A 72,089-nucleotide genomic window follows, 5' to 3' on the forward strand; every position below is an offset into this window, starting at 1 on the left:
ACACGTCCTGCAAAGAAACTTGCAATTGGCAGTGGCTCAGGACAGAAGGTAGGAAGGAAGGGTATAGTAAACCAAGGAGGACAAAGGCCGACATCTCCAAAATGTGGGAAGATACATGTTGGAGAATGCAGATCGGGAAAGGGGACATGTTTCTGATGTGGTAGAACGAATCATTTTGTCAGAGACTGCCCTATGGCCGGCTCTAGAGGATCCAAACCACGAGAAGGCGGCAATCAACAAAGGCCTGCACAAGCTAGGGTGTATGCACTCACCCCAGACAAAGCTGATACTGAAGTAGAAGATGCCGATGTGGTGACAGGTACCATTCCTCTATTTGGTAGCCTTGCATGCACACTATTTGATTCGGGTGCTGCACATTCATTTGTTTCTGCCACATATGCAAAACTTTGTGATATGTGTCTCGAAACCCTAAGGCAGAACATAACAGTAGCTACACTCGTAGGAGACTCCCTAACATGTAGTAAAGTAGTAGAAAACTGTCCTATTAGCATTGGAGGAAGAAGTCTACTAGCAAACTTAGTAGTATTTAAAATGCTATGTTATGACGTTATTTTAGGGATGGACTAGTTGTCAAAGCACCATGCTAGCATTGACTGTCGAAGGAAAGAAATTGCATTTTGGTCACCTAGCATTGAGGAGTTCAAGTATTGCGAATCTTGAGTACGAGCCACCCCGCCATTTCTTTCGACAGTGCAAGCAAGGAGTGTCAGAGAAGGTGGTTGTGCATATTTGGCTTATGTAACGGCTAAGACAGAGAGTGAATTGAAATTGAGAATATTCCAGTGGTTTGTGATTATCCTAATGTTTTTGCAGAGGTTTATTTAAGACTACCACCTGATCGGGAAATTGAGTTCACTATCGATTTAGTGCCAATGACTCAACCGATTCACGAAGCACCATATCATAAGGCACTGGCGGAGTTAAAAGAATTAAAGGAACAACATGCAGTAGTGTCACGTGAGAATTTAGATAATTCCACTTAAAAGCTTGATTGGTAAAGCCGGGGCGCTACAACACCCCTACATCTAGGGCAATCCAAAATATTTTCCCTAGTTTAAGGTATGAAAGCCTTATATATATTTTTGGTAGTCTGTGGGTATTTGAATTTATTTGGGACCTACCAAACAATTGAACTATTTCCCAATGTTTTGCATGTTAGGATTGTGTGGGGGCCATTGATAGTACCCATATTCAAGCTTGGGTTCTGGCGAAAAAACCAAAGCATTTCGAAGGCGAAAGGTAGTTGTGTTCCAAAATGTAGTGTGTGCCTATGACGTCGACATGATGTTCACGTTCGTGTATAGTAGTTGGGAGGGGACAACCAATGACTCAAGGGCCTTCTATGATTCTGTAACTAGACCTAAAAATGAATTTCCTACACCGCCCGAAGGTGAGTCTTCTCTTCACAACCAAGTGTCAACCTTATAAATAACGCTGTCTACATTTAGCTTACACAAAAAAAATTGTATGTCTACTTGCAGGTCAATATTACTTAGTTGACTCTAGTTTCCCATGCTCAAAAGGATACCTTCCCCCCTATCGAGGAGAAATGTATCATTTACAAGATTTCCGAAGTGGTGGTGACCCTCGAGGGTTCAAGGAATTGTTCAATTACCGCCATTCCTCGCTTCATATGGTAATTGAACGCTGCTTTGGAGTGCTAAAAAGGTGTTTCCATGTGCTAAATGGCATGCCCAAGTACAAGGTTTGTCGCAAACCCCTTGTAGTCAACGCATGCTGCACACTGCACAACTCCATTATAGTACATTTGCTTGTGCTTGAAAGTTAAAATCTGTGTGTCAACATGCTCACTGTGGACGACATGGTGCGTGTTCGAAGTGTGCTGTGAACATGCTATGTATAGGCATATCGATTGTGGAGTCTTATTTTGTGTCTATTTCATTAAAAAACTTGCTATGTATAATTATGTCGGTTGTGGACTCCTATTATTTTTCTATGTCATTTTGGTACTTGCTATGTATAATTATGTCGGTTGTAGTCTCTTATTATATATCTATGCCATTTTGATAATTGCTATGTATTACTATGTCAGTTGTTGAACTTATATTTTACATGTATGTCATTTTGGTTGGCTTCATCTATGTGTTAAGAAAATTAGTTATGGAGCTCGAGATGCAATATATATGTGGTGTTGGACTGACGAGACTACTCATTTCTAGAACCGACATGAACTACATGAGGTGCTTTTACAAGTGTCCCCTCTACCGTGTATGCAATGTTTTTGCTTGACCTATACAATAATACATGATTGTGTTGTTTGACTTGCATAGGATGATGGGTATATCATTGGCTTTTGAATTGAAATTTGTATCAATAATTCGTTGGTTGTTATTGCTTTGTTTTTGACTCTACATTGACAATGATGCACAATTAGCTGTTTACATATAATAGACACCTTTGAACCAGTGGGATAAATATAAAAATAATTAAAAGGTCGTATGGTTTGGAATTAATTTTGGTGGCTGAAAACATAATAGTAAATTTCTTGTTTTGATGCAATATTCGTTGGTGTTACTGCTGTAACGACCTAAATTTTAAAACTCTTATTTAAATAATATTAAATAGATTAAAAATATAATCGATAAATTAGAACAATGATATGTGGATTAATGATATTAAATAACTATTTAGTGTTAAATGTATATTACATTGATTTTTGACCTCTTATGTATATTACTTCAATTCTAAAAATTTAGCTTCACTAATATGTTTATGGGCATAATCAAACCCAATCTAGTGAATAAATTATTTATATTGGTGTTTAGCGAAGTCATAAATTAATTTGAAGCTTTTCAGTTTTTTAGCCTAAAAAGCAGTGTCTTAATTTTCATACTGTCTAAATGAGATTAAAACTGCTAAAGAAAGATACCAAGGCTAGCCACCTTTGTTGAAAGCTTAAAGTCTTCTAGTAATGATGATTATAGTAAATATCATGATTATAATGATTTAATAAGACAAGTGGCCAAGTGGGAATGCAAATAGTTAAAGCCTAAGTTGAATTGGAAACTTTGTATAGGCCAAAAATAGACTCAAACAAACTCGGATGAAGTCGAACCAAAAATATAAAATGTTTGTCTCGGAGTCCTCTATCTACTCTCAAAATTTCATGTCAATCGGAGTAGGTTTGGACATTGAAAAATGGATCGGAATACACTGCCCTCATTTTGGACGAAAATACTATTTGGTATAGAGCATGAAATATGGACTAGGTTCATTCTTTTGGTTAAATCCATCTCAACCCTTAGATCAAATGTGTAAAAATAAATCCTAACCATTCATTCTCTTATAAATAGAGCCTTAGCTAAATTCACTTTCACTTAAGTTTTTACAATCTTAGAACAAGTAAAATTGTTTGCTCCTCCTTTCATTTTACTTCTTAGTTCTAGTCAAATACCATATAGCCTAGATCTTTCTTGTAGTGTTCAAGTGTTTTTCTAAACTAGCTACCTAGAGAAGATTTGGTGGAGTTTTACTTCTAAAGGATTATTGGGTAAGTGTTTCTTGTATAAATATCATGATTTATTGCTTTTATCACTTGTTCTCATTTAATTGTTTAAAGACCCAATAAGCGTATAATGTAAAATAAAGTAATGGATACAAGTGAATTAATAATAAAGAGTTAGTGGACAAAATCAATTAAGGACTTATAATATTATCTATATATTATTTACTTTACAGTATTTACATTAAGTCATTTCTTTTATGTCATTTAAATTTCTGTTCATCTTTCTAGCGGTAAGGACCATTTGATCTCATCCCCGAAATATGCATTATTTACATTCAGTTATTTCTTTTATGTCATTTAAATTTCTGTTCATATTTCTGGCGGTAAGGACCATTTGATCTCATCCCCGAAATATGCATTATTTACATTCAGTTATTTCTTTTATGTCATTTAAATTTTAATTCATATTTTTGGCGGTCATCCCCAGAATATGAATTCAGTATTTACATTCAGTCATTTCTTTTATTGTCATTTAAATTTTGATTCATACTTTAGTAGGTACGAACCATTGGTCTCATCTCCAAAATATGAGTCATGTTTTATATATATTATTTATAATACTTGTTTGTATTTAGTGATACTGGCCATTAGCCTCGTCACCAAAAATGAATTCAGGCATAAAGCTAGTTATAAGTAACTATCTTAGATTAATATAATAAAATGAGTAAGTAAAGATGAAGTGACGGATAATAAATAAATATAAAAAGATGAGGGTCTTGAAACAATGATATTATTAGAGAATGAACTAAGTATTGTTTGTATGTATGTATTATATGCAGAAGTGGAGCAGAATACTACACTAAGGAGAGTAAGTATGGATATACTTACTGAGTACTAGCTTTGTTTTATTTTTATAGGAATTCTTATTTTGTCTTATTGATATAATTTTGCAATACAATTGCTGCATAACGTGTCTAATAAAATGGGCTGATAAGATAGCCACCTTAAGAACAAGCTGGGTGGATTGCCGCGAGGAACTGTCGGTATCTCAGTGGATGGGGGTATATAACCGTCCAACAGGCCTAATATATAACTAAGCTGGGGCGGTGTAGTTGCCAGCACCAAACAGGTAAACCTCTAAAGTGTGAGGGACATAACGGACGTAAACGGGCTGAGAGCTCATGAGAAGAGGTCTGAAGAAAGATTATCATAAAACACAAACTAATCTGTCATTACGCTGCATTGACAACTCATTCATTATTATATATTTTAGTCTTTAATCTTATTTGTTCAAACTAGTCTTTTTAGTCTTTATATCTAGGAAAATAGATTACTCACTTGTTTGCCTATGTAAATATGATAACGTCATCTTTACATAGATCTTGATGCAGGGATAGAAAGTGAGGACGATGGTCATTTTACTGGTTTTGATGGTTGATAGACCATCTGCTGCAGGATTTATGCTTACTCTATGGAGCAAGTCTCATTTATGTTAATCGCTTTTATTATGTATGGTGATGTGTGTAAACTTAATAGATATTACTATGTTAATTTAGGTGCCGTCTGTGGCATATATTTGGTACACCTAATGTATACATATGTTGTAATGAAAACCATGTTTCTATTTTATTTAATAATATATCACCTCGAGGTATTTCAGTCAGCTCAACTGTGTTGTGTAAGTTATTCCTAGGTCATAGAAAAAGAAAAAAATATACATACTCCGCTGTAAGATTGTATTTTCTAAAGTTGCAGCGTCACGACTTCGATATTTGCTAGTCCAAATATCGGGGCGTTACATTATGGTATCAGAGCGGTTTGCTCTATGGGAAAGTTAGTATCACACTAGAACTAGGGTATACAACACAAGAGCTTCACTAAATAAAATACTCATAACCTTTTATAAAAAACTTTTGTTTGAGAATAAAGTATTAGCGATAGAAGCACAACTATGTTATTTACATGTTTGAGTGATTTTGTTGTTTGCTTTAATATAGATAAGTCTTAAATTAATTTGTACAGAATTATGGTACGAAGACGTGATCTCCTTGTCGTTGAGGAAGGCGAAGCACCTCATAATGAAAACAATGAAATGCCACCTCCACCTCCACCTCCACCTCCAGCATTCCATGATGGTGTACACCCAACATTAGTCCAATTTATAGGAGATATTACTAGGCAATTCACGGAAGCAATTTCACGGATGTCTCAACCTGCTGCACCAGTCGAGCGTATCGGTTGCTCGATGCATGACTTTACTGATCAGCAGTTTCGTACTTTCAATGGGACTCAAGGACATACAGTAGCTAAAGCTTGGATTTCAGATATCCAACTGCTGCATGACACGCTCAAGTGTACAAATGAGGAAAAGCTGACATACACCGTATTAAGGCTAACTGGTGAAGCCCTTAAGTGGTGGAAGTCCCAGGTAGAGTTGATAGGACCTGGTGTTGTTATCACGTGGGAAAGGTTTGTTTAGGAATTCAACAGGCAATATTTCCCAAGGTCACAAAAGCAGTTAAGAGCTATTGAATTTCAGAACTTGGTGCAAGGTACTATGTCAGTGGAACAATACTCAATTAAATTTACTGAGTTAGCCAGGTTTGATATTAATCTTATTCCTGACGAAGTATCAAAGACAGAACGTTTTGAAAATGATCTTAACTCTCGTATCAAGGAAAGAGTTGTCTGCCATGAGATCAAGAACTATGCTCGATTAGTAAACGTAGCATCCCTTGCTGAGAGGGCAATTCATGAGACATCTGCAGCTTACGAACATAGGAAACGGTCAATGCCACAGGCATCCTATCCGTCTAAACGATTTGTCGTAGGGACTGGCTCCAAACCAGTGGATCACCAAAAATTTTCTCCTCCTGTAGGAAGCCAGAAGGTTGCTTGTCCCAAATGTGGAAGAATGCATTTTGGAGATTGCAGGAGCGAAAGTACCGGCTGTTTTCGATGTGGTCAAAAGGGGCATTTTAAGAAGGATTGTCCGATGAATACTACGGGGGAAGCTGGAGCACAAAGGAATGACTTCCAACAAAGAAGGCCTACTCAAGCGAGAGTATATACGTTGACCCCCGTAGATGACGATGAGAATGATGAAGCGAACAATGATATAGTGACAGGTACCATTTCTCTATTTGGTACTCTTGCGTGTACTCTCTTTGATTCTAAAGCTACACATTCATTCATTTCTGCATTATACACTAAGATTTGTCATATAAGTACACGACCATTTAGGCAAGATTGGTCGGTACAAACACCAGGACGAGAAAGGATAAATGAATTACTATCATCATTGAGGGATGAGCATAAGCATAGTCATGTAGAATTAAAATAAGTATATGATTGTTTTGTTATCTTTAAAGAATTATAGCAGTTGTACCTAAGCAAATAACTAATCATGGTACCATATAAGGATTGATATCTAGCTATATTTTGAGGAAAATGATAATCATATTAGTGGTACATGATCATGAATATTAAGAGATAGAGATGTTGAAAAATATTATTGTCTTACAGCCACTTTGACAAGGCTGATTAAAATAAAATCGAGGAAACATGGTGAGCTCGAGAAGAAGACTACGACATTTTAAGGTATGAACTAGCGATCGAATAGATGTTTGAAATTGATGTTGTTAGGACTTGATAAGAAAAAAATAGTAAATGCGATCTAAAAAGGGAAATAATGATGCTTAGCTCATCATAAGGAGATTGAGAAAATGCTATGAAGTATTAGGCGGTGATTAATTAAGGGAGGAAAATGATTATAGAATTACTTATAATTAATGATATGATAAAATTGCACATAGCACAAATTGCGAGCTTGATGAATACTCAAGTGTAGGATTAGAATTGGTCTATCCAAAATAGAGTGCAGGGTAATTGGATTCGTCAAGGAAAGTACTAAGTGGATCCAATATTTACCTGTTGTCGAGTTTGCTTATAACAAAAGTTTCCAGGCAACTATTGGTATGGCACCATACGAAGTACTCTATGAACACAAATGCAGGTCGCCACTTTATTGGGATGAAGTTGGTGAAAGGCAATTGGTGGGACCGAAGATAAATCCAAGACACCAAGGACAAGGTCGTACTAAATCGAAAAAGGATGCTAACAGCTCAAAGCCATCAAAAGAGTTATGCTAACAAGGGACGTCACCTAGTGAATTTTGAAGTTGGCGATCAAGTATTCCTTAAAGTATCACCAATGAAAGGTGTGATGCGTTTCGGTAAAAAGGGAAAGTTAAGTCCAAGGTATGTTGGCCCCTTCTTAATAACCGAAATTGTAGGTCCGGTAGCATACAAAGTTGAGTTACCACCTGAGCTAGCAGAGGTACATGACGTGTTCCATGTATCGACATTAAGAAGATATGTACATGATCCCTTGCACGCTATTGATTTTGAACCACTTCAGATTCAAGCAAATTTAAGGTATGAGGAACTACCGGTACAAATTCTGGATTGAAAGGAACAGAAACTCAGAACGAAAACCATTGCTCTAGTTAAGGTTCTCTGGCGTAATCACGACGTAGAAGAAGTTTCTTGGGAACTAGAACGAGAGAAATACATGACAAATATCCACATTTATTCTAAACCGGATATATCACTCGGTAAGTACATATATATATATATTATTACGTGGTAAATGGTATTTTATGATTGCTTATATGGGTATTGTTCAAAACTACAAAAGTTGAGGGATACCTTAGGGATAAGAAGTGATATTATTGAAATGCTTTGGTCGATGTTTTGAGATGGTAGATAAATCATGGTACTGTATAAAAGTGTAGTACCTAAGTGAAAACATTGAAACTTAAGACGTAGTACGTCGGAGCTATAGAGTATATGAATAGAAAATTTGAGGAACATTATTTTCTTACACCCTTTTTCTTAGAATATTACTGTACGATAAAAGCTTGGGGATTAAGTGTAAAATAAGACTAAGGATTAGACGTTAAGATAAAAATCTGAGTCACTCATATTGAGGTTATGTGATAATTTGAATGCCTTAATTTCGGGGACGAAATTCCAATAAGGTGGGTAGAATGTAACGACCTAGATTTTAAAACTCTTATTTAAATAATATTAAATAGATTAAAAATATAATCGATAAATTAGAACAATGATATGTGGATTAATGATATTAAATAACTATTTAGTGTTAAAGGTATATTACATTGATTTTTTACCTCTTATGTATATTACTTCAATTCTAAAAATTTAGCTTCACTAATATGTTTATGGGCATAATCAAACCCAATCTAGTGAATAAATTATTTATATTGGTGTTTAGTGAAGTCATAAATTAATTTGAAGCTTTTCAGTTTTTTAGCCTAAAAAGCAGTGTCTTAATTTTCATACTGTCTAATTGAGATTAAAACTGCTAAAGAAAGATACCAAGGCTAGCCACCTTTGTTGAAAGCTTAAAGTCTTCTAGTAATGATGATTATAGTAAATATCATGATTATAATGATTTAATAAGACAAGTGGCCAAGTGAGAATGCAAATAGTTAAAGCCTAAGTTGAATTGGAAACTTTGTATAGGCCAAAAATAGACTCAAACAAACTCGGATGAAGTCGAACCAAAAATATAAAATGTTTGTCTCGGAGTCCTCTATCTACTCGCAAAATTTCATGTCAATCGGAGTAGGTTTGGACATTGAAAAATGGATCGGAATACACTGCCCTCATTTTGGACGAAAATACTATTTGGTATAGAGCATGAAATATGGACTAGGTTCATTCTTTTGGTTAAATCCATCTCAACCCTTAGATCAAATGTGTAAAAATAAATCCTAACCATTCATTCTCTTATAAATAGAGCCTTAGCTAAATTCACTTTCACTTAAGTTTTTACAATCTTAGAACAAGTAAAATTGTTTGCTCCTCCTTTCATTTTACTTCTTAGTTCTAGTCAAATATCATATAGCCTAGATCTTTCTTGTAGTGTTCAAGTGTTTTTCTAAACTAGCTACCTAGAGAAGATTTGGTGGAGTTTTACTTCTAAAGGATTATTGGGTAAGTGTTTCTTGTATAAATATCATGATTTATTGCTTTTATCACTTGTTCTCATTTAATTGTTTAAAGACCCAATAAGCGTATAATGTAAAATAAAGTAATGGATACAAGTGAATTAATAATAAAGAGTTAGTGGACAAAATCAATTAAGGACTTATAATATTATCTATATATTATTTACTTTACAGTATTTACATTCAGTCATTTCTTTTATGTCATTTAAATTTCTGTTCATATTTCTGGCGGTAAGGACCATTTGATCTCATCCCCGAAATATGCATTATTTACATTCAGTTATTTCTTTTATGTCATTTAAATTTCTGTTCATATTTCTGGCGGTAAGGACCATTTGATCTCATCCTCGAAATATGCATTATTTACATTCAGTTATTTCTTTTATGTCATTTAAATTTCTGTTCATATTTCTGGCGGTAAGGACCATTTGATCTCATCTCTGAAATATGCATTATTTACATTCAATTATTTCTTTTATGTCATTTAAATTTTAATTCATATTTTTGGCGGTCATCCCCAGAATATGAATTCAGTATTTACATTCAGTCATTTCTTTTATTGTCATTTAAATTTTGATTCATACTTTGGTAGGTACGGACCATTGGTCTCATCTCCAAAATATGAGTCATGTTTTATATATATTATTTATAATACTTGTTTGTATTTAGTGATACTGGCCATTAGCCTCGTCACCAAAAATGAATTCAGGCATAAAGCTAGTTATAAGTAACTATCTTAGATTAATATAATAAAATGAGTAAGTAAAGATGAAGTGACGGATAATAAATAAATATAAAAAGATGAGGGTCTTGAAACAATGATATTATTGGAGAATGAACTAAGTATTGTTTGTATGTATGTATTATATGCAGAAGTGGAGCAGAATACTACACTAAGGAGAGTAAGTATGGATATACTTACTGAGTACTAGCTTTGTTTTATTGTTATAGGAATTATTATTTTGTCTTATTGATATAATTTTTACAATACAATTGCTGCATAACGTGTCTAATAAAATGGGCTGATAAGATAGCCACCTTAAGAACAAGCTGGGTGGATTGCCGCGAGGAACTGTCGGTATCTCAGTGGATGGGGGTATATAACCGTCCAACAGGCCTAATATATAACTAAGCTGGGGCGGTGTAGTTGCCAGGACCAAACAGGTAAACCTCTAAAGTGTGAGGGACATAACGGACGTAAACGGGCTGAGAGCTCATGAGAAGAGGTCTGAAGAAAGATTATCATAAAACACAAACTAATCTGTCATTACGCTGCATTCACAACTCATTCATTATTATATATTTTAGTCTTTAATCTTATTTGTTCAAACTAGTCTTTTTAGTCTTTATATCTAGGAAAATAGATTACTCACTTGTTTGCCTATGTAAATATGATAACGTCATCTTTACATAGATCTTGATGCAGGGATAGAAAGTGAGGACGATGGTCATTTTACTGGTTTTGATGGTTGATAGACCATCTGCTGCAGGATTTATGCTTACTCTATGGAGCAAGTCTCATTTATGTTAATCGCTTTTATTATGTATGGTGATGTGTGTAAACTTAATAGATATTACTATGTTAATTTAGGTGCCGTCTGTGGCATATATTTGGTACACCTAGTGTATACATATGTTGTAATGAAAACCATGTTTCTATTTTATTTAATAATATATCACCTCGAGGTATTTCAGTCAGCTCAACTGTGTTGTGTAAGTTATTCCTAGGTCATAGAAAAAGAAAAAAATATACATACTCCGTTGTAAGATTGTATTTTCTAAAGTTGCAGCGTCACGACTTCGATATTTGCTAGTCCAAATATTGGGGCGTTACAACTGCAAAATCATCTAGCTAGTTTCCATTGGGAAGATGAGCTACTACAAAATTTGTTGCCACCCACATCCCATCAAGAGCGAGTACATTGAGAAGATGAGTTGTTAGAAAATATATCAACACCATCTCCTGATGTTGAAGAAGTGGGTGTACATGGTAACAATGGCACATTGGGCAAACAATGGCAAAAGACAACTATATGTTGATGTCTTGGTTCGGTTGTTTGCGCATTATGTTGCCTAGGATTACTCCTACTGTTGGTGGGTCTTCTTTGCTTGAATATGTTTTTGTTGGCATTGCGTTTCCATTATGGTGTGCTTGTCGATCGTAGTTTGCTAAGAAACCTTGTGTTTTGGATAATGTACTTTATCTTATGTTTGAATGACGTGTGTTGGATAATGTAGTTTATATTATAACAAGTTGCATGCATAATTTGTTAGAAATGAGTACGCACGACTAACACCCTGCACGCCCGAGGAGAAGAAGGGGAATAGTATGATGTATCACATTGTTGTGTGTTTATTACTTGTTAGTTTACATTTTTGGGAAAAAAAAAAAAAAAAAATTACTAGTGTACTTGTAGGGGACTTAAGTGTACGTGTAGTGGCAGATTCACAAAACTATAAAATGATTTTTACTCCAATTTTTAGTAAACATTTTATGACAACCTGATTCCTTAAATGCCAATTATTGGTCATTGATTTCCGGTTTATGCATGGAACTTTGGTGGAATCAATGACCAATAATTGCATTGAAGGCAACCAAAAATTTGTAAATACCAAAAAAATCTGGTTTTCAAACCGGAACTGTACTTTGTGTCCAACATGCAAAGTTTTGAAGTTTCAGAAATCTCAACCAAAATTTTTTTAAAAAATCAAGAAATTGCAATTTCAAAACAAAAACAAAAACGTGACCATCCAATCAAGGCCTTCATTTCTTTCGGCTGGAACATTCTTCCAAGTAGTTGCGACTATGCCCACAATATTTTCGCTTCGGACATACCCCCATATAATACCTTGACAAAATACCCGTTTTAAAAATTATATATTTTTTACTTTACTGGTTAATGTTTTCTAAAAACAAAGTCTTAAACCAAAAGACATGAAGCTTTTCCAAATAACCTAAGTCCCCTGTGATTTTTTAGAAGCAAAAATTTTAAAAACTTCCTCTGGCCGAACACTCGCCCTGGGACCACATGAGCACTATCCTTGTCCATGTGCGAGCGCTCGCCCAGCAATCCCTTAAAAGAACTGGGTCACTTGTTTAACCAATTTTTTACCGTTTATAATTATTATCGCACTGTTTTAGTTTGTTTTGGGTATGTTGTTGTGAAGTCCACCCCATTTTTATTTTTAGGATCACTCACTTCTTCTTTTCGGATCAGGAACAGGAAAGATCCTCCCATGTAAACATTTCCTTAATTAATTTTTTTTAAAAAAAAAAAAAAGTACTTGTCAACAAACATATATTTTAGATCCATTTTAAGTTTCAACTATTTTTGCGAATTATCTCTCGCTCTCATGCTCATAAAAGGCTCAATGTAGTGTGTTTAGATGGTGAGCTCAACTACTCCGGATCTCTTACAATTTTTTTTTAAAAAAATTTAGACTGTCAAATTATGTAAGTTAGATCATTTTTATGCATTAAAATGCTTAAAAAAAAATACTATCTATTAAAAATATGACATATTATCAAAACAACTACAAATAATTTTCTTTTTGAAAGGCTTATCTTCAATTTTATATAGTCGCCTTTGATTTTAATTTTTTTTTAATTTTTTTTTACAATATAGAAAATAAAAACCCATAAAAATATAGTCAATTTTCAAATATAACATATCATATTTTTAATAGGTAGCATTTTAAAAAAAATTTAAGGTTTAAAAATGATGAAAATTGCGTAATTTAAAAATTTCCTATATCATTAAAATCGTAGAGAATCTTCCTCCGACTACTCTGATACACCAGCATCATTCTTCTTTTAACTTTAAAATTAGATTATAACCCAAATTATATTAAAAAGAAAAAAAGAAAAAAAAAAAAGAAAAATAATTAAGAAGGCAAATTAACGCTAGATGCTAAGCCAGCACCTTAATTACAGCTTCCACGCTAGCTAATTTCGAAATTGATCAGGCCCGACAAATACCATGAACTTGACTCGCGTCCTTCTCCATTCCCCAGTCATGAACCCTGAGGTGCAACTCTGCAGCAGCAATCAAGAAATGGACGGCCTGGATTGGAGTAAAGACATCAAGAATAGCTTTGAGCGTTCTCAGCCGCAGATTATCAGCCTTGAGCAAGATCTCCTCCAATACCTCCTCCTTCAACGCCAGAGCCAACTCAACTCGCTCCTCCACCCCATCACCATCACCATCACCACCAGGTCCACCACTGATGATCAGCTCGGTCACCGTGTGGGACAACTCAACCATTGACTCGTCCGCCACCGTCTCCTGAATCTTGGCCATCTTCTCTGTCATATCCCTCTCCTCCCTAATGGTTATCCTCTGCAACTCGTCGACCCGGGTGAGTTGAGTCGGCGCGAGATCACCCAAATCACAAGTACCCAACCCTCGAATCTGATTGGCGAGTTGGCCGTCTAGTTGCAAGCCGGACTTGGAGTAAAAGAGATGGAAAGCCATGGTGGGGCGCCAGCCGCCAATCCACATAAAGGCGTCCTCAAGCGTGCTGGTCCATGAGGGTGTAAGCATCCCCAGTACATCTTGCTTAACGCAACTCGACTTGGTCTCGTAGTATTGCTCGTAGTGCTCAATCACTCCGTTTATGAGGGACCGTTTGTCAATTTCTGTGGACGTGTGGTGTTTGGAGACGGTAATAAGCTTCTCCAGATATTTGTTTTGCTGGACAAGCCAATGCTTAACAAATGTCGGGAAGCTTTGGAGCTCCGGACTGCCAATGCTCATGCTCATGGATCGGTGCTTCTGCTTTTTAGCTATGTACCAAATGCGGGCACATTGGGTTTAATTTATAATCTACCAAATGCCGAGGGGAGGTCGGTCGGTCGGTCGGTTCCCACAAAACCAACTGGATTCTTATATATATATATATATATATGTGTGTGTGTGTGTGTGTGGTTTGTGATGAAAGCCATCCCAAAACCATGAGCACCCGGATGGAGGTGGTATCGACTTTCCGGCGACAGCTTTTGAAACTTTGGAACAAATTTGGCAGCTTGCGTTGGGAGAAAGGGAATATAAAAATAAAAAGAAAGAAAGCGGTCAAGTTGACGTGGAACGTTCTTGACCTTGGGTTTCAAAATTGCTGATCCGGCATTTTTTTAAGTATTGCCGTGGATCTCTGCAGCACGAATGGGTTTTATGGTATTTATCATAAACACCAGTGGCGGTGGTAGACCCGTATCTTAAAAAGAAGACTGCTTGTGGGAACTTGAAACTTTGGAACCACCGTAATTGTTGATATAAAGACACCGCCTCCTTCTATACCCGTCCAAAACTTTTTCAAACTAGACGACTCAATATAATGGTTCATTTGGATGAAAATATTCGTGGAAGAAAAAACAAAAGCGAATTTAAAGCCTTTTAATTTACATGGTTTATATGAAATTCTTTTATTGAAGAAATTCTTTAAAATAATTGGGTATATAACCAAAAAACTCACTCCCCTCCTCCAACTCTCAAAAGTTTAAGGTCTATTTCTTTGATGGTAAGCGGTCCGAAACACCCTTACGAAAGCCTAGCTAAACTTTTGCCCATCCAAGTTCATCACGGCTTCCCTTTAAAACGTGGCACCCACAAATGTTGTGTCAATTATAATTTCTAATGTAATTGCAAAGTAAAGAAAAAAAGAAGAATAGAGAGAAAAATATTATCAGGTGTGATAACCTTCATTCATTTACTATTTACTATATGTTACACCATATTTTACCCTAAAGTCACTAGCCTCATATTCGACAAATTCGGCCCACATATCTGCCCAGATAAAAGCCCAGCACCTTCATGTGGGCCTGCCAGGAGGTAACCCGGCTTCAAAAGCATGGAATGACATCACTCTGCGAAACCCACACTCTCGGAAGACCATGCTCACTCGGTTTGCTTAATCAATGGTGTACTTAATATGTGAATATGACAGTTGCGGGCAGGATACGCGCTGATCACACTAACAGCTCGATTGTGGCACACTTGTTAAGTCAGTTATGACACGCACTTAAAATGCCATCGACATTTATTCTCCATTCCCCAGATCACACCAACCACAATATCCGCCTCACACCATTCTCGGGATGACATCAATGGCAAAAATGATCTCTTGTCAAACATAACGATCAAGGAATCGTAACATTAACTCCTCCATCCGTTACGCCCAGATCCTCTGCCCGATCATCATTACCATCCCCCTGAGACCTAGCCATAAAAGGGCTCACAAGCTACAGATACAGGTATACGATTCATATTAAACAAAACACTATACTAAGCTCAAACAGTGACTGACTTAGGCATCGGAGGAGGAATGCCTTGACCATCACCTAGTGCATCGTCTTGATGTGTGTTCTTGTTTTGAGGATCAAAGGAAAGTGAACAAGAAAGAATCCGCCATTTACCCTTGGGCCCACCATACCGGAAACTGTACCAGCACTATATATACATATGAAACTAAGCAAGAAAACCAACTAAACCAATAACATAGTTAACTGTCAAAACAGCATAACAACATAATCAATAACTAATTTAACAATTCAGCATCCAATCAGCAATAACTGTATTAACTAACTAATACCAATTTTGCTCTCCTGATTGTCTCGTCCCATACTCTCCCCTCAAGATGATAAATATTAAGTTTGTTCTATTAAAATGAACAAAATGAACAAAACCAAGAGGTTTAGTGAATATATTAGCTAGTTTCAAATGAGAAGAGACAAGGGTGCGAATAAGACCAAGCTTAATCTTTTTATTGCTTGACCACCATCGGCCACTATTGAACCATTCTTGAATTATCATCGGCCTACCATCGACCACCCTAACCAACTGTTAGACCATCATTGGGCCATAGCAAGCCACACCCGGACCACTACCAGGTCACCGCTCGCTACAACCAGTCCACTACCAGACCACCACCGGGCCATTGTTGATCCGTCACCGAACCATCGATGAACCATCATCGGGCCTTCATCGGACTACCACCTCAAATTTTTATGTAAATTTTTGGGAAAACTTAACAAAACTCCCCTGAACTTCATGTGTTTTGAAATCATCCCTCCAAAGTTCAAAAACTCTTAATTTAGAGTATCGAACTTTCAATTTTTTGCAATGTTCCCCCCTCGTTAGGATTTTTTGTTAAATCTTATCAAAATTTCCAAAATACACCTATTTTTTAATAAAAAAATTTGTAAATATTTAGGTTTAATTATTTTTGCAAATTCCGTTAGATCCTAACTAACATCTAAATCTATATAATTTTTTATTTTATTCTTTTATAATTTTTGCAAACTCGGTCTGGACCTGCCAAGACTTAGTCAAGACACTACCATGACTTGGTTAGGACATTTTTTGTAATTTAAAATTTAATATGATTGAATGTATATATATATATATATATATATATATATATATATATATATATATATATGAAATTGTGATTTTTGATACGCATTGAACACCGCTAATAACATTTTAGGTCAAGCTTTATATTATTATAGAGGAGGACGTACGTCAGGCCCAGTTGATAAGGAGTAAGATCCTCGTTAATATTTCCCATTCCAACGTCATGTTCTCCGTTGGGCCTAAAGTAATGACGTTGCATATCTATTATGCTTCAGGATCAACTGAAAACTCAAATGCTATCCGCCCATGCCCTTTCTAGTGAAAGCACGTTGGGTAACCTGAAATGAGAGAATTTATTTGTTGAACCCAATATATATCCTTTTAACTATCATTTGCAAACTAATATTTACTGTGCCTTTTGGTCCCACCTAATTCTATGAATTGAGTAGCCTCCAACAAATCATTCTTTCAAGGCCCCAAGCACAAGAAATTTAAGTCTTCATTTTCTTCATACATATATATCTTAAAGGTTAATTTTATTTAGATAATCAATTTACGCACCAGATTGGATTTGAATTTTGTGACTTTTATCTATCAACCATCTACATTCATCCTCCATCCGGAACTTCCCCAATGAGTTAGAAAAGAGAGAGAGAGAGAGAGAGAGAGAGAGAGAGAGAGAGGATAGCGCTTAGGAGATTGTAACCCATTCCTCTTTGAATTAATGGAAATTTGACATTTGCTTTTTACTTTTTTCTTGTTTTTCTAAAAGAAGAGCACATACAGGTACAGCAAAATGTACAGTAGAGTAATGATAGTATAGTGCTGTCGCTGTCTTGGTTACATGGCAACACGTCCATGCGCTCCAGCTAGGGCGGAGTAGTTTGTGCCATTTGCATCCCGAAAAGAAATGAATCTTCACTTCCTCGTACACCTGCATCACCGAACCATATTCGAGCTAAATGCATTTCATACAATAAATCTCTTCAACTCATTCACTTATTCATAAAGGATGATAAACTAACAACATTTCATGGTTTGCTACGCTACTACACAAAGTGTCAATAACACCCTCTTCCTTTATTTTAGGATTCAGCAGCTAATGATGATAAGCCAACAAATTAAAAATAAATAAATATATAAATGGTAATGTTATATGTATATCATTAAGAAAATAAATAATTGGCAACAATAATATTTGTCGGGATATGAACGTTTTCTTTACCATTTATTTTATTTTATTATATATAGATATTTATCTAACATAGCATTTATCTGAAATAACAGTACAATTGACCAGTATAGGATTTAAGGCGAGCTTTCAATGCACTTTTGAGAAAAAAGACCCACGGAAGGAAAGAAAAGGGCTGGGGTTTGGGATTATACTTTGCATAGACACAACATCATTGACCATGCAAATATGTTGTACCAACCCACACAAAAAGAAATCATAGGTACAATCAATGAAGGGAATTCAGGAGTTACACTATGTCACATGCGCCTTGATTTCTGCTGTGGAGGGTATCCAGCCATCCCCATTGCCGGATCTTTCCTTCTCAACTGCTTAAGAAAAATGGGGCATCAGAAATAGGAATCATTTGATAACAAAAGGACTACGAGTCAACACGATAAACCTGCTGCTGCTGCTGCTGATGAGTCTGGGCAGAAACACCCCGCTGCATCGGAATGCCACTGGGATTCATTCCAACGCCCATCCCTGCCTGAGATGTTAGGTTATAAGCTGGCATGCCCTGAGGTTGCATCCTTTGCATGCCACCTACTGCCATCTGCCGAGGGACAGATCTCATTGTCCCTCCATGAGTACCAGGCATACTCCCAGAAACTGCATTTCCAGATGATACCTAGTCCAATGAATCAGAGAATGAGCAAGCACACATCATCCAGAGAAGAAACATAAGAGACAAACAGATGCACATATATACCGGTTGTGAAGGTTGAAGACTAGTTGTCCCTTCAAAATCTGTAGTTGTGTCGACTGGACGAGTAGGATAGTTCACAACTTTCTCCACAGATGGGCCTACCAGTGCACTGAAATTGATATAACATATTTCTCGTCAAAATGAAGGAAATATACTTGCGCTATATGCTTCAACATTACTTCTACTAGAAGTTTTGCTTGTCCAACTCATGCACATCTGCTGAGTTGACTGTTTTATCTTCTCAGGCAAAAAGGAAAATAAAGACCAAAACGAAAAAGAATTCTAAAACAAAAAAACCCTTACTTCCGCCCTGGGAGAGGTTCAATACGAAAATACCTGAAAAGCAAAACACAAAGGACATTAAGAAAGTGGTATATAGTAACTTATAACAAGTTGCAACTCTCCCATCCAAGAACGACATGCAACTATATGATCTTCTTTTGGGCATCTAGTAATGTTCAGTTGATTTAGTGCTCATAAGAAGCTTACAAATATTGAATTATGCCCCACAATCAAAGGTCATAATGTTAGACACTTCATCAGGATAAATACAACATCAAGATTAGAGTCCTACAAGTGGTAAAGCTTTCTCTACCACACATACAAATGCATTACTTAGCGAATAAAGGCAAGTGTCAACACCAAAATGTGGTGTCAAACTCAGACAGCCCCAAGAAGAAAGACGTTCTTTCATGCACAAAAAGGCGGGAAAACCATCTGAAGATGGCATAATGAGAAAAAATGAGAGACAAATTAGTAAACTTATGAAAATATGTATCTTTTCAAACCCAACTCCACCCCAACCCCCCAAAAAAGAAAAAACATATAGCAAGCCTTGAATGATGAGTCAGAATGCCGGCCAAACCTATAATAGTAGGATGCAATTTCCTAAACCAGACTATTTTATCCAAGTAAGCAGTTCAGTTGTAAGGGAAAAAAAAAAATGGAAAAAGAAGTTTCTAGGGAAATTGGCAGTCAAGGGCCAAAATTCATGTACTGAAATATGAAGCCTACAAATCATTTGATGAACTAGGGGAGTGTAACAAGTTGAGGTCCAAAACCTCAATATCTGGCCCAAAATTAAGAGTCCTACCAAAACCTAATTGCAAAAAATAAACAACCAATGTGAAATTGCTTATAAGTATTTATGCAATAAAGGCTTTCGAACTCTGGGAAGCAAAATAGATATTCGCATATGCAACCATGAGTCTCACAAATGTTGACTCAGCATGTCAGGATAGCATATGATCTAATAATGTGAGGAAAAAACCAAAAGCTTTATGACTATAAATTTCTTGAGAGCCGGTGAATGTATATACTACCTGAGCAGTATTTAAGATCAAAAATCTAAAATAGCTACTACACAACCTAGGGATTTCCAGAACTTCCCACTTAATAATACACATGGCCATCTCCGGTCTGTGTAAGCATGGAATAAGAAGATGCAGAGTCAGATAGGTTACTGTCTTTCCACCATAATGGGCACAGAGTTTATGGGACTAGAGATCAATTATTTTTTTTTTTTATTTGACACCAAAAAAAAAAAAAATCAGGTCACATCAAGAATTCTGACACCACCAAGGAAAAGAAGAAAAAGAGAGGAAGAATCTCATCAGGTTTCTGTCAGACACCACCAAGAAATGAAAATGAAACAGATGTCATGCTGGATTGATGTTTTATGGTCAGATGAACAATGACTCGATGAAACAGTAAGAGAATTCAATTCCAGCTTACCCAGCAAGCGCCGGGGAGACATACCATAAAACAGTAAATAATTCTAGAGGAGAAAATGAATGTTCTCTGGTTTCTGTCAGACACCACCAAGAAATGAAAATAAAACAGATGTCATGCTGTATCCATGTTTTATGGTCAGATAAACAATGGCTCGATGAAACAGTAAGAGAAATCAACCCCAGCTTCCCTGCGAGCGCGGGGGAAATGCCATAAAACTGTAAATAATTCGACAGAGAGAGAGAGAGAGAAATCAACCCCAGCTTCCCCAAGAGCGCCAGGGGGAAATGCCATAAAACTGTAAATAATGAGAGAGAGAGAGAGAGAGAGGAGATCATACTCATGCTCTAGGGCTTGTTGAGCAGTTATACGCTTCCGAGGATCATATCTGCATATAAAGACAGTCATCACACAATCAATTACAGCAAGAAATATAGCAAGAATTACAACTGGAACCCCCAACCAATTACAGACAGGTTTCACTTGTACAAACTGAGCACCTCAATCTGATTGCCACCCCTAGAAGTACTTCACAGAAATGTCTAAATAAAAATTTAAAGAAAAAAAAATGCTAAGAATGACATGATGAGAATTTATTCCCTGTTTGTCCTTGACGCAGCAGTGCCTTTAGAGACCATCATGGCTTCCTCAATCTCATTGTGCAAAAATTGGTCTCGATTGATATATATATATATATATATATATATATATATATAAGAGAGAGAGAGATAGAGAGAGGATTTTGGGTGTAAGATTTTAGTTTTGAGATGGTGGCTGCCAGAGGCATCACAGTCTCATGTGGGGGGCAGTGATAGGCAGTAGAGGTCTGGCGGGAGTTGGCAAAGGCACTATAGCAGATCAAGGTGCGTGCTAGTGTATGTCTACTTAGGTTGCGCCTTTTGCGCGTTTTAATGAATCGCATTTACTTATAAAAAAATAAATAGAAAATAAAAACAAAACATGAAAACTACATTGACACCAATCATATTTTATATTCGTATTATAATGAAAACATTAAAGAAATAATAAGAATTGATGATTGTTTTATATGTGGCTGATGTGGCATATGCCATGTAGATAAGGTTCTGCTATTCAATCACCTCAGTCGATGCTTATAGTGACGTTGACATATTAACATGATCGCAGGGACTCAATTGAGTCTTTCAAACATTAAGGAAATTGAAAACAGGACTGATTTCAACAACAAAATAGTAGTAAGCTAGTAAGATAACAAATAAATAGAAAGCTAGAAGGCACCACATACTCAAGCATCTTAGATAGGAGGTCATATGGAGGACTTTTTGTAGAGAGATGAACGACACTATTAAGGCCAGTATTGTCACTGTAAAAAAAAAAAAAAAAAAAGATTAAAGAAATTAACAATAAGAAACAAACAAATTAAGCCTCCCAAGGAAGTGTCCAATAATATGATATATGCAAATAATTTTTTTTTTTTTGACAGACAAATAACAACTCCTGCACTAGCATGAGATTGAACCCGTAACCTCACCCTTCACCCCTTACTAGAGGAGATACCACTTGGTCCAAAGACCATTGGCCTATGCACACACAAACGTCTATTTCACTTTTGATACCTGATTTGATAAAATAAGAAGAAAAAAAAACTTACTACTTGTGCCCTTGTATATGCTGCAAATCTTGTTGCCAATGTGGAAGATTTGGCAGTGTTGGCCACTTTTCAGGTGTGGGATGGCCTTATGCAACAACGTTAAACTGTGATATAGCTTTGCAACATATAAAAGTAAAAAAAGGGATCCATCAAGAAAGTAAGCAGGAAAACTACCTAAGACCTTGAATATTTTGTCAAGTTGATCAAGCTGCACAAACATAAAAATATTTAAAATGCCATTGTATATGGTTCAGAGTACGAAATTACATCTTGCAAATGGGAAGTCAGTTACGAAAGCTAAACTTTCAAGAGATATAACATCAGAAACAACATTGAACCTGGAAAGGATTTGGTGGGGCCTTGACTTCTGCACCTTGAAAAAGTGGCTTCAAAGTCAAAAGCTCAGCAAAAATGCATCCAACAGCCCACATATCTAGTTGCAATATTAAGGATTTACTGCATTCTTAATTCACATACGATCATATAGTGGTGTGCAATATGGCAAAAAATTACACCAGCATTCATCATGAGCCGTTTTCAACATTCACTTCATTCATGATATATTAGCTATCATTTCTTCCATTAAGATTGGACTTTCTTCCCTGTCAATCTTAATAACTTGTGCAGTAGAATTCCCTTCCAATTCAAATTAAAGAATAAAGTACCTACTATGCTGTGCAACCAACATTAGTTTAAACCACCGTTTTCTAGAGTAAGTATGCATAAGAAAAGCAACGCAATATGTCAAAAATAAACAAGTATCATCCTAGCAAAACTTTAATTTGAGAGAACAATCAATATGCATAAAGCAGTACACAGCCTTTAGTGTCAAAAGTAGAGCAAATGCCGCGCTCTTATAGATATATGGTTGTGGCGTTATGGGCTCAAGAGAGAGGTTTGGTGGAGAGTCGCGGTGGACTCTTAATATGAAAGTTTTTGGGGAGGGTGGTGTTCTCTTGAGCCTTTGGGAGCTTTAGGGGTGGGGGTATGGAAGGGCATTGGGAGAAATTTTTCAGCTTTTCTATATTTGAGGTGGGGGACAGTACCAGGATCAGTTTTTGGCATGTTCAATGGAGTGGGGATGCGGCTCTAAAGGTAGCTTTTCCTGATTTATATGGCCTTGCTAGTGCGCAGGATGCCTCCGTTGCAGATAATTTGGAGATTTTGGGTGGTTCCAACCAATGGAATGTGAGTTGTTAGAGCATCGCATGATTGGGAGGTGGATGTCTATGCTTCTTCTCTCCAGGTGTTGCATTCATTTAGAGTGAGAAGAGAAAGCAAAGATCAGCTGTGGTGGGTTCCATCCAAACGAGGACTATTCAAGGTCATATCCTTCTATTGTTCTCTAGTTTGTTCTGAAGGTTGTCGCTTTCCTTGGAAAAGTGTGTGGCGGACTCAAGCTCCCCTGAGGGTGGCCTTTTTTGCGTGGTTGGCAGCTCTAGGTAGAATCCTCACCTTGGATAATCTAAGGAAGCAGCACATCATCGTTGATCACCATCTTCTTCATTGTGATGTGGCGTCCGCCATTTGGAGTTCTCTTTTCAGTCGATTTGGGATGTCTTGGGTCATGCCTAGATGTGTTGTTGATTTGTATGATTGATGATGAACCTCTAATAGGCCAAGAAGTGTTGCGGTGTGAAAAATGGTGCCGACGTGCCTCTTTTGGTGTTTATGAAGAAAAATGAATGATAGAAACTTTGAGGACATGGAGAGGACTGTGGGGGAAATTCTATTTTTATTCTATAAAACTTTGTATCTATGGGCATCGGCCTATGTGTCCCCTCTGTCGATTAGTTATAGTGATTTCCTTATTCATTTTGCTTTTTCTAGCAGGTTTCCTTTTGTATACGTCTTATGTATTTAGGGGCACCTTACACTTTCAAAGAGATTGGTTTGTTATATATATATATATATATATATATATATATATATATATATTGGCAACTTTGTTTGAACATACAAATGCATGGATCTATTATGTGCCCTTGTAAATAGAAGAATGCAGAATATGGTGTCAAGGATACCAACGGCACTTGTGTAGTGCTTTGCCCCAAGTAGCAACTCAGGTGCGCGATACCAAATAGTTACGACGACCTGCAAGTAATAATCAACAAATCAACTTGCAGGAAACCAAAGTATCATAAAAACTGAAAAACATAAGCAAATAATTTTTTAAATAACCAGCTTAATGGGGCTATGGGGATAGGGGGCAAACTTTGCATATTCAAGTTCCCAAGATATCACAGGACAAGTAAAATACTAACACCGGTAAAAGAAGAGGTTCAAGAACCCAGTAAATCACAAAGACTTCAAAATCGAAGTATTCAGCATATCAAATACAACTGACATACTGAGACAAATGCACTGTAAGCAAGAAGATGTCATTCACACATCAGAAAACAACTTTGATTACAGTAATATCAAGACATGGGCAACACTTCATTTTAGTGGTCACCAAAATGCATGTATTGTAGATTGGTACAACTACAAACAGAAACCAGAGCACCCTGAAGGGTTTAGAAATACTATTTTCAAGAGACTACAAATAAAAAGAAAGCACTTTAGTTGAAAATGCCCAAATTTTTTATATTTGCAGTAAGATACTCCTAACTATCCTCACTTTCTTTGTTCTAAAGTTATGGAATATTCTTTCTAGTCTTGTGTACACGAGTTGCATGTGCTGAAGAAACAGCTACATCTTGCAGATGTGAATATCTCTCAGCCCCCGCTCAGCAATCCAATAGAGCAATTGGTGAGAAGCCAACACCCAGTGGCAGACCAAAAATGGAAATGTGATAACAGTAAATCTCTTTTATTTTTTTTATAAGTAATCGAGATATCATTTAAAGCGTAAGGCACCCCATGTACACTTAGAAAGTATATAAGAGAAACCACCTAACTAGTAGGGCAAAAAGAACAAGAAAATCATGGTAACTAGTCACCACAGGAGAAACATAAGCAGTTATCCTAAAATACAAAATTTTGAAAAAATAGACTTATTTTCTTCCAAAGTCCTCTCGCGATCCTCAAAACTTCCATCACTCATTTCCTTTCATAAACACCACAAAAGACACGAAGACACCATCTTCCACACATCAACACTTCGAGTGCTGCCAGCAGTCTACCAACAAGCATACAAATTAACTACTCATCTATACATAACCCAAAATAACCCAAATTGACTAAAAAAAAAAAAAACATTTCAATTAGCATAAGTAGCCTCACAATGAAGAAGAAGATAGTCCACGAACTCCCCATCCCTTTTGCAACACCTATCAACCACAATGATAGCTGCTTCCGGAGAATGTCCATAGTAAGGATCTTTCCTACGGCCACCAACCACACAAAAAATGCCACCCCAATGGAACCTTAGTCCGCCAAATACTTTTTCAAGGGAAACAGACACAATCATGGCAACCCATGTAGAAAATTTAACACCAAACAAAACCTTTTTGGAAGGGACCCACCACAACTTGTTCTCTCCTTCCAGTTTCACTGTCACTAAATACATCACCCTAAAGAACGAGGTAAAGACTTCCACCTCCCAATCATGAGCTGCTCTAGTAAAGCTCACGTTCCATTGAATGGCTTTTCAAATTCCACAAGAGTCACAATAGAAGCATCCTTTATTTGAGCAATACCAAATCAAATTGGAAAGACTTACTTAAGGGTTGTATCCCCACACCAAAGATAATGCCAGAAGCTAATCTTGGATCCATCTCCCACCTCAAATCTAGTAATGACTACAAAACTTCCTCCAACCCCTCCTAATAATCTTCCATAAACCCACCCCATTGCCCAGATGGGCTCACTAAAACGCACCCTCCCCATGGGCTTCCATATTTAGAGTCCACCACTCTCCGCCAATCATCTCTCTCAAGCTCATAGCGTCAAAGCCATTTATCTAGGAGAGCATGAAAGAACCTCAACAAGTTCCTAATCCTCAACCCTCTCTCAGAGATCGGCATACAAACCTTGAGCCAACTCATTAGGTGATATTTGAACTTTTCTACTTGCCCACCCCAAATAAAGCACATTAGAGCTTCTCAATACGGTTTGCAAAACTCGTCGAGAGAGGAAAGAGGGGCATAAAGTATGTAGGTAAGTTGGATAGACTGCTCCTTTTAAGGGTAATCCTACCACCCTTAGACAAATACAACATTTTTCAACTAGTCAACCAACGTTCTATCTTCGCAATAACACTATTCCATACATGCTTGGCCTTATAAGAAGCCCCCAACAGAAGACCAAGATACTTCAAGGGCAAGGACGCAACCCCATAGCCAAAAGCCCAACCAACCCAGCCGCATTATCAATATTTCCCACAAGAACCAATTCCAACTTGGCTAAGTTCGTCTTCAAATCTGAGACAGCTTTAAATAATAAGAATAAACTCCATAAATTGCGTAAATGATTTGGGTCAACCCCACATAAAAGTAAGGTATCATTTTTTTTTGATAAGTCATAAAAGTAAGGTATCATTAGCAAACAGAAAATGGGAGATATCACTATTTGTCCCACAAATAAGCCAAAAAACAAACCGCCGCTCACTGCAGCTGCAATCATCATACCCAATGCCTCCATCACTATGACAAATAGAAAAGCAGATAAACAATCCCCTTGCCTCAAGCCACGAAAGCTGCTAAAGAAGCCTGTGGGAGAGTCATTTACCAAAACCGAGAACCGCACCATGGAAATACAATGAGCTATCCATAAGCACCATTTCCCCCAAAACCCACATCTTCCCAGCATGTACAACAGGAAATCCCAATTAACATGATCATAAGCTTTTTCTCGTTTCTCCAGATCTCAATCTCCTATCAATGCATTCATTAGCAATAAGAATTGGATCTAGAATATGCCTACCTCAAATGAATGCATTATGTGACTTAGAAATAATCTTCTCTAACACCATCTTAAGCTTGTTTGCAAGAGTCTTAGCAATCATCTTGTAGATGCTACCCACTTGACTAATCAGGCGAAAATCCTTGGGATCAACAGCCCTTGGAATCTTACGAATGGGGGGGGAAGGGTAACATAGCATCAAAGCTTCTCTCAAACTTACCACTGGCATGGAACTCACGAAAGATCTGCATGATGTCCTCTTTCAAAACAACTCCACCAAGCTTAGATGAATGCAATAGAGTAACCATTAAGACCCAATGCCTTATCACCATTCATTGGTTTCACAATCTCCCACGCCTCATTTTCCTCAAAATCTCTCTAACCTACTAGGCGCTCCCTCATCAATAGAATCAAAGGAAAGACTGTCCACCACAAGCCTCCAACTCAACCGCTTGATAAAAAACATTTTATAAAACTAGACCAATTGCTCGTTAATCTTCGATCAATTGGTAGAAATACTACCATCAATCAACAAAGAGTCAATGGTGTTCCTTCTTTTTTTCTTTTTTCTTTTTTTTGGATAAGTAATGATATATATAAAAAAGAGTAGAAGAGCGCAACCCAATTACATGGGAAGTATAAAAGGAGAACGCCTAACTAGAAGGAGAGAAGAGAGAGAAAATCAGAGAAGCTTATCACTAAGGGAGCTAGCCAAGCAGCAGTCCAAGTGAAAAGAGTAAAGAAGAAGAAATGGATGAGTTCCTCCAAAGTCCTAGTGGAGTCTTCAAAACATCTGGCATTTCTTTCGCTCCATAAGCACCACATAAGACATAAAGGAATCATCTTCTACACAACCGCACTGTTGGATCGCCCTCTCGTCCACCAACTAGCATACAAATCCACCACCCTGCAAGGCATAACCCAATTCAGCCTAAACCAGCTAAAGATAGCGTGCCAGAGAGCATTAGCAACCTCGCAATGAAGAAGTAAACGATCGACTGACTCTCCATTCTTCTTACACATGCAACACCACTCCACAACCACAATATTCCTCTTACGCAGATTATCATGAGTCAAGATTTTACCGAGAGCAACAGTCCACCCGAAAAAAGCCACACACGTAGGCACCTTGGTGCGCCAGATACTCTTCCATGGAAACCCCTCGTGATCTAACTTGGTTAAGTCCTTGTAGAATAACTTCACCTCGAACCTGCTCCTTTTGGAATGGGACCAACGAATACGGTCCCTATTGCCATGAGAGACCTCACAAGAGTACAATTGATCAAAAAAAGATAAGACCACATCCACTTCCCAATCCTGGAGGGAACGAACAAAGATGACATTCCACTCTACACTCCCGTTTCTCCAAGTAAAGTTATCCTTCACCTAGGCTTCTTTGTATCTCACAATACTAAACAGAGACGGGAAAGCATGCTTCAAAGGTTGATCACCACACCAAATATCATGCCAAAAGCGAATTTTAGACCCTACCCCCACCTCGAACCGAACACCTTTTGGGAAAATATCCCAACCTCTTCTAATATGCTTCCACAGACCCACACCATGAGGACCTGAAGCCTCCTTCAAACCACCCACCATCCTGGTCTTTATACTTAGCTCTAATAACCTTGTACCACAGAGCCTCATTCTCAGTTGCATGTCTCGAAAGCCATTTCCCCAAGAGAGCTTGGTTGAACTTTTGCACATTTCGAATGCCAGACCGCCATCCCGAACGGGACGACAAACTTGATTCCAATTAACAAGATGCAATTTAGGCTCATCTCCCATACCTCCCCACAAGAAATCTCTTTGGACTTTCTCAATTCTTCTGGCCACACTCATAGGAACATGGAAGAGGGATAAGAAGTACGTCGGAAGATTAGACAACGTACTCTTGATAAGCGTTAACCACCCACCCTTAGAAAGATACAACTTCTTCCACCCTGCCATCTGACATTCCATTTTAACAAGCACACCAATCCACATGGTTGTATCCTTGTATGATGCCCCCAACGGAAGGCACAAGTATCTCATAGGCAAAGCTGCAGCACTACACCCAAGAATGTTAGCTAGAGATCCAATGTCTTCCACCTCTCCAATAGCTACAATTTCTGACTTACCAAGATTTACTTTCAATCCTGAGACAGCTTCAAAGCATAGTAGGATAAGGCGCACATAACGGATTTGCTTGGGATTAGGCTCACAGAAAATCAAGGTATCATCAGCAAATAAAGAATGAGAAATCACCAAATCTGAAAAGACCCTTTCCCCATGGAGAAACTAGTCAAAAGACCTTGATCAACAGTCGCATTCACCATCCTACTCAAAGCCTCCATAACAAACACGAAGAGTAATGGAGAGAAAGGATCCCCTAGCCGAATACCCCTCGAGCTATTAAAGAAACCCTCCAGAGTTCCATTCACCATAATGGAAAATCTAACCGACGAAATACACCACTCTATCCAAGCCCTCCATCATTCTCCAAAACCGCATCGGTGCAGTAAATACAATAAGAAGTCCCAATTAACATGGTCATAAGCCTTTTCCAAGTCCAATTTGCATAAAACACCTGTCGCCCCCAATTTTAGCCGACTATCCAAACCCTTATTTGCAATGAGCACAGAGTCTAAAATTTGACGAACACCAATGAAAGCATTTTGAGACTTGGAGATGATCTTTCCCATAACAGTTTTTAGCCTTGAAGCAAGAACCTTAGATAGAATTTTATACATACCTCCCACCAAGCTAATGGGCTAAAAATCCTTAATCGCCTCCGCCTCCACCTTGTTCGGAACCAAGGACACAAAAGTTGCATTCATGCTCGTCACCAACTTGCATCTTCGATGGAATTCAGAAAAAACAGCCATGACATCATGCTTCACCACAGCCCAACAAGCTTGAAAGAAAGCCATGGTGAAGCCATCCGGACCCAGAGCCTTGTCCCCCTCCATACCTCACCACCTTCCACACCTCCTTTTCCTCAAAGTCTCTTTCTAACCATTTTTTTTCCTCCACATCAATGGACGAAAAGGCTTGATTATCCATTCTAGGTCTCCAAGAACTTTGCTCAGAATATAAACTTTGATAAAATTGCACAATATGCTCTTTTATCTCCGCATGATTATAGGACCAGCTACCATTGATACGAAGCGCTTCCACTCAATTATAACTACGATGAGAATTGGCTAACATATGAAAAAACTGCGAGTTTCTATCCCCCTCCTTCAACCACAATGCTCTCGACTTCTGGTGACAATGAATTTCCTCGCACAACAAGGTATTCTCCAATTCTTTCGACAAGTCAGCCTTTTTAATCTTATCCTCCTGATCAAGACCCCTCGCCTCGGCCATAGCATCCAACTCCTGAATACCTTCCAATAATTCCTTTTTTTTTTTTCTTCCAATGTCACCAAAAACCTCCTCATTCCATTTTTTCAGATCCAATTTGAGGGCTTGCAGCTTATTTGCTAAAATGAAACTAGGTAAGCCATCAAACATATAAGACCCCCACCAAGATTTTACCCTGGCAACAAAGCCTTCAGACTTTAACCACATATTCTCGAATTTAAAATACTTACTCCCTCCACTGAAAGCCCCACAATCCAATACTTACTCCCTCCTGCTATTAGAGTTGGCCATTGTGTGAAAAAATTCTGCCTCCAACTCACTTCCTCCATGAGAATGAATCTTTCCAAATTGCTAACAAATTCTGCCCTCTTCATATTCTCCTCAACACCTAAAGCCCTCCCTTCTTCAATGATACCAGAACATGTAGCTTAGGGAGGTGATACCAAGATCTCCGGCTTCCTTCCTTTATTGGCAAAAATCTCCTCTTTCCATTTCTTTACGTCAACTTTCAAAGCCTTGAGCTTGCTAGCCAAAATGAAGCTAGGAAAGCCTTGAAAAAGATAAGAGTCCCACCCTGTCCACAAAACCCTCAAACTTTAGCCACATATTTTCAAATTTGAAGGACCAAGTACGCCCATGAAAGTCACCACAGTCAAGGAGGATCGGGAAATGATTTGAGCAAAGTGTAGGAAACCTTCTTTATGACACACCAGAAAACTAGGCTTCCCACTCCGTAGAGACCAAGAATATATTAATTCTAGACCAAGAGGGAGAATCCCAATTATTTGGCCAAGTAAAAATTCCACCAACGAGAGAGGTTCATCAGGCCTTGATCAAAAATGAAACAAGAGCGTTGGGCATAAATGAGCTTTCCCCGATCTCTCACTAGAGAATCTGGTAACATTAAAATCACCCCCAATGCACCAAGGCAAATTCCACCAACTAAGCATACTAGCCAACTCATCCCAAAGGAGCCTTCTATTTCTGTCAGAATTAGGGCCATACACGCCTGCAAAAGCCCAAATGAAATGATCATCAACATTTCTAAAGATGACAACCAAGGAGAATTACCTCACACACTCATCGATTTTCTCCGCCGCCCTCCTACGCCCACATAATTAAAACATCACCTAAAGCCCCTCTAGAATCCAAACATCACCAATCCACATGGTGGCAACCCCACAAACTGCGTACAACACTACAAGTGCTGACTTCAAGCTTAGTTTCATGGAAACAAACAATGTCAACCTTCCATTGTTTAAATAAGTTTCTCACCCTCATACATTTATCCCCATCATTCAACCCTCTCCCATTCCAAGATATCAATTTAGGCTTCATTAAAAAAACCCTTACCACAGCTTGAGCTTTCCCCTTATGAATCATCATTGATGGGCCACTCTAATCTTCGTAATCCTTATTACCTTTGCTCCCTAGTTTAGAACTAGATGCCAAGCCCTAATGACAACAATTAGCTTCAACTTCAATAGCAATTTGAATAGATAAGAATTGCTCCTCAAAACCCACACACCCCCTACAACCTGATGGATTTCCCTCGCTCTTTGCACCACCCAATCTGAGCACTCAAAACTTGAGCCACTAGCATTCCCCAAAACAGCAAAGGAAAATGAACTTAGTGGGGCATAGAGAGAGGGGATCCACCCCATTGAAAAGCTCCACCGCTCTGTCTCCCCCCATCACTACTGAAATCCATCACAACCAAAGCACTTAAAAGAGAAACCAAAGCCCCTATAATCATCCCTTATACCGAGGAAAAGCAAGGGCCAGAAGGACAGACTACCTAAGAGGAAGTGAGGCCAGGCTGACCATCCCCAACCAGCAGCTACTAAGAGACTTGGAAAAAGTGGGTTTGAGTTTGTTAACACAAACCCAGCCCTTGAACCCACTTGTCTCACAATGAGCTTGTCGTGCCAAGAAGCCTCATCGGCAACTGCTGAGAGAGTCTAATAGACAAGTAGCCTTATCACTACTGACCCACGACCAAAATCACTGACAGTTGTTAGCAGTGGAAACACAGCATTCGGTTCAGCTAAGGTGCATAAAGAAGTAGAATCACCAGGAGTGGAAGCTAGACTATTCCCAACCCTAAATCATATACCAGACTTGGGCTTAAAGGTAAATCTGGGCCACACCCCATTCAAGCCTAACTTGGGTTTAATTGAAACTTTGGGTCGTGCTCCCTTCAAGCCCATCGAGGCCTTTTCTTTTCTTGGGTCACGAGCAATAGGCCTCACACCATCATTTGAGTAAGCTAGTCTAGACCTTGGCACACTTGGGACTTCAACTAAATTTGGCTTAGGCGTTGAACCCAACAAACCACATCCACAAGGGCTCAAACCCAAGTCCAACCACAATAGACACCTCATCACGTCCATTTTTACACATAGCAACATGTTTCTGAAGGAGCAATAATCAAGTCATTCACCAAAATGTGCTTTGTCCCTTCCTGATTTGTTTTCACCAACAGGTTTTCCTTTCCGAGACACGGCCTCAGAGTCGCATTGTCCCATCAACATCTTCACCAGCATTTTCAATGTTAGCTTTTTAAGGATCTTGGAACTACCCTTCAGCACTAGGGGTTTTGCCAGGGACTTCAACTTCTTTGCCAAAGACCTCAGTTCTGACGCTGATGGGTTTCCAGGGCCACCCTTCACCGTAGATAACAGCACCTCTACAATGTCTTCCCTCCCGTCTCCATTGTGGAGTAAACCAATGTCGATGAGTGACCACCTTTGCTACCAGCAACCATACCACCTTGAATCAATTGGGAGTATTTGACAGCGACCCACAACTTCGCTGCAAAGGACCTCCAGCCTTTGCTGATTCTTCCTTTCGACACTAAGATAAATCTCCTCCTTCTACCTCCACCATATTCCTCCACCACCAAGAAGCATTTGTCCATATTGGAACAAAGCTGACAGGAAAGCCAGCCCTAGAGTATTTCCAAAAGACCAAGGAACCCTTCACTGTCAACAATTCCTCGACAATGTCTAACAACCAGCAACTATCGGATCTTCCCAGAAAAATGGAACGAATAACACACCTACATTTCTCACTAATCCTTAAACCCATAGAACCGCCCCCCACCGCCAACTCAAAGACTTTGGATTCCACTAAACACCAACTTAACAACCCCAAGAGACCCAACTGGCACCGACGAATGGAAATTCCACTAAACACCAACTTAACAACCCCAAGAGACCGAATTGGCACCGATGAATGGAAACCAAAATGGACAAGTGAGGCGCCTCTGAATACACCCTCACGTGCCAACAGGAGATAGAGAGAGGGAGGAGAGAGTTTTAAGAAGTTGAAAACATGGAAAACATCTAACAATAAATCTAAGTTTCTAAGAAGCTAAAAACTTCAATAAGCATCCATTGCCTTGAGCATTATCTGCTTGAGACCAAAACACTAGATAAAAGTAACTTACAATCATAGTTCTCAAATGCCATAAGACAATCATCACATGAGGCTTGCTCCAAGAAGCCTCACTAGCCCCATACATGAGGAAGCTTTGGTGGGAGACATACATTTTTATACAAAGTTCAAGTTTGATTTTCCCAATTTAGAATTGGAATGCCTGGTTTCTTTCAATAAATTGCATGCAGTTCAGATTCCACAACACACACACAAAAAGAGGATGTGTCGAACATGATAGATGCAGATTCCTCCTATGAAACTTTGTTAGTCTCAGCTAACTATCTCTCCAAGATGTCTTCTTAAATGTGTTAGGCTGCTAGATCCAAGGGCTTGATGGTGACCATAAAAAAACTAGATATGGCTTATTCTAACAATATAATAAGGGGTAGGCCCAATTTATTGATTCTTGTCATCGCACAGTTCAATGGCCCAATACATTTTTGGGCAGAGACTTACTTCAGAGATACCGAAAACCATTCTTGATCCTCTATGTGTTGGAGATCAATCTATGAATCAGCAATTATAAAGCCATCCAAAAAGAAGCCTCTGATAATTTCTGTAGGTTTAACCAAAAAGAATGAAAGAGGAAAATTATTAAGGACAGCCCCAAATTGTCAAACAATGGATCAGGATGTGGAGTTTGAGCTGGAGGGTGAGGGAGAGATGGCTATGTCTATCCCATCCCTTCTTTAATTCAGTCTTTTGGTAGTAGGTGCGATATTGAAGGAGTTCAGGTGTTCTTTTTTCCTCAAAACTGCATGTTTTGCTAGGGTATTTTCAATGGATATTATTAGCATTTCTCTCCCATGAACCTCTTTATTTTTATAGACCGAGGAAAAACTGGCATCAAATTTCATTCATCTAATTTTGAGCCATCTGATTTTCGGAAAGTGTATTAGCCTCATAAAATCTTGAGTGTGTATCAGAGGTCTGCCTTAAATGTTCATTTTCATGTAATTTATCATATAAATAAATACGAGTCATACATGAAAATACAGACACTATAGCGCTAAAGAACACAAAAGATGCCTCCTACCCCATTGTCAGATAAGGGCTTCAAGGGAGCTTGATATATTCTTGCAAGTCCAAAATCAGCAATTTTTACGACTCCTTGCTCCTCTCCCTCACCCATAACCTGGTGACAAAAGATTCATGTAAACCTGGCAGCATATCTATAGGTTCAACAACACACACCCAGCATGCACACACATACAAGCACAAATTTTTCACAGAAAGACTTAAGGTAGTAAAGGTATTTCATCAGATAACAGTCGGATTAGGTGGTCGAAACACTACCAAGATATTTGATGGCTTTAGATCTCGATGTATGATCCAATTACTGCAGCAATTTCCATCATTTTCAGAGACAATGATGACACTGCAACGGAACTAAACATCAGTGTTGCGGAAATAAACCATACCTGTGGAGATAGTTGAGCCCATTGAGCAGTTGCCAGAGCAATGATTTAACTGTGTACTGACTGATGGAATGGTTAACCTTGTCCCTATGATGTCTAATAATTTCCTGTCACATGATGATCATAAATGGTTCTCTTAAGCAGATAAAACTATCATATATTTGAAATTGACGGCTATATATATATTCTTCCGTCTGAATAGCATAAGTTCTTAACCTCACAACACCACCTGAAAGAAATACTGAATTATTGCATTCAAAGTTAAATATAGGCATTAGAAAAGAAACCCCAGTAAAAGACTTGACACGGCGCTTGGTAGTGCATCCGATTGCAACAGTTGCTTTGGCAGCCGGAATGCCCAAAAACTTAAAGAACGATGTGTTCCTAAAATTAGCAACGGTTTTTTACACATTACGAGATATGTGCCTCTGCCCTAAAATCTTTGAACAACAAGTTTGAGAAACTAAAATTAAAAGAAAATTGCACTCACATAAAGGTCATGCTCGGCGTAATCGAAAGCCAGATATAGGGACATGTCGGCGTGATTGATGTGAACATTCACAAGCTTGACAACGTTTTCATGTGAAATCTCCCGTAGTAACTGCACCAACTCGCCCAAGAGAAAATTAGGAAAAGTATGCCCAGGGTTTCTTTTTTTGGATTCTTGTTCAATTTGATTGTGAAAAACAAGAAAACATTATCTGGAAGCAAACAGAGGAGAAAGAGGACCATGATTTCCCGGATGGCGGTGGGTGAGACGCCGTCGCCGTCCTTGGACTGCTTGAATTTCTTGATGGCGATGGACTTACCGCGATTTGTGGTGGGGGACTTGATCCTGGCCAAGAACACCAGCCCGTAGGTGCCCTCCCCGATCTTCCCAATCAGATCGTACTGCTGCAGCCACTCCGGCTTGTTGCTCGAGTTGTTGTTGTTGCCTGAAAGGGTTCTGTTGCTCCCGGAGTTGCCATCTCCCATTTTGCTATCCCAGGATATTGGCTGGCTCCGTAGCATATGCTACTCTAATTTGTTGTGCGTGCCGGCGGAGAAAAATGACCGCCAACACAAGTCCCCGGGTTAAGGAAATGCAGCCCCCTCGCCCTTTCCTCTTTCCCTTTCTCTTTGGCCGTGCGACGATTTTTTTTTCTTGTTCTTTTTCTTGTTTTTTTTCCTTTTTTTCCTTGGGGAAGATATTAGGCCCTTTTGTAACCAAGTGGAGATCAATGCTTTGAAACGGAATGGTTATTGGAACGTTCTATTAAATTCTTTAAATTTGATTTTTTTTTTTAAAGAAAAAAAAATTGTAAAAACTTACAAAAATAAGTTTTTAGCAAGCTCTCTACTCTATTTTAAACTTAGTGCAAATATCAACAAAGATAATTGAGAAAAATGTAAAAAAGGCCCCCCAAACTAACTTTTGTTTGCGAAATGATCTTATAATGTTCAAACGGTACTATAGTAGCCCAATAAAATTTCAACATGTGTTAAAGTGGCTACTCTGTTAGTCAGCCTCGTCAATTTGGATAAAAAATCGATCACATGCCGTCCATGTGAGCTTTTTTTACTTGACCTTCCTAAAATGATCTTATGGGAAACTGTAAAGACTTCTTAACCCATCGTTGACACGCGTAAGACTCATTAACCCATCTAATTATAGAAACGCCATGCGTTTGGATTGAAGTCAAATGCCCTAAGTGTTGTCGCTATCCTCAGTTGACTGAAGCCAAGAATCTCGCGAATGTTCTAACCAAAACGAAATTAGGGTTTCAATGTACGCATCAATCCAAACTGATCCAATATTCGCAGTTAATCCAAACAAGATCTGAAACTGTTTCGGCCAATGAAGGTATATTTCGCACCAAAATTTTAGGTTTTCATACTATAAGTTTATTGATGTTGATTTCGCATGAGTAGAGTTTAAATTTAGTTTGGGTTATGTTGATTTCGCATGAAAAGTTGTATGATTTTTGCAAAGTTCGTGTTTTTAGTTAGTTGTTACGAGTAAATCGAAAAGCCCCCTTTTAAAATGCCCTAGATTTTGGGGTTTGACCATGAAGAGAGGCATGTGGCCATTGTTTGCTTTTTTGTGCTTATATATGTTTTTGAACTTTATTGGGCTGCTTTATGCTTAGATATTCTAATGTTTTTGAACGTTATTGGGCTGCTTTCTATGCTTATATATTCGTTGAATAGTTGCTATACTCATTATGGTGTGAGGCCTGAAACCCTAATTTCGTTTGGATTCTGTATATTCTAACAGTTTCAAATGTTGTTTGGATTGACTGCCAATATTGGATCACTAGGAGCCAAGAAGAAACATTTTGTTGCAGAACAAGAGTCGTTCAAAGAAACTACGCACAAGAGTGTTACAAGAGCGTGTATTCTGAGTGTTACAAACACGATTTGCAATTGTGCGTTAGCTTGCACAACTTTTCAATGTCTATGACCTTAAAGAAATTATGAAAGCATGTATAATTCTCCATAACATGATCATTGAAGATGAACGAGATGAACACGACACGTTGGACTTCGATTACGAACAACCCCGATGGAAATCCTCCCAAGCCAATGTCACATGATCAACTAGATATGCTTGCAGATTTTATTCATAATCATCTATGTATTAGAGGCAGAGAAACTCATTCTCAACTCCAATCATACCTTGTCGAGCACTTATGGCAACTACACGGCGAATCGTAAGAGCTTCGGTTGAATTACTAGTTTAATATGCATTATTTATATTAAGTTGGACCTTATTTATAATTTACTAAGTTAGTCTTTATTTGTAATGATTTAATCTTTAGTTTAATATGCATTATTTAAATAGCCAAGCTTGTCAAGCACTTATGTTGAATCTAAATTGAGCACTTCTTCAAAGAAAACAAACGAGAGTTATGATCAAAAGTCCAATACAAGATCAAAAGTGCACACATGAGGATTGAACATTGAAAGAACAGCAAGGATCGAGCTCTACCCTCAAATTGCCAAATAAACAAAATATGGAACTAAGCCATTCATCAAACATATAACATGCACTGCGGAATTTAAAACAACATCACAACCAAGTCTAATGCATAAATCTAAGGAAGATAAATAGCTATGCCGAATAATAAACCAACACAACATTAAAGAACATCCATACAACCACAACATAAGATTTGTTGACGAAGTGGAAAACCCTTTGAACCAATCAAAAGGGAAAAACCACTACAGGACAGCCAAACCCAGGAAAGCACTATATGACCATCATATTACAAACAATAGAGATACTCACAACCTCTAGCAAGTTCTAGACTCTGTAAGATCGGCAAGCCTCCATCTCATCCTCCAAGTCATTGTCTTCACGGAGTGCATTTCCTTACTGACCCTTCAATAGACTTTTTTCTTCAAACAACCGAATCAACGATCTTGTGTAGATGAATATCAAAGGCAACACGCCAAGGCAACATGCTAATCAGCAACCCAAAGTGGTGGAAAGCTTCAAGCTTTTTGGGAACTCCACTTGGTGCAACAATGGTGAAGTATGGAAGAAAGCTTTACAACCATCAAGAGGGGGAAATCAACAATGGCTTCTAACAATCCCTCTTGGATCAACAAAGAGAGGTAATCAACCTTCTTTAGAGACTCTCCCCACTTATTTTCATGCTTGGAGGTCTAAACTTCCCAAATGAGCATCTTTTTCTCTATATACTGTTGTGCAATAATCTACCTAAATTAATAGGTAAGTAATTGTACATTTTACCTGCAAGTGCACAAGATCAACATGGTAGTATAAGGTGCAAGTACAGGATCATTCCCACGAGGATTGCTGAATTTATGTTTAAAAATAAATTCCTTAAGTAAAAAAAAAGATTGATTGTTAAAGTGATGATAATAAGAGGTAGGGCTTTGACATCCACCACTAATTATATCTAACTAATATAACAATATGCCAATGCTTTGATCATGTTATGCATATTTAATGTTTGCCAACCTAAAGGTATGGGTGTCTACTCTAAGCTATTGATTTCCCTAAGCAACGAATTAGGCATGGGTGTCTACTCTAATTTTTTTCTTTCTTAAAGGATTTAGCATGGGTGTCTACTAAGTTGTTCTTTAAGAAAGTATGAATCTGTAGAAATCGACAAACACATGAGGCCTAGGGCATGGGTGTCTACTCCCGGTTCCCCATGTTGATTTACCCAAGAATCCGGTGTGGATATCTTTTGTTACTCTTATTAAACCCAGGACTCGATCATCCAAATTGATTTAATTAACTAGTACATGCCACATGCATATGTTGATGAGACACACACATATGAGGAATTCATGAAAGCAGGAATTAACCAAGTTAAATAGCATAACATAACCATCACAGAGGCGCCAATATTGAAATATTAACTAAACATAACTAGGGCTTCAATTTAGCCCTACTAAATAAATTAACTACACATAGAGTTGATGTTAAACATCTTCATAAAATAAAATAAAATAAAGGAAAGAATAAACCCTTGTCTTGAGAGCTCCTATTCTTCTCCCTTCTCCAAGCCTCCCCATTCTAAAGGCTTAGGAATCTATTTATAGGCTTTAGAAGTCCTTGGAAAAGTAGTAAACCCTAAGGTTTTCGCAGGGTTCAGTCCTATTACAATTTGGAGTTTGAAAAACCCTAATATGGAAATAGGGACATTGTAGCCACCACTTGGAATGCCTCCTGCGCACGGGTGCGCTCGATCGCAGCCCGTGTGCGCTCGATCGCAGGTTTGGGATCGATCCTTCTTTTGCCTGCGCTCGATCGCTCCTGGCCTGGCTCGTGCAGCATCTTCTCTGGTATTGCGCTCAATCGCAGGTACCCTGCGATTGATCGCAGTACCAGGGAGCTCCAATTTTCCCATATTCTCTTTTTGAGCCTAAATCACCCAGTTTTACTTCACTTTCTTCTAAAAGCCTGTAAAAACATCAAAAACACAAAAAGGAATTAAAATAACCTAATTAATTACAACCAAAGGATTAAAACATGTAAGATAAGGCCTGAAAATATGAATATTTTAGCGCTTATCATATACAACGAGAAAGGGCAAACTTGTCATAAGCTGAAAGTCATTTGGGGAATCAAACCAGTGCAGATATTCTGACCATAACTTCTTCATTCAAGCTCCAAATGACGTAAACTCAATGGTTTTGGAAATCTCTTTCCTAGATCTACAACTCTATCACTAATGAGCATCTTCAAATTCGGACGTTTGCTAGGTCAAAAAGGCTCCAAACTTTTTGAACAAACCAACCGCGTCCTAACGGGAGATTAACTCCGTTAGGACGGAAATTGGGTAATGACTCCCTGTTTTCCCATTAGGAGCTGCGGAATGGCGCCCAAGTGATAGGAAAAACATTCCCAAGTGACCTAATCACTTCCAAGTGATGCCCAATATGTGTCTGGGTGATGTTCGGGTGCCGGAACATTGTAGAACAATTCCATAAACACATCCAATGCTTTTCCAAGAGCAATGGGAAGACAAATCAAGGAAGAAAACCAAGATACCACAGAAACTATACCTCACATCTTGATGGCATCCAATGAAGACGAAATCCTTCTTCACGTCTTAATGGGAAATGAGTTGTGTCATGACGTGGGGAGTAAAACCAACTTAGCCTCATTATGAGTTCGTCCTAATGAGGCATTTAACAAAGAACTAGGGAGTTCCTTCTTCAATTTCGTCACATTTCCTTCCTAACGCCTATGTGTCGAGAAAGCCGAGAGCTCTTCACTGTGTCCCGTCATAAGCTCGTCTTGACATGCCATCTGACGCACAGGCCAAGAGCACTTCTTGAAGTCCCGTCACGAGCCCGTCCTGACACCCCATCTGACGAAAATGCAGGGAGTATTCCTTGAGTCCCGTTACGTACTTGTTTTGACACCCCATCCATTGGGAAAGGCAGAGACCTCTAACAAACATCCAATCTTCACCCTGGCACTTAAGGAAGAATAAGAAATTACAAACAAATGTTTTGTTAAATAAGGCCAAAATAAACCTAACAGAACATTATAGTCCAATACAAGAACAAAAGTGCACATATAAGGACTTAACATTAAAGTCAAGCACTAGAATTATAAGACAACAAAAAGAGTACACGAGCAAATAATGCTCACTTTCTTGATTCTTGAAACTCAACGATTTCCTTTTGGCGTGCCATCCAATATTGTTGCTGGAAGTCGTGTGCAATATAGTGTGTGTGCAAGTGCGAGGTCGATCCACAGGGAATTGTGTTTGTGAAATTTAATTTCTATCTAAATCAATTATATCTTAACCTAGTTCCGAATGATTTTGATTTTGAAAATAAACTAACATAAACTAAATAAAATAAAAATAATCAAAAGATAAACGACTAAGGTTTTAGAATTCACCTCACCAAATCAAAGCATACATTCTTATGTTTTCATTCATGCATCCGACAAATAATTAAACCCTATATTTGTTCTATTGTTTTTTTATAAACCAATTGAATCATTCGATGAATCCATCTCTATTACAAATCACAACGAATATCCAATTGAGATGAAATCATCCATTGTATCTGTAAATCACAATGGATATAAGTCTCAATCAAATCATTCGATGTATCCGTTGGATGAAACACAACGAATATCCAACATTTTCACGATTTATAAACAACAATCAATCACAATTTTGTCACACAATTGAACTGAAACGAACATACATTACATTAAACGACTGATTTGTACGAACGAAACATAAAAATATAAAACTAATCAATGGTGAGGCTTCATCTTCAACCTTAGTTGAAGAATTAGCCTCTCATGACAAAAGAAATCATAAAAAAACTAAATTACTTCATTAAAATTAAAAACTTACAAAAGAATTCGAGTTCCAAGCTACAAAAACCCAGAAAACACGGAAAGCGACCAAGAACGGCGCCCCCGGCGCGTCTTCGTCTGATCCCCCTCAATTGTGAGGCTTAGAAGTCTATTTATAGGGCTTAGGAGAGTCCTAGAAGCCCTAGTAATCCTAGGAATTTCGGAGATTTAAGTCCAAGCCCAATTAGGTTAAAGAAAACCTAAGCCCAAATCGGAATAGGATTCGCCCAAAATTGCGGTCCTATCTTGCGGCATGATTTTGGCCTTACGGCGCTCCGAATTGGGAAAGTGCTATTTCACAATGAATTGTATAAGTTTGAGTTATCTTTCCAATGCCGCTTGAATCACCTCAATCGGATATCTGATCTGAAAGTTATGGCCAAAATACCGAGACGTATTCAGAATCCAATTTTGCATCCAATCCGATTTGACTTCAAATTGAGAAATTCCGAATTAATCATTTCCTTTATTTGATTAAACTTTAACCATGATTGGTTAAGCTTAACCATATCTTCTAGATCTTCCCAATTTGCCCTTTAAGCTTGGAATTTTTCCAGAAACGCTTTATTTTCTTCCAAAAGCCTATAAAACAAAGAAAATAAAAAAATGAAGTAAAATAGCCTAATTAACCAAAACTAAAGGATTAAAACATGCAAGTTAATGGCTGAAAATATGAATATTTTAGCACTTATCAGTACTCGTTTTGACACCCCATCCATTGGGAAAGGCAGAGACCTCTAACAAACATCCAATCTTCACCCTGACACTTAAGGAAGAATAAGAAATTACAAACAAATGTTTTGTTAAATATGGCCAAAATAAACCTAACAGAACATTATAGTCCAATACAAGAACAAAAGTGCACATATAAGGACTTAACATTAAAGTCAAGCACTAGAATTATAAGACAACAAAAAGAGTACATGAGCAAATCATGCTCACTTTCTTGATTCTTGAAACTCAACGATTTCTTTTTGGCGTGCCATCCAATATTGTTGTTGGAAGTCGTACATCCTACTTGTATCAAGCATCATTATTCTCTCCTTGCAGCCTAATTCTTGCAAATGAAGCTTTCTCCTTTCTATATTTATTTTCTCTTCCCAATCCAACTTTTGCAATTGAAACTTTTCTTTCTCCCAGCGAAAACCCTTCGCCTTGAACATGCTCATCCTCAAGACTTTTGGCTTTCTTCTTCATGAATTCCACAGCTTCTTTGGAGGGACCCTTTTTCCGCTTTCTTTTAGCCTTTTCAGCTTTCCCGCATATTGGTCTCTCAAAGTCTACATTGTTACCATTCGACACATTGTCCCCCTCACCTTCATTTATTGAACTCAGAGTATGAGTAACATTAGCCGATGTTGCCACAAATGATCTTCTTCTTTGTTTCTCCTTCGTGCCATGATACAACCACTATTGTTCCCCCTTCAGCATCTTCCAACAATGTTCATATTAAAAAGCTACATCGTTATTATGTGAGTGATATACAACCTTTTCTTTTTGAATCTAAAAACCGTTGTAAATACAAAAATAATTAGTGTTTTGAATCTAATAGTAATTTATTATATTGAGTGCAAGATTTTAATGTAATTAGTACCTTGTCATGCTCAATAGTACCACTTTAGTTGAGATTTTCAATCTGATTATGGCACGCAATAAACTTAGTAACCGGCCTTTTAATAATTGACCACCTATTTATTAGGGAGGTACAAACTTGTTCAGAAGGGAACATCTTATGTTGATGGAAGTATGCGTGAACTCTTTTCCAAAATTGGTGATGTTTTTGGTCAGTCCCTTGCACTGCATCCATGCCTACATTTAGCCACGACGATACCTATTGTGCAATTATCCACCTAAATTAGTTAGCAAATAACTGTACATTTTACTCGCAAGTACATAAGATCAAAACAATAATATAGTAAGCAAATACAAGATCATTCACACAAATATTGATGAATTGTGCTTAGAATGATTTTCCTAATTAATTAACTAAATGTCACAAATTGAAAAGGTTGAATTGAAATAATAAGAATGAAAACAAAATAAAAAATAGAAATAATAATAAAAACGACAGGGTTAGGGTCTTGACATCCACCACTAATCAAACTCAATTAAGATAAACAATATGTCAATACTACAATCATACCGGTATACTTAATGCTTGTCAACCTAAGGGCATGGTATCTACTCTTTAAGTTATTAATCTCCCTAAGCAACAAATTAGGCATGGTATCTACTTTAATTCTTTTCTTTCTCAAAGGATTTAAAATTAAAAAGATAAAGAAGAAACCAAAAATGACTTCTTGAAGTAGCTCCAATTCATTTCCCCAAAGTTGTTGTATTTTTCTCAATGGTTAGAGGTCTATTTATGGGGATTAGGAGAAACCTAGAAGCCCTAAAAACCCTAATAAAACTATGGGTAAGTCTTATAGTTCAAAAAGGAGACTGAAAACCCAATCTGAAGTGAAAAAGGGGTCTAGCTGCATACTAGGCACTTGAGTGTGCTCGATCCCAAATTCGTGCGCTCAAGCGTACATCTGTACTCAATCTTGGCCTTAGAGCACTCGAGCTTGGCTACTTGTGTGATCAAGCGCTGATGCACTCAATCCTAGTGGCTGAGATGCGCTCGATCTTGATCTACATGCTCTCAATCCCTTGACTTCCAACTTTTCTCCCAAATCGTCCTTTAAGCTTGGAACTTTCCATAAATGCTTTATTTTCTTCAAAAACCTAAAAATTACAAGAAAACACAAAAACAAAACAAAACATCAAACTATAACAAAACTAAAAGCTTAACATATGTGAATTAAGGAGCTAGAATATGTAACATTCATCACTTATCAATACCAAGAGTTGTCTTCCTATATAGAGAAGTTGGTACCCCGTTGTGATTTCTTAGTGTGAACCACATCAACTTGGGGTTGAGAGTGATCAACGAACATTGGAGCTTGTTGAGATTCACCCAAAAATGAGTTGTCCATGTTAGAATCTCCTTGTAAAAGATTCATGAATGAGATATCTTGTTGCTCTTCGGAGTCCATCCTAAAAGCAAATATCAAGATTACAGTGTCATTTATGCAAAACATTACATTGTTGGTGTAACATCCCGTGGAAATCAATGAACTGGTAATTAATTCCATGGTTCGTCTCCTACCCTTATCGCTCGCGGGACAAGACTCAGGGATCTTAACCTCTCCTAAACGAGAGAATTTAGCGGAAGACTTTAACCTACAGGTGTAACGCCCCCAAAATTAGCCTTGGTTAACCTAGCAGGGTTACTGGCAATTACCCCAATTCAACCAACATGTGGCTAAATGAGGAATCACCCCTTTAAGCATTATCAAAGTTAATGCATAGGAAGGTGATATAAATCTGAGAAAACTATTAAATTATCATATGGACAAGCATATTCCTCAAAATTAAGACATAGAGCAACTAATAATAATAAGCAAACCTAGCAGCAGCATGAAGATTCTAAAGCAAGATCCGTAGTGGCAACCGTGCCACTCCTGGGTTCTAGTGACAACTTCCTAGTAATTGCTAGTAACCCTGCCAGGTTGGCCAATGTCAGTTTTGGGGGCATTACATACACTCTCCTCTCCTTATAAAAATTTTGTCATCGAAATTTCGTAGCTTCAAAAACAAGAAGGAATAGGAATATTACCTTAACGTATGTAGTCTTATAAGGTTTGTGCTCAGCCCATCCTTGGAAAAATCTTATCCCATCCATTCTTCTGGTACTGAGCTCTTCGCTCAATATAAAGTGATCCACGTCGGCATCCTCAAAATTTGTAGCAAATCCACTTGTATGTCAAAGGTGTCATAGTCGATGTTACCCACACTATATCAATCATTGTCAAACTTGACGACTCCTAAATTCACCAAAACAAGTAGCTCCTCATGGAGTCGAGTATCTTTGACATGATGCCATGCTTCCTAGTTGGAAGCGAACTTATCTAAATCGACTAGCTATTACTCATAACCGTAACGAATAGTCATTCGGTCCAAGACAAAAGAAATTAATCATACAAATTAAATCCTTGAACATAAGACATCTTGCTTCACTACCAAGTTTGGTGGCAAGGCAACTTGGTATACCACTAAACCTACTCTCTCGGTGATTCCGACAGGTCCTACATGATTGGCTCTTACCAACATTATTCCTACAATGACGACTAGCACTTTCGTCTATAGTATCATCAGTATCATGCTCAATGGGCTCCTGGGCTATCTCTTCACATTCGCCAACTGGTGTTATACCATCCTCAAACAATTGTGGAAGGTCGTCTCGTAAGTCATCCAAAGCATTGTACTCAATGTTTCCTACACTGTACCAGTCATCATCTATCAACTCACATAATAAGTAATTCCACATATAGTCTGGATCGGTGGGTATCTATGCCATAACCCTATAAAGGAAAGCAAACTCTTAATCGACTATTGATAAGTGCTGAATGTTACACATTCTAGCCCCTTAATTCACATATGTAAATCTCTTAGTTTTGTTATTATGTGATGTTTTGTGTTGTCTTGTAGTTTGTAGGTTTTTGAAGAAAAGAAAGCATTTCTGGAAAGTTCCAAGCTTAAAGGACAATTTTGGAGAAAAGCTAGAAGTCAAGGGATCATGCGCATGTAGATTAGGATCAAACGCATCTGTGCTCGATCACACAACTACTAGGATTGAGCGCATTAGCGCTCGATCGCACAAGCAGCCAAGCTCAAGCACACAAGAACCTGGATCAAGCGCAGACGCACGCTCGAGCACACCAATCTGGGATCGTGCGCCCAGCATGCAGCCAGACGCCTTTTTCACTTTAGATTAGGTTTTCAATCTCTTTTTTGGACTAGGAGACTGACCTACATTTTTATTAGGGTTTCTAGGGCTTCTAGGTTTCTCCTAATCCCTATAAATAGACCTCGAAGTATTGAGAAAAATAGACAACTTTGGGGAGAAGAATTGGAGCTACTTCAAGAAGTTGTTTTCGGTTTCTTCTTTATCTTTTTAAATTATGTGTAACTAGTATTTTTGCTAGAGGTTAGATTGAAGCCTTAATCATGTCTCTTTAGGATTTCAATATTGGTGCATTTGCTGCAATTATATTTTGGGATATTTAACTTGATTATTTCCAATTTAATTGAATTTCTCATATGAATGTGCTTGACAAACATATGCATGTATTTGGATTTGTTATTTGTGTCAATTTAGATGACCGAGTCCTCGGCATAATAAAGTGACAAAAGAACCTCATCATAGGTTCTTGGATTAATCAACATGAAAAAGCGGGAGTAGATACCATGCCCTAGGCTTCATGTGTTTGTCGATTTGCATAGATTTATGCTTTCTAGAAGAACAACATAGTAGATACCATACTAAATCCTTTGAGAAAGAAAAGAATTAGAGTAGATACCATGCCTAATTCGTTGCTTAGAGAGATCAATAGCTTAAGGAGTAGATACCATGCCCTTGGTTTGGCAAGCATTAAGTATGCCAGTATGATTGCAGCATTGGCATATTGTTTATCTTAATTGAGTATAATTAGTGGTGCATGTTGTTAAGTGCCAAAATATTAATATTTTGGAAAAAATCCACTTCACCCCATTGAAGTTTCAGGGGTTTTTCAATTTGAACTCCAAAGTTTAAAAATTGGCAATATACCTCTCTAATGTTTCAAAAATTTTCAATTTAAACCTTCCATTACTAATTTCCGTCAAATTGGACGAAAATCTCTAAAATTACATAATTACCCTCAGGCTTTTTTAAAAACATTTCCGTCCAATTTAACGGAAATTAGTAACAGAAGGTTTAAATTGAAAATTTTTGAAACATTGGGGGGGTACATTGCCAATTTTTAAACTTTGGGGTTCAAATTGAAAAACCCCTGAAACTTCAGGGGGGTAATGTGGATTTTCCCCTAATATTTTAGCCCTTAACTTATATTTGTTAATTCCTTAATTTTGTTAGTTTATGCCATTTTAGTTCTTTTATGTGTTTTCTATGTTTTTGTATGCTTTTGGAAGAAAAGGAAGCAATTTTGGAAGTATCAGGCTTAAAGAGCAATTTTGGGAAAAGCTGGAAGCTCTGCTAATGTGATCGATCGCAGGGGAGTTGTGATCGAGCGCTCTACAAACAAGAGGACCAGATGAGCGCAAGGTGTGCGCTCGTGCGCACAAGCAACAGCCTTGATCGCACTTGCGATCGAGCACCCAACACATATGATTGATCGCAGTCCTGCGATCGAGCGCACATTGGTTGCGATCGAGCGCACCCGTGCGTGAGGAGCAAGTCAGTAGCGCCCTATTCCGAAAAGTTCATCTTTCCAACTCTTCAAAACCCTTGGCGACTTAAAACACAAAAGCTGCGATTTCTAAGGTTTCTAGAGTGTTCCTAAGGCCTATAAATAGACCCTTAAGCCTTTAGAATATAGACAATTTTCAAGGAGAAGAATTTGATCTCTTCAAGTTCAAGTTTCGGGTTTATTCTTTTCCTTTGTATTTTATTTTATGAAGATGTTTAACATCAAACTCATGTGTAACTAAATTACTTAGTAGGGCTAGATTGAAGCCCTAATTATGTTTATTTATATTTCAATATTGGCACATTTGTGATGATCATGTCGTAATATTTAACTTGATTAATTCCTGTTTTCTTGAATTCCTCATGTATTTGTTTGATCAACATATGCATGTGGTATGGACTAGTTAATTAAATCAATTTGGATGACCGAGTCTTGAGTTTAATAAGAGTAACGAAAGAAATCCACACCGGGTTCTTGGGTTAATCAACATGAAAAACGGGGAGTATACACGCATGCCCTAGGTTCCATGTGTTTGTCGATTTCCATAGATTCATGCTTTCTTAAAGAACAACTTAGTATACACCCATGCCAAATCCTTTAAGAAAGAAAAGAGTTAGAGTATACACCCATGCCTAACTCATTGCTTAGGGAAATCTATAGCTTAAGGAGTATACACCCATGCCCTTAGGTTAACAAACATTAGGTATGCATAACATAATTAAAGCATTGACATATTGTTATATTATATAAGCATGATTAGTGGCAGATATCAAAGCCCTACCTTTTTATTATTATCAACTTAAAATCAATCTTTGTTTTATTTTACTTATGGAATTTATTTTAAGCAAAATTTAACAATCCTCGTGAGAATGATCTCGTACTTGCACCCTATATGACTATATTGATCTTAGGCACTTGCGAGTAAAATCTACAATTATTTACCTATTAATTTAAGTAGATATTTGCACAACAAATTTTTGGCGTCGTTGTCGGGGATGGTGTCAAATTTTGTTTAGAATTATTTTCCCGCAGTTTAGTTATTTTAATTTTAATTTTGTAAAAATCTAAAATATTTTTCGTTTTTATTTTTTTTTATTTTTTTTATTTTCTATTTTTTGTTTTGTTTTAGTCTGCGGTACCTGCATTCTGTTACTGTGATCAAGCAGAGACCGAGTGCGATCCAGCGCAGTGCGATCGAGCTCACTAATCTGCGATCAAGCGCAGTTTCAGGGAGCTTTCAGACAGCAACACTGAAGCTGCTGTGACTGCAGAGGCAAATCATCTTATGCAAGGTCGTTGATCTCAAACCTCAATCTTCCTTCCACCCGAACCTGAAATTGAGCGGACAATTCGACAAAGGCCTAGAGACAACTCCGACACAGAAGAAGAGGAAGAACTTGAGGAAACAATGAAAGATCGACAGGAGAACCCGACACCAATGCGAAGACCGATGAAACATGCTTTCTATTGTGCAAATTTATTTAACTCGCAAGTGCACGAATTAATTGTAGTTTAATGGATTGCAAGTGCGAGGTCGAACCCACAGAGAATTATATTTTTGAAAGAGCAACTTATATCTAAACTAATTAAATCCTAACCTAGTTCCAAAAGGTTTTTGATTTTGGTTTTGAAAATTAAAAGACAAAACATAAACTAATTAAAATAAACTAGGAGATAAAATACTAAGGTTTGGGAATTCACACTCGCCGAATCATAGCAACATACTTCCATGTTTATTAATATTAATATGAAGTTCTCACAATTAAAATCTTAGATATGTTTTACTATCACTACAAAAAAAAAACAGGTTTTCCCGGCGCCCAAAAAACACCGTGGAAGAGAAAAAAAACGCCGGGAATACAATTCTCGGCGTTTGTTGCTAACGCCGGCTTAAACAGTGTCGGTAATGTTGTTTTCCGGCGTTTTGGGCGACCGTCGGTGAAGAAATTGAATTCGCCGGCGTCCTCTAGCAACGCCGGCAGAAGAGGTTGCGCCGGCATCGACAGAGAACGCCGGCGAAGGTAGCTGTGCCGGCGTTCTCTGTCGACGCCGACACAGCATCCTTCGTCGGCGTCCTCTGTCGACGCCGGCAGATGAGGTTCTGCCGGCGTCAACAGAGGACGCCAGCAAAGGTTGCTGTGCCGGCGTTCTCTGTCGATGCCGGCAGATGAGGTTCTGCCGGCGTCAACAGAGGACGCCGGCAAAGGTAGCTGTGCCAGCGTTCTCTATCGACGCCGGCAGATGAGGATGCGCCAGCGTCGACAAAGGACGCTGGCGAAGGTTGCTGTGCCGGCGTTTTGCTTTTATTTAATTGCTTTTGTTTTTTTTTCATCTATACTCTTTCTTACTATTGCCTGCTCGATGAACAAAGATAAACCAACATGGGAAGGAAGAGCAAGAGGCTTCTCTAGAGGAGTGGCAATAAAGCGTCGATATAAGGGGTCTTTCACCAGAAGAATGTTAACAATGGATTGATACAACTTCCTCTTCTCAATTGTAACAATATAAGACTTGGTAATATAAAAATGAAAACATTTGTTTTAGTATTCAAATCCAATATGAAAAAATTGACAATTACTAGTTAGCTGCTTCAGTCATCTCAAGCCTATAACTAAAATGAATACTTTTGGCACCTCATACACTTTGTCAAGTGAAATACATGGATCGTTATGTAATAGATGATCTAATTCTATTTATCCTTTCGTCAAAGGGAAAACTTAATACTCCATTCCCTTGCTGACATCAATTGCAAACTTTAGCAGATGAGGGATTTCCAAGATGTTATGATTCTTATGCAAGTAATCATACAAACTTCCTCCAGGCATATACTCTGCAAGCAAGATCAAAATCCATAAAATTGTATTTCAATTACTAAAAAGGAAAAATGACAAAAGACGAACAAAAAAAATAAGCAACTAAATTTTTAGTTAAACAAATCCCTATAAGAGCCAAATCCTAAAGGTGGAAAAAGAAGTCCTGATTAAATTAAGAGCCAAATAACAAATTCCTCATAAACTCAACACCCAGAGAATAAACTGACAAAATAAAGAAAAGCAAGATACATGCTGTTACATGAATGACATGTGGTTCAGCGAATGTTCACCAACTGCATCACTTACAATCCCAAATAAAGTGGAATTATATTTTGACCTTCCAGCTTATAAGCATTTATATTGTGAATTTGGGTGCCCACAAGTGAACCAATCTTTGTTGTCTTGTTATTAAAAGTGATGCTCTAAAATGATAGCTTTGGATGAGTAACTACATTATTATGACACAAAGGCTCAGACTCCATATCACCACAATTAAAATACAGAACATTAAATCATTTAATAGTCACATGATACACATTGAAAAGCAAGAGGTATGCAACCTAGACCATTGGGTTAGTGAAAATAGTGAAAGACCCCTAATGTTGCCGGCCACTAGAAAGACACAACACCCAAACAAATTTAGAAATTTTCTCAAGTTACACAATGAGGGTAGGAATTTCTTCCACACGGATCCTTCTGCATCAATATATCTGTTAGGATTAGTTTGCACCAAAAATAACTTCTTTCAAAAAATATGCTGATGGAAATCGTGATATGAAACTTAGAAAGTTTATCATGTCTTTTCAACCCACTTCAAGGAAAACTACTTTTCACATCTTAAATTTATTCCTTTTCCCTTGCAGCGTTAGATATAAAATCTGGCAGGGAAGTCATAAGAAACCATCAAAGAAGCCAAAGGACTAAGCAATAGTTGTCTAATCCAAAGGAAAATAATTGAGTTTCCAATAAGAGATCCTACCTGTTACTATGCACAAATGTGGAGGCTTGGTATAAGCACCAATGAAACGAACACCATTTTTGTGTCGGACCTCCCTGCATTCATATAAACAAAAGAGAAAAAGGAAAAAAGTAAAGTAAATAAAAACTGGCTCACAAATATATGATAATGGTGAGCGCGCAGTAATCTTGCCACTAATTCTAAAGGAAATCCATTGCTATAAGAATGCTAAGAATAATAAAAACAACATAACTTAAAATTACTACAAGGTGGAAACAACGAGAAGATGAGGAACACGACATGGAACAACATACATACTGGGCTTCATAATTAATAATTGTTGGATAAAAAAAAAAATGGCTTCATTATTACTGACTTGCTAGAAGATTTGATGAATGCCAATGCCATAACTCTATGAAGCTGATTGCATGATTTTGGTTTGTTACTAAACTATAACCAGAAGATATTTCTACCGCTCAGAATGAGAGATTAAGGGAAAATGAATTTAAGACCATCATTCTCTTATTGGTGACTTCCTTAACTACGAATAGTAAATAAAGTCTAAGTAAAATACCAAACAACTAATGTAAATACAAGTTCTTGAAAATGAGGATAGCTAATGTAAATACAACTTTACGACATCTAATAAAGAAAAATGCAAATACAGCTAATGTAAATACAAGTTCCTGCAGACGCCGGCTATTGATCCTTCTCCGGCGCTTACAGAAGACACCGGCAAAGGAGGATGCGTCGGCGTCTTCTGTAAACGCCAAAGAAGGATCAAAAGCCAGCGTCTGCAGAATACGCCGGCGTTGTCTGTGATTCCCTGCAATGTGCAATATAAGCACCGAGGCAGGAAACTCAAAGATCGTGCCAATAACATCCATTTTGAACTGTGCAATTCCAAATCAATTTAATAAAAGAAAAAAAAAAATCTTAACAGCTTTCTCCAATGAAAATGTGATTATAACACAATCACATTGAAATTTGAATGCAATTATTTACTAATAAGCATCTCATAACAAACATTCCCCAAATGCACAGAAACTTGCACACAATTAAAATATACACAGAATCTGCATTAGAAGTTAAATAAATAAGTCAACCAACTTGATAAAAGTAAAATATAAAAATATATTTAAGATTCTAAGGCCCAACCACAAACCATGGAAGTGGAAACGTCTTACGTACAATGTCAAGTTTTCCCACAGAATTTTCTTCAACAATTGCTCATCTGTTTTGGGATGTCCTGCATAATTGAGTTCATTTCTATTGCAGTAGATGTTGTAGACAGCAGACCCCAAAGCCAAACAATAAAGCACAGCTGTATGTTTTAAAGGTTTTATTACCCCATTCACTGCATCCCATTTGCAAAACCTCCTCCCATATTATAAGAGAATTAGCTATTCTGCATCTAGACAAACATAACCTCCAATTTTTCTTCATTTTCTTTCCGAGCTTCTATTACACTGGCAAAGTGCAAGGCTATGAGGCGAGTTGATATGTGGCGTAGCCACATATGTGGGTGCAAAAGCAACGTACAGATTGCCTCCCAAATTTCATTGAAATAATGCAACAGAAAACAAAATTAAAAAACATAACAAAGGAAATCAAAACCAATGCAATCTAAAGTAATAGAGAAAACCCTTCAATTATCATGTCCCCACACACTCATCATGCAATCTTATGGACCTGTTGAGAATAATATGATCTAGGTCATGGCCTATTAGAATTATAAAAAAATTTAACATCTCAAGACTTACAACCATAATGACTCAAGCTAGATCTATAACATTAGAAAAATGATGTAATCAAATGGAGAATAAGTGATGTAATCAAATGCACTTGTAAAGTTGTTATGAGTAAGCATACAAATCTAACATGCTACTAATAGATGTGTTTGACATAAGTCGTAATGCTTAAAACATGGTTAATTGTCAACTTCCTTTTTGAACCAACAAGTTTTTAAATAATGAGCATTTTAATGGAGATCAATATCATTTAAAAAAGACCACAAGGAACAAGGAACAGACTAATGTCTCCAGTGAAGATGCTCTATTATAAACTGCTGCACCAGCACGTCTTTTTGTCCGTGTTTTAGCTGAACCGATATTCTTTCCCCAGGGAAGAACATTTCTGCAGTTAGATGCATAAAGGTGGAACGTTCCAATAGCAATTTATAGACACAAAGAATATGCCCACATAGTTTTAGCAACGAATTCATACAAATTTTAAAAACAAATCTCTTCTTTTAAAAACTTATATATAGTGCAGAACATATACAAATGTTCTTATGACAGAACAAATATGATTTTGCTGGTGATGGGATTCACTATTCATGCAAGCCTCCCCAACTTTTTCCACACAATATGCTACTTGTGTTGCTATTTTTGTTTTATTGATATGAGATCTGAGTTGGACACACCATACATGTCCAATATATAGCCCCTCAAAGACATTCTTCCAACTAATCTGTAAAACTTTGTACTTTTATTATCCCAAAAGACACCAATAGACAAATAATTTTTTTTTTTTGATAAGTAATGACCAGTAGACAAATTATGAAGTCTTTGTATTTAGTAACATATTTTCCATTGGATTTTAAATAGGTATCATGACTTGATTCGCAATCTGAATATTACATGCGACTCACTTGAAGCTAGCATTAAATCCATTATAACTTTTGAGTAAGCTATAAAATCCGTATCAATTGCTTTTCAAGAACTCAACCTCTGTAGCAAACCCATTGAGCTTAAAAAGCCTTGTCACTTATTAGCACCTAGGCCATGCTGGATTATATAAATTTCATACTCTTAGAAAACAGATCATATCACTAGGAAGATATATTCCTACAGCTAGAATATCTCAATGGTTAAGGAATATCTACTTGGTTATGTAAGCAAATTATAGTGTTGGTATATGCATGTGCACAAGATCATCCTCCTTTTAGAACTCCATCTACTTCTCACTAGGAATGACTCTTGTAGTAGCTTCCGGTTGATGATATATTTACTATCCATGCCCCTATAAGCCACAAGATACTTCAACATAACATGATCATCCTAATTCTATCTAGTAAACCAAGTTCCCAGGTTGTCCACTCATTTTCATCTTCCATAGGAGAGCCCAAGTCCTCCTTTGATCAGTTCCTTGACCTCAACAAAAATTCCCTTCTTCCTATCACCCACCTACCAAAGATTCTATGTTTCACCTATTCTTGTCCTTGAAGATTCCCAAAAACTTTGGGGTGAACTGATATTGGCAATGTCCAAGTGAAATGATCCACCAAACTTTACCTCACCTATTTAACCCTGCATCCCCAAAGCATATTCTCAACCTCAATCAGCTATTCTCATTCAAATGGAATGGCCTTGAACACCCCGAGATGTTTGATTATTTAAATTGAGAATGGCAGGCTCATTACTTGAGGTAGAGATCCATGTTAGATTATTGTTATATGCTTCCAGACCTCTACACAGAGAACAAAGGCATATAAAAGAAAATTGCATTTCATATCTTTACAAGATGAAGGTTTCACAGAGACAAAATTATAAAAATTTATGGAGACCATAAAATCCTCTAGTACCTTTCTTCCTCTGATAAGTAGTTCTCATTAAGAAGTTTCTGAAGCAATGCATCCTGAAATGAAACAAATGCAAATGTTTTTTTTTTTTTTCTTATCCATTTTCATAAACCCAACAAAGCAAAAGCGGAACGCAATTAAAAAGAAAATCACACAATTAACAACAGCCCACCACAATGATTCTGGACTGATGAAACAGTCCCACACTAAAAAACAAAAAATAAAATCCACATGCTAGCTAGAAAATCAATAGCAGAAAACAGAAAGGACAAGAACACTATTCACTTTCATTTCCCCAACATGTCTATGGGGAGTAAGTCCATTTCTACAATTCTAGATATTAAGTAATTTATTGAGTATCCTGATACAAAAATAAATTTCCAATTGATTCCTTCGTAGAAGAGAAACACACTTTTGTTTCATAAATCTTCACTAGCATTTAATTTATTGTATTAGTCAACTTACATATTTTCATCTGTCTTATTTTATCTACTACTATAAATGAATTACATTCTACCATATTGACGAGAGAAAGAAAAAGCAAGAAACATATGTTTGATAGGAATTACAACTAAAGAATTGAACGGTCCTCCCAAATCAGAATTATCCACCTCATGGTGCAATATTGCAATTCAGAGAGGGTTGCTTGTGCCGCAGCACTCAACAGTCGCTGTGTCTCTCCCGAATACCAAAATAATGTGTCCTCAAGAATGTAATCAAGTGAACGTGAGCTTACACACCCAAAGAGCTTCTTTATAGTTGCACCAGTCATGGAACGAACCCTACTATCTTCATCATTGGCTAAGCAAACCACCAATTGCGCAAATAATGTCTCTGATTGCTCATCCACATTTTTACTTGGAAAGTTGACAATGATTACATGAAGTATTTCAAGGACAGCTTCTCTTCCAGTTAAATGCTCATATTTGCAAGAGTAGTTAAGTCATTTCCGGACATATAAGAAGGAAAATTAAAAGAGTTTTTTTTTTTAAAAAAAGGGGCAAAATACCTTTTATGATCAAAGATAAATAAAAAAATTAAATGGTTTGGATCTGTATATAATACAACTTAGTAGGTATTTAAAGGGAGGTGAATCTATATATGAATTTAAGGAAATATCTGAGAAGATATCAGGAAAATAAAAGGAAACTACTTTAAAATGACAGTCTTTAGCAATATTTTCCTTCTCGAGTGAGGGAGAGATAAGAAGAGAGATCCATGTGGGGGGTTGCTTACAAAAATTGGGGAGTCTGGAGAGATCCATGCGAGAGATCCATGTGGGGAGTCTGGAGAGAACCGCTACTGTGAATGAAGGAGATGAGAGGGTGGATTTGCGGAAATTGTGGGAATTTTGAGAAGGGCGGCTGAATTAAATTTTCACCCATTTCGGCAGCTAACGCCAAAAATTTAAGTAAATGTCTATTTTAACCTTTGTTATTATAAAAATATCCTTATATTTCAAGGGTAATTGAATAATATGTGCAATTTAATAACATCACAATAATCATTAAATATGAATATTAAATAATAAAAGTGAATAATATTAATGCTTAATCATATAATCATTAGATCATATTATATAAAATCGAAAACTATACAAATTGTTAGAGATCATAGGATAATACTTAGATCATATCATCACATACTTAGGAATTATGATCATTATGACTCAAAATTATCATATTATTATATGATAATCGTTAGATCATATTATCATACTTAGGAATTAATCATATTATTATATATATGATAATTGTTAATTAGATCATATTATCATATTTAGGAATTATGATCATTATGACTAATATTGATCATATGGTCTTAGATCTTGGACAACATGATCTAATGATTCATATGTAACTAATGATAATACTAAGATGTAATGATTATATTCATATCATATAGTAATTATATAAAGGGAAAATTATAGTTTACCCCCCAAAGTTGACAGCGTTTTTCAATTCAAACACTAAAGTTTCAATTTTTGCAATCCACCCCCACAAAGTTTCAATTTTTTTCAATTCGACCAATATTATCCCAAAATTCTCATATTGCCCCTAATTTTTATTTTTTATTTTTATTTTTATGAAGAAAAAAAACAAATTTGGGGGTGCAAAAATGATCAGATGGCCAAATGGGTGGCTATGGCCACCCCGAATTTTTTTTTTAAAATTTTTTATAAAAAAAAAAAAAAAAAAATTAAGGGCAATATGAGAAGCTTTGGATACAATTGGTCAAATTGCAAAAAATTGGAACTTTGGTGGGGTAGATTGCAAAAATTGAAACTTTAGTGTTCGAATTGAAAAATGTTGTCAACTTTATGGGGGTAAATTGTAATTTTCCCTTATATAAATTATATAACATATGGTCTTATGAGATTCATATGATGATATTTAAGAATTTGGATAACTATGAGTCATAATGATCATACTTATCATAGATAATCTTATAAGTCATAAGATATATGATATTATGAGGTATTAAAAATTTGAAATATTATCTTAAATCCGTTAAACACATTCTATTGAAAATTACTGTGACCAAATTCATATATCCCTAAATGAAAAACCCAAACCAATATCTAGTTATAAAACAAAAACCAAAACCATAATATTGTTAGCCTCCAAGTCATGTCCAACGTAAATATAAAAACTTCTACAATCTGCTACATTTGGCATCATTTGGTCAGGTAGAATGAGTATGATCTTTCATCGTTGCCTAAAGTTTTCAAGTAGGGGTCTCAACTCTGCTATCTCTGCCCTCAATGCCACTCTTTCTTGTGCATCTTCCTGTATACAATAAACATTTAGAACATAGTTGACGAAATCAAATGAATGTAATACAACATAACATAATTTAGGAAATAGATGGATTATGTGTTGGTTAACTGTAGAATTTAGATTACTTAGTTGTTTATGTGTTTATGTTTTGAAGTCTTCATATTGATGTTTGTATGTTTGCTTGTTTGTTTGTTTGATGATTTCATATTGGTAGTTTGTTTGTTTGTTTGTTTTTTTTTTTTTTTTGTTTGTTTTTTATTAGACTTATTTGTTGTTTAATAGATTGATATTTTCATTTTGAATGGGTAATGGATTGATAATGTCATATACTATGGCTTGTATTGTTAATTTATGTTATAATGTCATAGTTGTTGAATACAAATTTACAATTGAGAATCGTTTTTGCTTATTATGTGATAACAGTGATATAATTTTTGTCTATGCTTGCTTGCTATAGTATTGGGTATTTTTTTTGGCTTATTATATGACATAATATATGTTTATGTTTTCTTGGCTTAAAATAGGGAATACTCACAAATCCTTGAAATTAGGAAAATTGTTTTTACACGACCCTATCAAATTGTTGAAAGTTTTGTTTTGTTTTGTTTTGTTTTTTGTTTTTTGTTTTTTTATCAAAGTGGATCTGGCCAGAGGCTTGTACCCAGAAAAAATAACAAAATTCAAAGCCCATCAAAGTTTTAACAAAATAATAACAAAATTCAAAGCCCAACAAAGTTTAAATTGGCCCTAAAAAAATAACAAATTCGGCACAAAAAATGATGCCCAATGGAAAAAGCAAGGCCCAGCCCAAACTGAAATTACCGACCGACACCAAACTGACTTTGTCGGTTGCGGTCGGTGTCGGTAAAAAGTACTATCTGTAAAAGTCAATGAATTAACTAACTTTACCGACCGTAAATGTGTCGAAATTCGAAAGTAAAAATTTTCTACCGTAACCAACTTTCACCCCTAGTTAACCCTAAACGGGTTGCAGGTCGTAAACTGGTCGACCCGCCGACCCCTTTTTCCAGCCCTAATACATATCATCTTTACAAGGGATCCATTTCTATACCTTAGTATGCAAGAATGCATCAAGCTCTTAAGTCTACAACATAACTCAAACATACTAGTTACCATAACCACCCGCCTAAGCTCGTAATAAGTCCTTAAGCATCTCCTGGATCGAATCCTCCACAATAACTAGATGCTTCATGGTATCCATCTTGTGCTAAACTATTTATAATAGCATAGTTGGACATATAGAGAAAAATGAGAAAATAATACAAGGATAAGTCCGACAACTTAGTGAATATAAATGCGCATGATATACCCATCATTAGGGCTGTCAAAACGGGTCCGCGGGTCGACCCGTTTACGACCCGCGACCCGTTTAACAAAGACCCAAACACTACCTGTTTATTAAACGGGTCGGACCCCCCGACACGACTCGAACCCAGGTTTTTCACGGGTCGCACGACACGACCCGTGAGACCCGTTTAAACTAATGGGTCGTGCCGGGTCGACACGACCCGTTTACCCGTTTAACTTAAAAAATGATTTTTTTTTTTTGTTTTTAAATAAAATAATAATATTTTTAGCAATTATCTCTTAAAATTAAACTCCTAGCAGACTAGCCACACCAAATCACTTAATAGTTATAAGTTAATATGCTTAATTGTCCAATCAAATAACCCAAAAAAAAAAAAAAACTACATCATTACAAATTTACAAATACAAAATGAGTTCTCATTTTTGCCACTTCTTGTCCACTCTTGAATAGTTGAATGATCAACAAATATGCTCATTTTAACACGCTCCAGATGAACTTGGAATCTCACAGGAATTGATACTATCCAATGTCAGAACATCCTCTTCTTCGTTATCCACCGTCATTAAAGCTTGTTCTATATCAAAAAATAAGAGGAGAAATTAATGTCATTAAAGTAAGATAAAAAAATTACAAGTAAATGAAAAAAATTAAATATGCAAATAACTAATATTACCTTGCTCTCCATATAACCAATCTCTAGTACAAATTAATGCCTCAACAATATCAGGTTTAAGTGAACTCCTATACTGATCAATCACACGTCCACCAACACTAAAAGTGGATTCTGAAGCAACAGTCGAAATAGGAATACTCAAAATATCACGAGCCATGGCAGCTACTTCAGGATAACGAAATTCATTTCCTTTCCAAAATGAAAGGATATCAAATGTCGCATTCTTTTCCACATACTTGGGCTCATCCAAATAAAGTTCTAATTGAGTCTTGTTTGCATCAGAATCGACTCCATCAAATGCTAGAAATTCCTACATGAACAGAGAGAATATAAACATAAAATTAGTAAATGGTTATGAGTATATATATAATATACTAAGTAAGTTACTAACGAGCTAAGAAACTTATGATATTATTCACCTTTTCCCAATCTGGATCTTCTTGTGGCCGAACGACTGTGGAGCTTGAAGTTGTAGGAGTACTATACTCCATAAAAAGTTTGATTAACTTATTAAAAACATTATTATACTCTTCAGAATCAGCTCCATAAATCTTCGTATAGTAGTACTTTACAAGGCGAAGCTTGTAACGAGGATCCAAGACAACTGCAATGGCTAATGCTACATTAAATTCTGACCAATATTTCTCAAATTTGGCGAGCATTTGATTTGCCATTAATTTCTTATACCCATGTTCGCCCACTTCTTGCCTCAAGTTCATATAAATCAATGCAACTACAGGAAAGTATAAATTGGTTGTGGGATATTTGGTACCAGAAAAAGCACATGTAGCACGATAGAAGCAGCCCAAAAAAGTACTGATATCAATCACCCTTTCCCATTCAAGTGAACTAGGACAAAATTTATAATTTTTATCAGTCATCTCCAAATAAGCAAAAGCACGTCTATAGTGAATAGCACTCTCAAGTATAAGATATGTCGAATTCCATCTGGTTGGCACATCTTGTCTTAACCCCTTGTTACTGTCCAATGACATTTGATTGACAGCATGAAGAAAACTTTGTTTTCTTACTTGTGATCCTCTAAAATACTTAACACTATCTCGAATATTTTGGATAGCATCAGCAATCTCTTTCAATCCATCTTGCACAATCAAATTAAGAATATGGGCACAACAACGCATATGAAACAACTCACCTTCACAAAGAAGGGATTTCCTCATGTTTAATTTTTGTTTCAGTTTCTCAACACAACCATCATTTGCAGAAGCATTATCTAATGTTATAGAGAAAACCTTTTTATCAATCCCCCACTCTTGTAGCAAACTATCTATCTTGTCAGCCAAAGAATCACCATTATGTGGTGGGGGCATAAATGAAAAACTTATCACCCTTTTAGATAATACCCAATTTTTGTCAATAAAATGAGCAGTGAGACAAATATATCCATCAGTTTTCAAAGAAGTCCACAAATCAGATGTAAAACTAATCCTTCCAGGACAAACAGTTAACAAAGACTTAACCTTTTGTTTCTCCAACATATGCATTTTGACCAATTCTGCCTTAGCAGTATTTCTAGAGATTAATGGTACATCACTACGCAAGTATCTATGCAACTCTCTTACACCATCATATTCAACATATGAAAATGGCAAGTCATGCTTAATAATCGTAGCAACCAACAATTCTCTATATCTTTTTGGATCAAATTTTGAGGTACTTACTGACAGAGTTCCTTGATCTCTAGATAGGAGCAATTGCTGAATATCATGATCATTTTTCCCCCCACAAACCTTCATATGCTTCTGCAGATTTCCAGTTCCATGTGAACTGTTAGCTATATATTTATGATCACAAAACTTGCATTTTGCCCATATCCTTGAGTCATTTGGATCTTTAGAACGAATTTCATCAAAATGGGTCCAAACTACTGAGGTCTTCTTACGCTTCTTCTGGACCCTTTTGTTCGTCATCGGATTCGTATGAACAGAAGGATCTTCATCTCCTATTGTATTTATTTCAACCACATCATCATCGAATATAACCGAATCTTCGTTAATCACCTACACACATAATCATTAGTAAGTTAGTTAAAGATAAGTTCAAAAGTAAGAATCAAACCAAATTTAGTAATGCTATCACAAAACTAGAATTAAGTAGGCATTAATTCTTTGTCATTCATCAAACACATTGTTTGTTGTCAAACTGTGTTTAGCAATTTTATATATATAAATTGGAGGCCTCCTAGGCTCCTAGCATGTTCTAGGATGAGATTTTTTTTTATTTTTTATTTTTATAAGTATTCTAGGATAAGATATTGAGTCTCAAAAGAGTAACAACTTTAAGTGCTCAACTCTAGGTATAACATATTGTTAAATATTTCCACAACAAACACAAAAGCCACATCCAAATTGATTAGTTAAGCCTATATGAGACCAAAAATATATTTTTCTACCCCAACCAAATTGATTAGTTAAGCCACATCCATCTTTCAATACATACACAAGTTTGGCTCCTAAGTCCTGATTGATTAATCCATTATCAAAAGTATTTTTTTTTTTTCAATGAATGGGCAAACAAGCTTGAACAAAGAAGAAGGCTAGAAGGGTGAAGCTCATCTGCTCATGTTACTTTGAAGTTTGAATAATATTTATGGGAAATTCCGAAATTGGTTCAATTCAGACTATTCAGTTCATGGGCTTTGGTCAAAAGCAGCTCACTTCAAAATTTAAACCCTAAACACAAAATCACTTCAAAATTTTCACAAACAAACACAAAATCACTTCAAAATTTCCACAACAAACACAAAAGCCTAAAATGAAGCAAAAGCCAACAATCCACAAAATCAGAGCATCAATATTCAGATTTGAGAGAGCAAGAGACTGAAGAGAGAGATACATACCGGATGCGACATCGGCGGAAGAGAAAGAGCGGCGGTAGAGGAGGCGAGGAATGGCGGTGGTGTGGCGTGGGTCCGTGGGTTCGTGGGTCCGTGGGAGTTGGGACGTGGCTGCAGGCTGCGTGAGGAGTCTGATGCTGACAAGTGGAGGAGCGGCGAGAGAGAGACCGGCAGTGGCGTGGCTGTGGGCGGTGGCGCAGCGTGAGGTCCGGTGAGCTCGAGGGAGGAATGGGCCGAATGGGTTTCCGTTTCAGTGGGACGTGGCTGCAAGCTGCGTGAGGAGTCTGATGCTGACAAGTGGAGGAGCGGCGAGAGAGAGACCGGCAGTGGCGTGGCCGTGGGTGGTGGCGCGGCGTGAGGTCCGGTGAGCTCGAGGGAGGAATGGGCTGAAATGGCCGAATGGGTTTTCGACTTTTCTGGAATGGAGGAACCGAGGAATGGCACGCCTAACTCTTATAGTCTTTTCTAATTTTCTTTAATTTTTTAATTTCTTTTAGCCTTTAGGTTAAAAAAAAAAAAAACAAAACAAAACAAACGGGTCTGGCGGGTCAACCCGCGACACGACCCGCCAAGCACTCATAAACGGGTCGACCCGTTTATGACCCAAACCCGTTTAAGGTAAACCCAAACCCGCTAATTTCGTGTCGTGTTCGTGTCGGGTTGTCGGGTCGTGTCAAAATTGCCAACCCTACCCATCATTAAATGGTGAACTCATTTGTTTACAAAACACATTCAATATTATGAGGTGACAATTTATTATGGATGCAATATAGATATAATATATGTTGTAACAAGAGAATCATGTCATAGTTCAACAATATGGTCTACCCAAGACATTACCCCTTCTTAGTAGGGTTAGCGCTGTCCCGAGGAACCTGTAATATAATATCGGTGCCCCAATTATTGTACGCTACTGTACATAACACTAGTAGTTTGATCGAGTCTGACCTTGGATGGCCCACGCTATTAGTGATGTACGTCCTATAGTGACCAACCATTAAGGATGGCTGTGCTGGTCATGAAATAACCATTTGATCCAAGGCCCACACACACACATTTGACCATAAAGTTAACCTGTATAGTAAGCCCATGGCCATTATCCTGCACGTATCGGTGTAAGCCCATGGCCGTTACATGTATACTTTTACAGTTTCATCAATATATGTTAATCAACATACGTTTTTACAAAAGAGAGTTCATAGTGGTTCCAAAATGTATTTCAGGAGAGTTGTAAATATGCATATTTGATATATATATATATATATATATATATATATATATATATATATATATATATATATATATATATTTAGGGGTGCAATGCGGGAAAAGTAACAACAAGTATCCATGTGAGTTTGTACTCACCCGGGTGGTAAGGCTCCTCCATAAAATCCCTTTAAGGCTCCATAACCTCGAGTAGTGAGAAAAGATTTATCATTAGCTCTAAACCTGAGCAAGACGAACCTAGAACATAAAATAGGGGCTATAGAATGTCAGGCTGAGATGACATTCCTTGGAATGTCTTTGGGCGAGCACTCGGGTGGTCCCCCACCGAGCGTTCGGTGTATTGTTGGACTTACCCCTGAAAAGCCTATTTGTACCTTTTTGACGCTCTGAAAAGCATGTCTGTACTTTCGGTCAGCAAGCGCTTGGCCAAAACCAATGAGCATTCGCAGTTGACTTTTCAGCAATTTGACCGATTGCGCAGTGTTCAATAAAACGGGCATAACTCTTGCTATGGGTCTTGGAATTGCGAATACAACCCGATTCCGGAAAGCTCTTTCCGAGACGAATGTCATGGTATCCATCCCAATATTTTTGAGTGCCTTCTTGGGATTTGAAAATCTAAGACTCCATCTTAAGACGGTGTTTCCAATGCTTTCTCGTCCTTTAGGAATTATTCCTTAACCTACTCATTGTAATTGATGTCATACTCATTGGTTACCATATATAAGCTAATTCTTCAGTATTACAAGCATCGACACCTCTATTGAACATCGGTGCAATAGTAAATTCTTAAAGAGTCCAAGGTCTTATACTTTACCAAATGGGAACCAACCCTAGCATCATAATTAGAGTGTACTTAACCCTAATTTATTTTCGGCGTATTACAATGAATGAGAACAGAAGTAAAAGATTGGCTACTTCAGAATCTTGAAGTGGGGTGAGAAATTTACATAGCATAAACTTCACAAAGTGTCTCCACAAAAAAATTGATTGATTGCTATTATCAGCTTAAACACTTTTATCCTTTGTTTTGTTTTTTTTTTTGGTTTGAGAATCGTTTGATTCGCCCCATTCTTGCATAACACTCCGTTAAATTTACCAATCTGTAAATCAAAACCCATTATGAGAAAAAAATTTCATCAAATTTGGCCAACAACAACAAACCGAAATTGTAACAGATGAACAATTTGTTATGGGAAAATGAAGTGAAATGGAAAGGTAGAAATTAAGATAAAATGGAAAAAAAATTCTTATTGAAACTATAGGCATTTTGAGGGGAGTAGTGCTATTTAGTAGACTCTCATATTATTGTCATACAATTATGATAATATGGCAGTGAATATCAGGCACTGATTTTTATTTTTATAAGCTCTTGTTGATCCAAAAGTTGATATTCACTGCTACATCATTATAATTGTATGGTGAACTCATTTATTTATAAAGCACATGCAATATTATGAGGTGATAATTTATTATGGATGCAATACAGATATAATATATGTTGTAATATGAGAATCATGTCATAGTTCAACAATATGGTCTACCCGAGATATTACCCCTTCTTAGCAGGATTGGCTCTGTCCAGAGAGACCTATTTTACAATATGAGTGCCCCAGATATTGTACGTTACCGTCCATAACACTAGCAGTTTGACCGAGTCCGACTTTGGATGGCCCACACTTTTTGTGATGTACGTCTTATAGTGACCAATCATTAGGAATGGTTGCATTGATCACAAAATAACTATTGGATCCAAGGCCCATACACACACACATGTTTGACTATAAAGTTAACCTGTATAATAGGCTCATGGCCGTTATCCCGCGCTTATTGGTGTACCATGCCATACGATACAATTAATCTTATCCGTCTTTTACATGCATACTTTTACAAGTCTCATCAATATCTTGTTAATCAACAGACTTTTTTACAAAAGAGAGTTCATAGTGGTTCCAAAATGTATTTCAAGAGAGTTGTAAATATGCATATTTGATATATAAAAAATAGGTGTGCAATGCGGGAAAAGTAACAACAAGTATCCATGTGAGTTTGTACTCACCCGGGTTGTAAGGCTCCTCCATAAAATACCCTTGAGGCTCCATAACCTCGAATACTGAGAAAAGACTTATTATTAGTTCTAAACCTGAGCCAAGACGAACCTAGAACATAAAATAGGGGCTATAGAATGCCGGGCCAAGATGACGTTCCCTGGAATGTCTTTGGGCGAGCGCTCAAGTGACCCCCCACCTAGCGTTCGGTGTACTGTTGGACTTACTGATGTACAAATTTAATTGTACTCACAAGCGTACGAGTCGTGTGCAATATAGTGTGTGTAAGTGCGAGGTCGATCCACAGGAAATTGCGTTGCAAAAATCAATTTTTATCTAAACTAATTCTATTTTTACCTAGTTCTGAATTTTGGAATTTTTGTCGTGCAAAATAAAAATAAACTAAAATTAAAACTAATTAAATGGAATGATAAAAAGGTACTAAGGTTTTTAGAATCCACCTCACCAAATTAAAGCATATATGCTTATGTTTTAGATCATAAATCCGACAAACAATTAAACCCTATGCATGTTCTATTGTTCCTATTGAAAGATTCAATGAATCCATCCATTTGACAAATGACAATGCATATCTAATTTAATTCAAAAGATCCAATGCATCCGTGCTTTGCACAAAAGACAATGGATATCAAAAGTAAATCAAAAGATGCAATGTATCCGTCGGATAAAACACAATGAATATCCAACTTTGGCACAATCAAACACAACTTTGTCACATAATTGAATTGAAACGAACATACATTACATTAAGGTCAGAATTGTAGGAACAAACATAAAACTAATGAATGGCGAGGCTTCATCTTCAACCTTAGTTGAAGGTTTTATCCTCTCATGATAACAAAAGACATAATCAAATCAATTGAAATCATAACAAACATAAAACTTACAAAGGAAAACATCTGAAAAAGCACAAGAACAACTCTAGGTCAAAAATAGGCTCTAAATGACGCCTCCCAACGTGTGTTTACAACAGAAAAATATGCTATAAATAATAAAAGTCTAGGGTTTCAACGCTGCTAGGTTAGCGTAAATGCGCTTGATCGCACTTGGGGTGTGCTCGAGCACACTCGGGTCTTCACGGCTACTGCGATGCAGTACTTGGGGTCTGCGCATCCGGATGATTGCGCGAGTGCGCTCGATCGTAGTCTCCCTGCGCTCGAGTGCACTTCCAGAGAATGCTTCTTCTTCACTTCTTCGATTTCTTTGCACATTTCCACACCAAAGATCGCAGTTTTCTCTCAATGACCTGCAAAACACTAAAACATTAAAATACCAAAACTAACAAAAAACATTAGAAAATAACAAAGCTAAGGTTTTAACAAATACAAGTTAAGGGGCCCAAATATGCGACATTTGATACTCATCACTTACTCCTGAAAAGCCTGTCTGTACCTTTTTGATGCTCTAAAAAGCATGTCTATACTTTTGGTCAGCGAGCGCTCAGCCAAAACTAGTGAACGTTCGCAGTTGACTTTTCAGCAATTTGACCGATTGTGCAGTGTTCAGTAAAACAGGCATAACTCTTGCTACGAGTCTCGGAATTGCGCATGTGACCCCATTCCGGAAAGCTCTTTCCGAGATGAATGTTATGGTATCCATCACAATATTTTTGAGTGCCTTCTTGGGATTCAAAAATCTAAGATTCCCTCTTAAGACGACATTTTCAATGCTTTCTCGTCCTTTAGGAATTATTTCTTAACCTACACACTGTAATTGATGTTATATTCATTGGTTACCATGTATAAGCTGATTCTTCAGTACTACAGGCATCGGCACCTCTGTTGAATGTCGGTGCAATAGTAAATTCTCAAAGAGTCCAAGGTCTTATACTTTACCAATGAGAACCAACCCTAGCATCATAATTAGAGTGTACTTAACCCTAATTTATTTTCGGGGTATTACAATGAATGAGAACAGAAGTACAAGATTGGCTGCTTCAGAATCTTGAAGTGGGGTGAGAAATTTACATAGCATAAACTTCACGAAGTGTCTCCACAAAAAAATGATTGATTGCCATTATCAGCTTAAATATTTTTATCCTTTTTTTTTTTTTTTTTTTTTGGTTCGAGAATCGTTTGGTTCGCTCCGCTCCTACATAACACTCCGTTAAATTTACCAATATGTGAATCAAAACCAATTATGAGAAAAAAATTTCATCAAATTCGGCCAACAACAACAAATCGAAATTGTAACAGATGAACACTCTGTTATGGGAAAATGAAGTGAAATGGAAAGGTAGAAATTAAGATAAAATGGAAAAAGAATTCTTATTGAAAGTATAGGCATTTCGAGGGAAGTAGTGCTATTTAGTAGACTCTCATATTATTGTCATATAATTATGATAATATGACAGTGAATATCAGCCCTTGATTTTTATTTTTATAAGCTCTTGTTGATCCAAAAGTTGATATTCACTGCCACATCATTATAATTGTATGACAATAGTATAAGAATTTACTAAATATCAGGTTCCTCTTGAGGAGGCTTTCCTCCCAAAGTTGGTCCTGAACACTAAAACTAATTCGGTACCTCTCACTCCTAGCTTGTGCTTATACATAATACAATCTTGCCTCTGATTTGCTGACTAATTTAGTTACAAGCTTTTATTACATAATTGAAACACAACAATTATTGATATTGAGAAAAAACCTGCGGGGAGGAGGGTGCTCCCTCCTCTTTCCCCTCTCCCTACTCCTCTCTTCTTTCCTCTTGCCTCCTATTTTCTTTTCTTTTCTTTCTTTCTCTCTTCTTCTTCTTCTTCCTCCTTTTTTTTTTTTTGTTTTTGTTTTTAGTTTTTTTTTTTTGGTTTTTTTGACCAATCCAGTTGCCCTGACCATCCCTTTCCTTATGCTATGCCGTCTCCACCCGCCCTCCACAGTACTGTGCCGCTCTTCACCTCCTTGAAATCGGTTGGGTTTTAGATCTAGTTTTTTCAAATCCAGATCTAGTCTCCTAAACTAGTTTCGCCCGGCTACGCGCTGACCCACCGTACTCCCCAGCTCCTCAGTTGCCCATAGGCTCCATCTTGTCCACCATGCGCCGGCCAGTGCGCTTCGCCTCCCTCGCCCAAGCTGTTGTAGCTGTTTGCTTTTTTTATTTTTATTTTTATTTTTATTATTATTTTTTTAATAAGGGTTTGAACTTCTTCTTAGATCTACTTTCATGAGCGATGTTTGGGGTGATGGTTTTTATCCTAACCTTTGGGTTGAGGATAAAGTTTTGCTCTTATGGCTTAAAAAATAAAAGTTGAGAATATGTGTTACCTATGTATTAGATTAAGTTTGCTTAGAGTAGATCTATCCTATAACTGAAGTTTGTACATGAGTTAGCGGATGTTAAAGTTAGGGGTGAAATAGCGGTTGCGGTTAGCGGTTAGTGGCCAAAACTGCTAACCGCTAACCGCAACTGCCTAGGCGGTTAGTAATTTTTACTAACTGCCTCCGCTAACCGGGTAGCAGTAACCGCCTAGGCGGTTAACCGCCCGGTTAGCAGTTAACCGCTTTTTTTTTGGGCTTTTTTCTTTGGACCGATTTTGGGCCGGTTTTGGACCGGGTTTGGGCTGGTTTTGGGCTCACTTTAAACTCTTTTTTTCCCTTTTCATGGCCATTTTAGCATTAAAAATTGCTATATACCAAAATCTTGTTGGCCACCTTCTACAAATCTACACATCATATAATATACAAATAAAATTACACCAAAATCATCACTTCACTTGTAGTCTTATACATAAACTCAAACAAGTTCATAAACTCACAAGCAAGTTCATAAACTCACACATAGAAATAAAATAAAACACAAACAAGTTCATAAACTTACAAGCAACAAAAAAAAACCAACATGGTTAAATTTGAAGCTTGAGGCCCATTTCAATCAATCAAAAAAAGTTCATAAACTCATGACTTATTGTTATTTATTTTATATATATATATATATATATATATATATATATATATATATTTAAGAAAAAGCCGTTAGCGGTTAGCGGATTTTCAAAACCCACTAACCGCTAACCGCAACCGCTTAGGCGGTTAGCGGTTTTTACTAACCACTTTCAGGCGGTTAGGTGGTTAGCGGTTAGCTGTTGCGGTTAGGCGGTTTTAAATTTCACCCCTAGTTAAAGTCATAGATATGACTTGATTGTAAGATTTTTATATTTGTATTTATGACATTATAATCTCATATTTATTAGAACTTTATGCTTTTTGATGTAAGAGCTCTTGATTTTTTTTTAAGAAATGAATATGAAAGATTTATTTAAAAAAAGAAAAAAAAAAAAACACAACAAAACGCAAAGAGTTATTACATGAAACACATGCCCAAAACGCAGCTGATCTCTTCATGAAACGCAGGACTTCTAGTACTGTACTCCTTTTTGACCTTTCTACCCTCTCTTCTTCATCTTATCTTCTTCCCCAGCTCACTTCCTGCATTCAGTGACCGAAAACTCTCCTTCCATCAAATCCGAAATTCACACCCCAAAATCGACACCCATCAAACCAAATCGTCCCTCAGCACCTCTCTTCGTCCGACCTCCAGTTCTTCAACACCAACACTCTTCTTTTGATTTATTTGTGCGGCTTTGACATTCAGGATTCACGAGAACCCTCTTGTTAGTAATTGGAGGATTGATCGAGAGATGTTTGTGGAGCAGAAATGTATGCATTTGTTGATAAATATGTTATAATAACAAGCAATCTTCAAGAAAGCTGAGTCACGTTGCTGGGAGCGTGGAACCCAAACAGCCGCATAAAGCAGTTATAACTCTCTCGATAGGTCACGGCTTATTAGGGATAAATCTCTAATTGCACGCAGATAGAGACGCTTTGTTGTATTTGGTAATGGCACAATTTGCGTTAACTACTTCAGCAGCGCTCTTACCCTTCAATCGTATGTGTAAGTCAAAATAAGATTTGTTTTTCTTACCTTTTCTCAACAACCAAAACAATGTTCCCCGCAGTGTCAGTTTTCTGTTGATATCAATGTTGAGTTACGATTTGCAAGTCATTTTTAAATTTCAGGTGGAGCAAAGCAATGGCCTAAGCTATTTCCCGGGTTATCAAAAAGATATGGGACCGATTTGGCGTTGTTTACGAGTTTTCGGAAGAAAGGAGTTGGATTTGTAGCTTCGGGTACGACAGGGTGGAGTGGAGGTGTTGCGGAGTTATCTGAAGGTGAAACAGCTCCGCAGTCTTATGTATGGCCAGATAAGAAGGTTGCAAATCTTGTGTGAATTTATGTTTTGTAAAAGTTTCAGAAGAAGGTTCCTATTATTGCAATTGAATCCATATTGATCAAATTCCCCTTGTGTTTTGTTTACAACATGATGTCATACCTGTCAGGGTAACTGATTAGCCTTTGTCTGTGCTTGGTAGTATAGATACATTCCTTCATGGAATTTGAGTTACCGATATAATAATATCTTTTATTTTT

The 72,089-nt window shown here is 37.2% G+C and overlaps 4 protein-coding genes and 1 pseudogene across 8 annotated transcripts in view; 2 read left to right on the top strand and 3 right to left on the bottom strand.

Annotated features, from left to right (window-relative positions):
- The window catches only part of LOC148583070 (uncharacterized), a 621-nt gene extending 465 nt beyond the window's left edge, over positions 1 to 156 (top strand). Inside the window, exon 2 of the mRNA XM_088511531.1 lies at positions 1 to 156. This exon is cut by the window's left edge and continues 310 nt beyond it. Coding sequence (XP_088367657.1) covers positions 1 to 156 — 156 coding nt within the window.
- Positions 157 to 13,302: 13,146 nt separating this feature from the next.
- LOC132166520 (protein DOG1-like 4) lies at positions 13,303 to 14,387 on the bottom strand. Its single transcript, XM_059577351.2, has one exon. It carries the CDS (start codon positions 14,285 to 14,287, stop codon positions 13,487 to 13,489), a length of 801 nt encoding a protein of 266 aa, XP_059433334.2. The 5' UTR covers positions 14,288 to 14,387; the 3' UTR covers positions 13,303 to 13,486.
- Positions 14,388 to 17,573: 3,186 nt separating this feature from the next.
- Positions 17,574 to 36,391, bottom strand: CDKE;1 (cyclin-dependent kinase E;1). Its single transcript, XM_059575878.2, has 16 exons — positions 35,959 to 36,391; positions 35,720 to 35,830; positions 35,233 to 35,336; positions 35,108 to 35,150; positions 34,848 to 34,946; positions 24,202 to 24,271; positions 22,516 to 22,610; positions 22,352 to 22,385; positions 22,178 to 22,262; positions 21,812 to 21,889; positions 20,888 to 20,935; positions 19,120 to 19,152; positions 18,820 to 18,925; positions 18,511 to 18,738; positions 18,362 to 18,436; positions 17,574 to 17,810 (listed from the first exon to the last, which is right to left on the bottom strand). Exons 1-15 carry the CDS (start codon positions 36,238 to 36,240, stop codon positions 18,368 to 18,370), a joined length of 1,485 nt encoding a protein of 494 aa, XP_059431861.1. The 5' UTR covers positions 36,241 to 36,391; the 3' UTR covers positions 17,574 to 17,810; positions 18,362 to 18,367.
- Positions 36,392 to 41,346: 4,955 nt separating this feature from the next.
- On the bottom strand, positions 41,347 to 45,114 carry LOC148583071 (uncharacterized; annotated as a pseudogene).
- A 25,974-nt stretch (positions 45,115 to 71,088) lies between these two features.
- NDC1 (NAD(P)H dehydrogenase C1) overlaps positions 71,089 to 72,089 on the top strand; it is an 8,912-nt gene continuing 7,911 nt past the window's right edge. For 3 of the 5 annotated variants that reach the window (XM_059576087.2, XM_059576088.2, XM_059576089.2), the window contains exons 1-2: positions 71,089 to 71,552; positions 71,678 to 71,871. In XM_059576087.2, coding sequence (XP_059432070.2) covers positions 71,498 to 71,552; positions 71,678 to 71,871 — 249 coding nt within the window. In that variant the 5' untranslated portion in view covers positions 71,089 to 71,497. The remainder of the gene's footprint in view (positions 71,553 to 71,677; positions 71,872 to 72,089) is intronic. The other 2 variants (XM_059576090.2, XM_059576091.2) reach the window with 1 other exon arrangement.

This window comes from Corylus avellana, chromosome 11 (genome assembly GCF_965113065.1).
Source record: "Corylus avellana chromosome 11, dhCorAvel1.hap1.2, whole genome shotgun sequence".
Taxonomy (NCBI): domain Eukaryota; kingdom Viridiplantae; phylum Streptophyta; class Magnoliopsida; order Fagales; family Betulaceae; genus Corylus; species Corylus avellana.

Coding starts and splice junctions, on each gene's coding strand:
- LOC132166520 (XM_059577351.2), bottom strand. CDS start 14,287: ATGAGCATGAGCATTGGCAGTCCGGAGCTCCAAAGCTTCCCGACATTT.